The following is a 67,654-nucleotide window of genomic DNA, read 5'->3' on the forward strand; positions in this document are numbered from 1 at the left end:
CAGCCTTAGTCCAGGGGCAGTGGGAGCTCATCACGTATTCTCCATTCTCTGGCAGCGGGCCAACGTGGGAGGATGACAACGCATACGCATCGCTGGGATTGAGACACGAGCGCTGCGATGCCAGTGATTGCCTTTACCCACTAGGCAGGGAGCAGGCAGAGGGAGAGGGGTGAGTTACCTCAGCAGCCCTCTGGGGCTACACATGGGATCTCAGCCTCACCACAGGCTATCGGAACGAGCATCCTTGGCTCAGCTGCCTTTGTCCTCACAGACACAACCCGTTTGTTTCTCCAGGCCCTGGGAGCTGCTCCTGTGCAGCTCTTGTGCTGCGGAAGGCACTCACCGGCGCTGCTCCTACCTGAGCAATGACGCAGATGCTTGGGAGTGCAAAGCCTGTGCTGGTGTGGGCACCGGTAAGAAGCAAATAGCCAGGCGGGGGGCAGGCAAGGCCTGACAGTGGGTGCATGGGGCAGCCTGGCCAGAGACTCTCTGGCCACAACAGGGCAAGAGGTCCATCCTGCTGACTTTCCTGCCTCTGCTTACAGCCTCCAGTGTAAACTCAGAGGTCACCGGCCCCAGCACTCTCAGCCAGCGTGGACTGCTGCCATCCCACGACTCCACAGTTCCTGAGAGCAGCAGCTCCAGCACTGCCAGCCAGGCAGCAACAGGGCCTGTTCACAGTTCCCAGGTGCCTGAGAGCGGCAGCCAGTCCAGCCAGCCCGGGACAGCCCAAATGGATGAAGACATCCATAATCATCCCCGAGGTTGCCATGGGAGCAGCCATGCTGACAGATGCCCCACAACATCATCCAGGCAGAGGGCATCACGGTCCTCAAGGGCTTCCCTGGCAGTTGGCAGCTGCAGGTCCAGACTGGGTGAGCGGACTCGGACACGAAGCCGCACTCCAATACAATCTCAGGTCCTGGATTCCCACAGCCATCCCCGGAGGCTCTCCCGGAGGAGCCAGGCACCAGCTGCAAGGGCTGAGAGTGGCTCCCAACACTACACCAGAAGGGGAGCACTGCGGCCATCAGGGGATTCCCCAGCGGCTGGTCGCAGAAGACAGACCAGGCAGCAGGCCCAGACACGAAGCCGCTCCCCTGTGGAACGTCGGCCTGCAGAATCCCGGGGCCAGCTCCATAGACACCACAGGAGCCAGTCCAGGCGACGAGGGCCAGCCCAGGTGCAAAGCCGCACCTGGGGACGTCAGGCTGAGAATGCCCACAGCCAACCCCAAAGATGCCGCAGAAGTAGGCGAACGTGACCAACACATGTTAGCTCTGGTCCTCAGAGGCCAGCACAATAAAAACTGAAGATCTTATACACATTTCTCAGTGAGGTTCTTGTACGCTTTTCACAAGGTAGCATGTGCCTGGGGCTGGAAGCACAGGGTTGTGTTCTCCCAGGCACCTATCCCCCCATACCTTCCTTCCCATCCCTGGGTCTAGGCAGTGCTGGGTTCCAGCCCCAGCTCCACTGGGGCTCAGTATCTCCAGTGCCCACAGGTCAAGGCCGTGATAGAAGGGGCAGCTCTGTTCTGGTGGTGCTTCTGGCCTTGGGGCTGTCACTGCATTCATGGCATGAAAGTTGCCTCCCACACCACCCCACCAGCCAGCTGTGGGCTTGGCCAGTGCCTGCCTGTACTCTACTCATGCAATGGCATTGCTGCAATGGCAGCAGGTCTGAGTGGTGGTTCTGCTTTGGGGATGCTACAGTGTGTCGAGTGCCTGAACCACTAAGTTCTGTACCAAAGTCATTTTTATGCTTCCCATATGAGTCCTTTAGGCTTGCTTCAGGTACACCCGGGCTCCGTCTCCAGGCAGAGGAGCCAGTTTATTCTCAGCCTTTTGGCAGAGAGGAGGTGTTGCAGCCTCTGATGATCTTCGTGGCCCTCTTCCAATGTCCTTGTGATGGATGGATGCCCCGGAACTGGGTGCAGTATACCCACAAGAGCGGAGTAGAGGAGCAGAATCCTCTACTACTCTGTTGTTCCTGTATGAACACTACAGCTGATAACACTTCTTGTATATACAATGGCCACCCATCACCTTCTTGATGCAGCTGTCTGCAGAAATATCCCATGGGCCTGAAATATCTTCCATGAGCCAGTGTGTTCTTTTAGCACGTCCAGAACAGGGTGACACCTTCCGTGCACGTGTCAGTCAAAAGGCTTTTCGAGATTTGAAACGTTAGAGCTGCTTTCAATTGAATAAAGGCAGTTTGCCGTTCTAGGTTCCATTCCAAGAATTCTCCTTCTCCTTTATCGGCTTAAGCTCACAAAGGTTTAATGCTCAGTCCGTAACTTGTTATTCTTCATCTACACCATCCTGCTACACCTATCTTAAGAAAGCTTGCCGTTCCTGTTTTGAGTTTGGCTCTGTTGGTTGATGCATTGCCTCCTTTCTCTCAGTCCCCAGGTTTTGGTTTCCTTGAGTGATGATACAACATACATACATCACAGGCTGGGATTTCTTCTTTGGTGAAGAAGAATTGTTTTGGGCTGCATATAATACACATAATGTATCCAGTGTACTCAACCAACAGATTCTTTATGTTTTCATTGAAATACCTTCAAAAGAGAGAGCAACAAAAGATATAATAATAGTGGGAGACAATAACCTGTTCCTTGTGAAACTAATGCATCGGTCTACTTTGATGGAAGTGGTTACTTGTGTCTGTCTATGACGAAGTGATGGCATTGATTGACGAAGGGAAGGCGACCGATGTAATTTACCTGGACTTGAGCAAGGCCTTTAACACGGTTCCCTCACTGAATCCTCATCTCCAATTTGGAGGGATGTGGATTTGATGGGAGAATCACTTGATGGATAAGAAAGTGGTTGAAAGGCTGCAGACAGAGGGTGGTGATCAATGGCTCTATGTCCAGGTGGGGGCCAGTAACAAGTTGCATCCCCCAGGGATCTGTCCTGAGACCGGTTTACTTTAACATCTCTATCAATGACATCTACGATGGAATGGAGTGCGCTCACAGCAAGTTTGCTGATGACACCAAGCTGAGCGATGTGGTGGACATGGAGGAAGGAAGGGATGCCATTCAGAGGGACCTTGACAGGCTTGAAAGGTGGGCCCGGGTAAACCTAATGAGGTTCTACATGGCAAAGTGCAAAGTTCTCCACTTGGGCTGGAAGAACCCCAGACACCTGTAAAGACTGGGGGGAGCAGTCCTTGAGAGCAGCTCGGCAGAGAAAGACCTGGGGGTCCTGATAGATGAGAAAATTAACATGAGTCAGCAGTGTGCTCTTGCAGTTTGGAAAGCAAATGGGATCCTAGGCTCCATCAGGAGAGGGGTGGCCAGCAGGGATAGGGAGGTGATTGTCCCTCTCTACTCTGCTCTTGTGAGGCCCCATCTGCAATACTGTGTCCAGGTATGGAGCTCTCAGTACAAGAAAGACATAGAGCTGTTGGAGAGGGTCCAGAGGAGGGCCATGAGGATGGTCAGGGGGCTGGAGCACCTGTCCTATGAGGACAGGCTGAGGGAGCTGGGCTTGTTCAGCCTGGAGAAAAGAAGACTGCAGGGTGACCTCACTGCAGCCTTTCAGTACCTGAAGGGTACCTATAAACAGGGAGGGAGAAAACTCTTTGAAAGGACTGATAATAGTAGGACAAGGGGAAATGGTTTTAAGTGGAAAAAAGGGAAGATTTAGGTTGGATGTTAGGGGTAAGTTCTTTACTAGGAGAGTGGTGAGGTCCTGGAAAAGGCTTCCCAGGGATGTTGTGGATGACCCGTCGGTGGAGGTGTTCAAGGCCAGGTTGGATGGGGCCTTGGGCAACCTAATCTAGTAAACATGGAAGATTGGTGGCCCTGCCGGGCAGGGGTGTTGGAGTTTCATGATCCTTGAAGTCCCTTCCAACCCGGGTCATTCTGTGATTCTATTACAGTTCTTAGGGAGGTCTCAAGGAGTTGTTGGTCAGAGATCTTTGATGAGATTTTACTCTCTCTGTGGATCATTCTTGAAAATAGATCCAAATGTATGCACGGCCAAAGAGCGATGACACATACAAGGCACGACTGGGAAGCCAGAGATTGTTTCTCTGGTAGGATGGGGCTTATAGGAACCTGGTAAAGAGACGCAATCAATTGTTTGATTTGAATATCTGATGGCAACTCCCTACATTCCATTTGAGAATGTCTTTAAGTCAACTGACAATGGAGACACAAATACTCCAAAAACATCAGTTATTTTTTAGGCACTCCTGAAAACCATTCCCAAATTGCTTAATTAAAATGGAATGCACAGGTGCGTATGTTTTGCTATTCACAGGACTGTGTTTATCCAGTGTATCAGAATTCATAAAATGATTTGCCATGATTTGAGTTAGCACTACGCTGCACCCTACTCACGCCCTGGTTGCAGCCCAGGCAGAACTGATCACACGTCAATGTTTAGACACAGGTGAACAGTTAGTGCTCTAAATGAAAGCTCTCCCAGGCTTTTCTGACCACATGGCCTGTGTTTCTATAGCACCTTCTAATATTCTTTAAAATATCTGATCTATTTTTCTTCACTGTCAATGTGAACACTATCAAAGTGAACGCTACCAACTAATAGCTGCCATAGACAATGGGAGTCCTCAGCAATGCTACTGGGCATTTAGATTTGTATTTCATTCATGGATTCTTAACAGAGGCTACATCATGACAACACTACAGGTCCAACACCCATGACTAAGTACCACAATGTGAAGCACCGCAACCTGTGGATTTTTAAGCACATCTAGTAACTTACCCTAGCCAGTTCTCTGCTATCACTTTGCTGACAAGAACTAACAGAACATTCAAAACAGTGCTAGATGTCATTCCATTCAACGATAATAACACCGAAAATGTCTTAAAATTAATTAAAAGAAAAAAATAAATTAATAAAGGGGCTAGACCTAATGTGTTAGGAGCTGTATTTCAGGGAAAACAAACAAACAAATAAATAAATAAATAAATAAATGCAACAACAACAACAAAAAAAGTAGAAAATATTGTAAGAATGCTGCATCCTCTTTTCTTCCTTCGGAAACTCACCGTAATGATGGCAGAAATAATCATATAGACACGAGGTGAAGGGGTGATTCTGAGAGATCAAAACCAGCACATTCTGGTTATGTAAGCACATCTTTCTAAAAAATGATCAAAATAGGCAATTCCCAGCAATCTTAACTTACTGGGAAGAAAAAGAGAATATGGTCTTTAATCCTTTAACGACATACAGTTATGTTACCTGTGCAGCACCTATAGAGGCAAGGTCTACGTTTGCTTGTATTACACAGATTTCCATGGAACACGGTTGACCAGATCTTTCAGCATCCCAAAAACGAGTCATTGCACAGAGGCGCTGTTCCACTGGACAACAGTAAAGGGAATAACTGAGTCCAGCAGCTGCTTTACACAGCACAAGTCTCGGTCAAATCTGTCGTATCTATGTAATGCGTATCTACGCAATACTCACGTGCAGAAAATACCAAACAGAAACATAAAATTAGTAACACAGAACTTTGTATATTCAAAGCTTCAGCCCTAACTTTAACAGGTGCTCTCCACTACTGAAATTCGGTATTCCCGGCAAGGCGTTGGGAGAGAATAAAAGTCTTACAGGAAGGAAGCTCTTCCAACTCTGTCACTGGAAACTCAACACATTTCAAATCAAATAAAATCAAGAGGAGCTCTACTCCTTAAGTGGAACCAAGTAAAAACACATTATTTATAAAATATACCATTCCTTGGGTGAAACAGGTGGTGACTAGTGATGAAAAAAGAGAGTGTGCAAAGTGTCTGAATGGGCCGGGTCTTTTAGCCACTGTCTATTTTTACTAAAAGTCTAAGAAGGATATTTGACCAAATAATTTTAGAACTCACTATTTTGTTTTGTTATTACCAAAACAGGCAACTTTGTCAAGATTTCCTGATTACTTGTTCCATCTAAGAACTCTAAGTCAAGTTCTTCCCAGTCTCTCTGACCTTATAACACAGCCGCTATGTATAGAAAATGCACTCAACAGCAAAATATGAGTGTTTCTTCTCAGAAAGCTTAACTTTTCATTCACAGTGAACGTTGCTCTCCTCCTTTTCAAGAAAAGTTTGCCTTGGGCATTGCCCTTGCCCACAAGAAACACAGAAGTCATGAGCTTGCATCTCTGAAGCTTATTAACCTATCATAAATTCATAAAGATAGAAAGTGTCAACAGTGAAATCAGAATATGTCCGCTGCAAGCCCAAAGCACTGAACAAAGGGAAGCAAATGACTGGGAAACTGCACAGACCTAACTGGCTGTGTCGCAGCAATTAAGACTTTCTGAGGTCTTGCATGCGTATTGCAATGGCAATCAAATACACAACAAGTAGACTTTGCTGCTGTGTGCAGCCATAATCCTTTCAAGCATGCGTGTCCACCATTTAAGCCACGCAAGGACCTGCCAAATCCATAATGAGTGAAGAAGAATGGCCTTTGACCACATGTAAAATACATGTCAGAGGTAGGTTACAGAAGAAAAGATATGTTGTTATTTTTTTAATGTGATTTTTATTAAAACATTCTGGATATGTCAGGAGGGTGCGTGAGTCACACAGTTCCTGTAGCAGCACAAACACATTTGGGCCCATCGGAGAAGAAATCAGGGAGAAGCCCAGCCCTTTAGTCTAGACACAGCCGACAGTGTCCTGCTTGGGTTCTGAGGGCCTTCACCTTCACCCCCCGGGCAGCGGCGACTCTGTCACAGTGGGTGGCAGGGAGCGGCCACTGTGACCCAGGCGCCTGCAAACAGAACAACCGTGGCCAAGCTCAGGCCCTGATTCAGTGCGACTTGGTGAGGTGCGGAGAGGGCAGGGACGAAGGGGCTGCCTGAGGCTGACAGTGGGAGGAGGGCTCCCACCCCTCAGAGGACTGAGCTGTAAACTCACCTTCATCCTGCTTCTCCCTCAGAGTTGGCAGAGGTGCGTGCGGAGGAGAAAGCCCAGCGCTGCCGGAGCTGAAACTCTGCAAGTGCTCGCTGACGATGCGCGCCACGTTCTCATGGATTCGGGACGCTCCCCGCTTGTGGGAACCTGGTGAGAGACAAGTATCCCTGTTAGCAGCAACCACGCTGCCAGGCACAGGCCTTATGATGCTCAGCCTGTGGCTAAGCGGGTAGGCAGGTGTGCTCTGGGACTCCCCAGCCACTGCAGGCAGGGCCCCTCTGCTCCTTGGCCTTGGGGGACCCGCTTGGCCTGTGGCTGCCTGCTGGGACCAATGGGCTCTCAATGCTCCGTTTCCCTGCACTGCCTTCAGCCCCATCCCTTATCCAGCAGGGCAGGCACAGTGCAGGCCCCTGGGGACAGCCCTCAGGGACACCTGGCCCTGCACCGTGCTCACTGCTTTTGCTCTCTCCTCTCCAGCATGCATGCTGTGCGGCCAGACCTATGCCGATCCGGACATCTGTGGGCCCAAGCAGCTGGAGTTTGGGATATGTGCTCATGTGTTCTGTATGGTGAGTTCCCCCGGGGCTCCCTCCTTTCGCCTTCCTCCAAGCAATGCTTCCTTCCTTTCTGTCCTCACACCATCCTGCTCTTTTCTCTTGAACAGGCATTTTCCAACGGCCTTTTCCAGCAGGCAAGAATTGTCGACAGAACGGCAGAGGTGACCCCAGAAGACGTCCAACGCGTAATCCAGGAAGCGGAGCACAAGGTGAGGACCTGACTGGAGCAGGCTGGTTTGGGCCAGGAGAGGCTCCTCAAGCTTAGCCTGGTCCTGAGGAAGCCTTCCCGGCCTGCATCCTGTGTCCTGAGCCCTGCCCAGAGGCAGGAGGTCCAGCAGCAAAGGCCCTGAGCTTGCTCCTGATGACGCTGCTCTGCTCCTTCCAGCACTGCTTCATTTGTGGCGAACTGGGGGCCCCCATCACCTGTGCAGAGACGGGCTGTGAACAGAGTTTCCATCTGTCCTGTACCCGGCAGGGTGAATGTGTCACCCAGTACTTTGGAGAGTACAGGTAAGGGCTGCCAGGCCTCACCTGAGCCTACAACCCCTGCTTTCAATACAAGCCAAGAAAGTGAGGAACCTGCTGTGACACCTCTCAGCAGCCTGCAGAGCCAGGGCCAAGGCCCAAGGCTCCTTCCTGTTCTTCTGCCCCCCTTGCAGCTCTCCTCACCTTGCTTGTCCCTTCTGTCTTCCCCCAGTTCATTCTGCCAGCAGCACAGCCCTAAGCAGGCTGCGGAGGCGGCTCCTGAGCAGAATACCAACTGTATTATCTGCATGGAGCCAGTGGAGGACAAGAAGTCCTACCTCACCCTGGTGTGCCCAGCCTGCAAGCACGCCTGGTTCCACCGGGCCTGCATCCAGGTAGGAGCCCTCTCCTCAACCAGCGGGCAAGAAGCAGCGGGCTGCCAACAGCACCCGAGTCTGCTCCCACTCCCACTGACTGTGTTTCTGCTACAGGGACAGGCCATCCGTGCAGGCGTCAACTGCTTTCAGTGCCCCCTCTGCAGAGATACGGATGCCTTTCTATCCGACATGCTTGTCATGGGCATCCGAATCCCACTCAGGTTGGTGTTTTTCTTCTGGCTCTTGAGACATGAGGGCACCAGAGCTGCACCTGCCCAGGGAGTGCTCACGCAGGCAAAGCCCTAGGCTGCCCATGAACCCTCGCTGCCCTCAGTCTTACAGAGAAGCTGGAAATGGGATTGGGGTAGAAGAACAGTGCTGCTCTGGGTCAGCCTTAGTCCAGGGGCAGTGGGAGCTCATCACGTATTCTCCATTCTCTGGCAGCGGGCCAACGTGGGAGGATGACAACGCATACGCATCGCTGGGATTGAGACATGAGCGCTGCGATGCCAGTGATTGCCTTTACCCACTAGGCAGGGAGCAGGCAGAGGGAGAGGGGTGAGTTACCTCAGCAGCCCTCTGGGGCTACACATGGGATCTCAGCCTCACCACAGGCTATGGGAACAAGCATCCTTGGCTCAGCTGCCTTTGTCCTCACAGACACAACCCGTTTGTTTCTCCAGGCCTTGGGAGCTGCTCCTGTGCAGCTCTTGTGCTGCGGAAGGCACTCACCGGCGCTGCTCCTACCTGAGCAATGACGCAGATGCTTGGGAGTGCAAAGCCTGTGCTGGTGTGGGCACCGGTAAGAAGCAAATAGCCAGGCGGGGGGCAGGCAAGGCCTGACAGTGGGTGCATGGGGCAGCCTGGCCAGAGACTCTCTGGCCACACCAGGGCTAGAGGCCCATCCTGCTAACCTTCCTGCCTCTGCTTACAGCCTCCAATATCAACTCAGAGGTCACCGTCCCCAGCACTCTCAGCCAGCGTGGACTGCTGCCATCCCACGACTCCACAGTTCCTGAGAGCAGCAGCTCCAGCACTGCCAGCCAGGCAGCAACAGGGCCTGTTCACAGTTCCCAGGTGCCTGAGAGCGGCAGCCAGTCCAGCCAGCCCGGGACAGCCCAAATGGATGAAGACATCCATAATCATCCCCGAGGTTGCCATGGGAGCAGCCATGCTGACAGATGCCCCACAACATCATCCAGGCAGAGGGCATCACGGTCCTCAAGGGCTTCCCTGGCAGTTGGCAGCTGCAGGTCCAGACTGGGTGAGCGGACTCGGACACGAAGCCGCACTCCAATACAATCTCAGGTCCTGGATTCCCACAGCCATCCCCGGAGGCTCTCCCGGAGGAGCCAGGCACCAGCTGCAAGGGCTGAGAGTGGCTCCCAACACTACACCAGAAGGGGAGCACTGCGGCCATCAGGGGATTCCCCAGCGGCTGGTCGCAGAAGACAGACCAGGCAGCAGGCCCAGACACGAAGCCGCTCCCCTGTGGAACGTCGGCCTGCAGAATCCCGGGGCCAGCTCCATAGACACCACAGGAGCCAGTCCAGGCGACGAGGGCCAGCCCAGGTGCAAAGCGGCACCTGGGGACGTCAGGCTGAGAATGCCCACAGCCAACCCCAAAGATGCCACAGAAGTAGGCGAACGTGACCAACACATGTTAGCTCTGGTCCTCAGAGGCCAGCACAATAAAAACTGAAGATCTTATACACATTTCTCAGTGAGGTTCTTGTACGCTTTTCACAAGGTAGCATGTGCCTGGGGCTGGAAGCACAGGGTTGTGTTCTCCCAGGCACCTATCCCCCCATACCTTCCTTCCCATCCCTGGGTCTAGGCAGTGCTGGGTTCCAGCCCCAGCTCCACTGGGGCTCAGTATCTCCAGTGCCCACAGGTCAAGGCCGTGATAGAAGGGGCAGCTCTGTTCTGGTGGTGCTTCTGGCCTTGGGGCTGTCACTGCATTCATGGCATGAAAGTTGCCTCCCACACCACCCCACCAGCCAGCTGTGGGCTTGGCCAGTGCCTGCCTGTACTCTACTCATGCAATGGCATTGCTGCAATGGCAGCAGGTCTGAGTGGTGGTTCTGCTTTGGGGATGCTACAGTGTGTCGAGTGCCTGAACCACTAAGTTCTGTACCAAAGTCATTTTTATGCTTCCCATATGAGTCCTTTAGGCTTGCTTCAGGTACACCCAGGCTCCGTCTCCAGGCAGAGGAGCCAGTTTATTCTCAGCCTTTTGGCAGAGAGGAGGTGTTGCAGCCTCTGATGATCTTCGTGGCCCTCTTCCAATGTCCTTGTGATGGATGCCCCGGAACTGGGTGCAGTATACCCACAAGAGCGGAGTAGAGGAGCAGAATCCTCTACTACTCTGTTGTTCCTGTATGAACACTACAGCTGATAACACTTCTTGTATATACAATGGCCACCCATCACCTTCTTGATGCAGCTGTCTGCTGAAATATCCCATGGGCCTGAAATATCTTCCATGAGCCAGTGTGTTCTTTTAGCACGTCCAGAACAGGGTGACACCTTCCGTGCACGTGTCAGTCAAAAGGCTTTTCGAGATTTGAAACGTTAGAGCTGCTTTCAATTGAATAAAGGCAGTTTGCCGTTCTAGGTTCCATTCCAAGAATTCTCCTTCTCCTTTATCGGCTTAAGCTCACAAAGGTTTAATGCTCAGTCCATAACTTGTTATTCTTCATCTACACCATCCTGCTACACCTATCTTAAGAAAGCGTGCCATTCCTGTTTTGAGTTTGGCTCTGTTGGTTGATGCATTGCCTCCTTTCTCTCTTCTCCTTTCCAGGTTTTGGTTTCCTTGAGTGATGATACAACATACATACATCACAGGCTGGGATTTCTTCTTTGGTGAAGAAGAATTGTTTTGGGCTGCATATAATACACGTAATGTATCCAGTGTACTCAACCAACAGATTCTTTATGTTTTCATTGAAATACCTTCAAAAGAGAGAGCAACAAAAGATATAATAATAGTGGGAGACAATAACCTGTTCCTTGTGAAACTAATGCATCGGTCTACTTTGATGGAAGTGGTTACTTGTGTCTGTCTATGACGAAGTGATGGCATTGATTGACGAAGGGAAGGCGACCGATGTAATTTACCTGGACTTGAGCAAGGCCTTTAACACGGTTCCCTCACTGAATCCTCATCTCCAATTTGGAGGGATGTGGATTTGATGGGAGAATCACTTGATGGATAAGAAAGTGGTTGAAAGGCTGCAGACAGAGGGTGGTGATCAATGGCTCTATGTCCAGGTGGGGGCCAGTAACAAGTTGCATCCCCCAGGGATCTGTCCTGAGACCGGTTTTCTTTAACATCTCTATCAATGACATCTACGATGGAATGGAGTGCGCTCACAGCAAGTTTGCTGATGACACCAAGCTGAGCGGTGTGGTGGACATGGAGGAAGGAAGGGATGCCATTCAGAGGGACCTTGACAGGCTTGAAAGGTGGGCCCGGGTAAACCTAATGAGGTTCTACATGGCAAAGTGCAAAGTTCTCCACTTGGGCTGGAAGAACCCCAGACACCTGTAAAGACTGGGGGGAGCAGTCCTTGAGAGCAGCTCGGCAGAGAAAGACCTGGGGGTCCTGATAGATGAGAAAATTAACATGAGTCAGCAGTGTGCTCTTGCAGTTTGGAAAGCAAATGGGATCCTAGGCTCCATCAGGAGAGGGGTGGCCAGCAGGGATAGGGAGGTGATTGTCCCTCTCTACTCTGCTCTTGTGAGGCCCCATCTGCAATACTGTGTCCAGGTATGGAGCTCTCAGTACAAGAAAGACATAGAGCTGTTGGAGAGGGTCCAGAGGAGGGCCATGAGGATGGTCAGGGGGCTGGAGCACCTGTCCTATGAGGACAGGCTGAGGGAGCTGGGCTTGTTCAGCCTGGAGAAAAGAAGACTGCAGGGTGACCTCACTGCAGCCTTTCAGTACCTGAAGGGTACCTATAAACAGGGAGGGAGAAAACTCTTTGAAAGGACTGATAATAGTAGGACAAGGGGAAATGGTTTTAAGTGGAAAAAAGGGAAGATTTAGGTTGGATGTTAGGGGTAAGTTCTTTACTAGGAGAGTGGTGAGGTCCTGGAAAAGGCTTCCCAGGGATGTTGTGGATGACCCGTCGGTGGAGGTGTTCAAGGCCAGGTTGGATGGGGCCTTGGGCAACCTAATCTAGTAAACATGGAAGATTGGTGGCCCTGCCGGGCAGGGGTGTTGGAGTTTCATGATCCTTGAAGTCCCTTCCAACCCGGGTCATTCTGTGATTCTATTACAGTTCTTAGGGAGGTCTCAAGGAGTTGTTGGTCAGAGATCTTTGATGAGATTTTACTCTCTCTGTGGCTCATTCTTGAAAATAGATCCAAATGTATGCACGGCCAAAGAGCGATGACACATACAAGGCACGACTGGGAAGCCAGAGATTGTTTCTCTGGTAGGATGGGGCTTATAGGAACCTGGTAAAGAGACGCAATCAATTGTTTGATTTGGATATCTGATGGCAACTCCCTACATTCCATTTGAGAATGTCTTTAAGTCAACTGACAATGGAGACACAAATACTCCAAAAACATCAGTTATTTTTTAGGCACTCCTGAAAACCATTCCCAAATTGCTTAATTAAAATGGAATGCACAGGTGCGTATGTTTTGCTATTCACAGGACTATGTTTATCCAGTGTATCAGAATTCATAAAATGATTTGCCATGATTTGAGTTAGCACTACGCTGCACCCTACTCACGCCCTGGTTGCAGCCCAGGCAGAACTGATCACACGTCAATGTTTAGACATAGGTGAACAGTTAGTGCTCTAAATGAAAGCTCTCCCAGGCTTTTCTGACCACATGGCCTGTGTTTCTATAGCACCTTCTAATATTCTTTAAAATATCTGATCTATTTTTCTTCACTGTCAATGTGAACACTATCAAAGTGAACGCTACCAACTAATAGCTGCCATAGACAATGGGAGTCCTCAGCAATGCTACTGGGCATTTAGATTTGTATTTCATTCATGGATTCTTAACAGAGGCTACATCATGACAACACTACAGGTCCAACACCCATGACTAAGTACCACAATGTGAAGCACCGCAACCTGTGGATTTTTAAGCACATCTAGTAACTTACCCTAGCCAGTTCTCTGCTATCACTTTGCTGACAAGAACTAACAGAACATTCAAAACAGTGCTAGATGTCATTCCATTCAACGATAATAACACCGAAAATGTCTTAAAATTAATTAAAAGAAAAAAATAAATTAATAAAGGGGCTAGACCTAATGTGTTAGGAGCTGTATTTCAGGGAAAACAAACAAACAAATAAATAAATAAATAAATAAATGCAACAACAACAACAAAAAAAGTAGAAAATATTGTAAGAATGCTGCATCCTCTTTTCTTCCTTCGGAAACTCACTGTAATGATGGCAGAAATAATCATATAGACACGAGGTGAAGGGGTGATTCTGAGAGATCAAAACCAGCACATTCTGGTTATGTAAGCACATCTTTCTAAAAAATGATCAAAATAGGCAATTCCCAGCAATCTTAACTTACTGGGAAGAAAAAGAGAATATGGTCTTTAATCCTTTAACGACATACAGTTATGTTACCTGTGCAGCACCTATAGAGGCAAGGTCTACGTTTGCTTGTATTACACAGATTTCCATGGAACACGGTTGACCAGATCTTTCAGCATCCCAAAAACGAGTCATTGCACAGAGGCGCTGTTCCACTGGACAACAGTAAAGGGAATAACTGAGTCCAGCAGCTGCTTTACACAGCACAAGTCTCGGTCAAATCTGTCGTATCTATGTAATGCGTATCTACGCAATACTCACGTGCAGAAAATACCAAACAGAAACATAAAATTAGTAACACAGAACTTTGTATATTCAAAGCTTCAGCCCTAACTTTAACAGGTGCTCTCCACTACTGAAATTCGGTATTCCCGGCAAGGCGTTGGGAGAGAATAAAAGTCTTACAGGAAGGAAGCTCTTCCAACTCTGTCACTGGAAACTCAACACATTTCAAATCAAATAAAATCAAGAGGAGCTCTACTCCTTAAGTGGAACCAAGTAAAAACACATTATTTATAAAATATACCATTCCTTGGGTGAAACAGGTGGTGACTAGTGATGAAAAAAGAGAGTGTGCAAAGTGTCTGAATGGGCCGGGTCTTTTAGCCACTGTCTATTTTTACTAAAAGTCTAAGAAGGATATTTGACCAAATAATTTTAGAACTCACTATTTTGTTTTGTTATTACCAAAACAGGCAACTTTGTCAAGATTTCCTGATTACTTGTTCCATCTAAGAACTCTAAGTCAAGTTCTTCCCAGTCTCTCTGACCTTATAACACAGCCGCTATGTATAGAAAATGCACTCAACAGCAAAATATGAGTGTTTCTTCTCAGAAAGCTTAACTTTTCATTCACAGTGAACGTTGCTCTCCTCCTTTTCAAGAAAAGTTTGCCTTGGGCATTGCCCTTGCCCACAAGAAACACAGAAGTCATGAGCTTGCATCTCTGAAGCTTATTAACCTATCATAAATTCATAAAGATAGAAAGTGTCAACAGTGAAATCAGAATATGTCCGCTGCAAGCCCAAAGCACTGAACAAAGGGAAGCAAATGACTGGGAAACTGCACAGACCTAACTGGCTGTGTCGCAGCAATTAAGACTTTCTGAGGTCTTGCATGCGTATTGCAATGGCAATCAAATACACAACAAGTAGACTTTGCTGCTGTGTGCAGCCATAATCCTTTCAAGCATGCATGTCCACCATTTAAGCCACGCAAGGACCTGCCAAATCCATAATGAGTGAAGAAGAATGGCCTTTGACCACATGTAAAATACATGTCAGAGGTAGGTTACAGAAGAAAAGATATGTTGTTATTTTTTTAATGTGATTTTTATTAAAACATTCTGGATATGTCAGGAGGGTGCGTGAGTCACACAGTTCCTGTAGCAGCACAAACACATTTGGGCCCATCGGAGAAGAAATCAGGGAGAAGCCCAGCCCTTTAGTCTAGACACAGCCGACAGAGTCCTGCTTGGGTTCTGAGGGCCTTCACCTTCACCCCCCGGGCAGCGGCGACTCTGTCACAGTGGGTGGCAGGGAGCGGCCACTGTGACCCAGGCGCCTGCAAACAGAACAACCGTGGCCAAGCTCAGGCCCTGATTCAGTGCGACTTGGTGAGGTGCGGAGAGGGCAGGGACGAAAGGGCTGCCTGAGGCTGACAGTGGGAGGAGGGCTCCCACCCCTCAGAGGACTGAGCTGTAAACTCACCTTCATCCTGCTTCTCCCTCAGAGTTGGCAGAGGTGCGTGCGGAGGAGAAAGCCCAGCGCTGCCGGAGCTGAAACTCTGCAAGTGCTCGCTGACGATGCGCGCCACGTTCTCATGGATTCGGGACGCTCCCCGCTTGTGGGAACCTGGTGAGAGACAAGTATCCCTGTTAGCAGCAACCACGCTGCCAGGCACAGGCCTTATGATGCTCAGCCTGTGGCTAAGCGGGTAGGCAGGTGTGCTCTGGGACTCCCCAGCCACTGCAGGCAGGGCCCCTCTGCTCCTTGGCCTTGGGGGACCCGCTTGGCCTGTGGCTGCCTGCTGGGACCAATGGGCTCTCAATGCTCCGTTTCCCTGCACTGCCTTCAGCCCCATCCCTTATCCAGCAGGGCAGGCACAGTGCAGGCCCCTGGGGACAGCCCTCAGGGACACCTGGCCCTGCACCGTGCTCACTGCTTTTGCTCTCTCCTCTCCAGCATGCATGCTGTGCGGCCAGACCTATGCCGATCCGGACATCTGTGGGCCCAAGCAGCTGGAGTTTGGGATATGTGCTCATGTGTTCTGTATGGTGAGTTCCCCCGGGGCTCCCTCCTTTCGCCTTCCTCCAAGCAATGCTTCCTTCCTTTCTGTCCTCACACCATCCTGCTCTTTTCTCTTGAACAGGCATTTTCCAACGGCCTTTTCCAGCAGGCAAGAATTGTCGACAGAACGGCAGAGGTGACCCCAGAAGACGTCCAACGCGTAATCCAGGAAGCGGAGCACAAGGTGAGGACCTGACTGGAGCAGGCTGGTTTGGGCCAGGAGAGGCTCCTCAAGCTCAGCCTGGTCCTGAGGAAGCCTTCCCGGCCTGCATCCTGTGTCCTGAGCCCTGCCCAGAGGCAGGAGGTCCAGCAGCAAAGGCCCTGAGCTTGCTCCTGATGACGCTGCTCTGCTCCTTCCAGCACTGCTTCATTTGTGGCGAACTGGGGGCCCCCATCACCTGTGCAGAGACGGGCTGTGAACAGAGTTTCCATCTGTCCTGTACCCGGCAGGGTGAATGTGTCACCCAGTACTTTGGAGAGTACAGGTAAGGGCTGCCAGGCCTCACCTGAGCCTACAACCCCTGCTTTCAATACAAGCCAAGAAAGTGAGGAACCTGCTGTGACACCTCTCAGCAGCCTGCAGAGCCAGGGCCAAGGCCCAGGGCTCCTTCCTGTTCTTCTGCCCCACTTGCAGCTCTCCTCACCTTGCTTGTCCCTTCTGTCTTCCCCCAGTTCATTCTGCCAGCAGCACAGCCCTAAGCAGGCTGCGGAGGCGGCTCCAGAGCAGAATACCAACTGCATTATCTGCATGGAGCCAGTGGAGGACAAGAAGTCCTACCTCACCCTGGTGTGCCCAGCCTGCAAGCACGCCTGGTTCCACCGGGCCTGCATCCAGGTAGGAGCCCTCTCCTCAAACAGCGGGCAAGAAGCAGCGGGCTGCCAACAGCACCCGAGCCTGCTCCCACTCCCACTGACTGTGTTTCTGCTACAGGGACAGGCCATCCGTGCAGGCGTCAACTGCTTTCAGTGCCCCCTCTGCAGAGATACGGATGCCTTTCTATCCGACATGCTTGTCATGGGCATCCGAATCCCACTCAGGTTGGTGTTTTACTTCTGGCTCTTGAGACATGAGGGCACCAGAGCTGCACCTGCCCAGGGAGTGCTCACGCAGGCAAAGCCCTAGGCTGCCCATGAACCCTGGCTGCCCTCAGTCTTACAGAGAAGCTGGAAATGGGATTGGGGTAGAACAGTGCTGCTCTGGGTCAGCCTTAGTCCAGGGGCAGTGGGAGCTCATCACGTATTCTCCATTCTCTGGCAGCGGGCCAACGTGGGAGGATGACAACGCATACGCATCGCTGGGATTGAGACACGAGCGCTGCGATGCCAGTGATTGCCTTTACCCACTAGGCAGGGAGCAGGCAGAGGGAGAGGGGTGAGTTACCTCAGCAGCCCTCTGGGGCTACACATGGGATCTCAGCCTCACCACAGGCTATCGGAACGAGCATCCTTGGCTCAGCTGCCTTTGTCCTCACAGACACAACCCGTTTGTTTCTCCAGGCCCTGGGAGCTGCTCCTGTGCAGCTCTTGTGCTGCGGAAGGCACTCACCGGCGCTGCTCCTACCTGAGCAATGACGCAGATGCTTGGGAGTGCAAAGCCTGTGCTGGTGTGGGCACCGGTAAGAAGCAAATAGCCAGGCGGGGGGCAGGCAAGGCCTGACAGTGGGTGCATGGGGCAGCCTGGCCAGAGACTCTCTGGCCACAACAGGGCAAGAGGTCCATCCTGCTGACTTTCCTGCCTCTGCTTGCAGCCTCCAGTGTAAACTCAGAGGTCACCGGCCCCAGCACTCTCAGCCAGCGTGGACTGCTGCCATCCCACGACTCCACAGTTCCTGAGAGCAGCAGCTCCAGCACTGCCAGCCAGGCAGCAACAGGGCCTGTTCACAGTTCCCAGGTGCCTGAGAGCGGCAGCCAGTCCAGCCAGCCCGGGACAGCCCAAATGGATGAAGACATCCATAATCATCCCCGAGGTTGCCATGGGAGCAGCCATGCTGACAGATGCCCCACAACATCATCCAGGCAGAGGGCATCACGGTCCTCAAGGGCTTCCCTGGCAGTTGGCAGCTGCAGGTCCAGACTGGGTGAGCGGACTCGGACACGAAGCCGCACTCCAATACAATCTCAGGTCCTGGATTCCCACAGCCATCCCCGGAGGCTCTCCCGGAGGAGCCAGGCACCAGCTGCAAGGGCTGAGAGTGGCTCCCAACACTACACCAGAAGGGGAGCACTGCGGCCATCAGGGGATTCCCCAGCGGCTGGTCGCAGAAGACAGACCAGGCAGCAGGCCCAGACACGAAGCCGCTCCCCTGTGGAACGTCGGCCTGCAGAATCCCGGGGCCAGCTCCATAGACACCACAGGAGCCAGTCCAGGCGACGAGGGCCAGCCCAGGTGCAAAGCCGCACCTGGGGACGTCAGGCTGAGAATGCCCACAGCCAACCCCAAAGATGCCACAGAAGTAGGCGAACATGACCAACACATGTTAGCTCTGGTCCTCAGAGGCCAGCACAATAAAAACTGAAGATCTTATACACATTTCTCAGTGAGGTTCTTGTACGCTTTTCACAAGGTAGCATGTGCCTGGGGCTGGAAGCACAGGGTTGTGTTCTCCCAGGCACCTATCCCCCCATACCTTCCTTCCCATCCCTGGGTCTAGGCAGTGCTGGGTTCCAGCCCCAGCTCCACTGGGGCTCAGTATCTCCAGTGCCCACAGGTCAAGGCCGTGATAGAAGGGGCAGCTCTGTTCTGGTGGTGCTTCTGGCCTTGGGGCTGTCACTGCATTCATGGCATGAAAGTTGCCTCCCACACCACCCCACCAGCCAGCTGTGGGCTTGGCCAGTGCCTGCCTGTACTCTACTCATGCAATGGCATTGCTGCAATGGCAGCAGGTCTGAGTGGTGGTTCTGCTTTGGGGATGCTACAGTGTGTCGAGTGCCTGAACCACTAAGTTCTGTACCAAAGTCATTTTTATGCTTCCCATATGAGTCCTTTAGGCTTGCTTCAGGTACACCCGGGCTCCGTCTCCAGGCAGAGGAGCCAGTTTATTCTCAGCCTTTTGGCAGAGAGGAGGTGTTGCAGCCTCTGATGATCTTCGTGGCCCTCTTCCAATGTCCTTGTGATGGATGCCCCGGAACTGGGTGCAGTATACCCACAAGAGCGGAGTAGAGGAGCAGAATCCTCTACTACTCTGTTGTTCCTGTATGAACACTACAGCTGATAACACTTCTTGTATATACAATGGCCACCCATCACCTTCTTGATGCAGCTGTCTGCAGAAATATCCCATGGGCCTGAAATATCTTCCATGAGCCAGTGTGTTCTTTTAGCACGTCCAGAACAGGGTGACACCTTCCGTGCACGTGTCAGTCAAAAGGCTTTTCGAGATTTGAAACGTTAGAGCTGCTTTCAATTGAATAAAGGCAGTTTGCCGTTCTAGGTTCCATTCCAAGAATTCTCCTTCTCCTTTATCGGCTTAAGCTCACAAAGGTTTAATGCTCAGTCCATAACTTGTTATTCTTCATCTACACCATCCTGCTACACCTATCTTAAGAAAGCGTGCCATTCCTGTTTTGAGTTTGGCTCTGTTGGTTGATGCATTGCCTCCTTTCTCTCTTCTCCTTTCCAGGTTTTGGTTTCCTTGAGTGATGATACAACATACATACATCACAGGCTGGGATTTCTTCTTTGGTGAAGAAGAATTGTTTTGGGCTGCATATAATACACGTAATGTATCCAGTGTACTCAACCAACAGATTCTTTATGTTTTCATTGAAATACCTTCAAAAGAGAGAGCAACAAAAGATATAATAATAGTGGGAGACAATAACCTGTTCCTTGTGAAACTAATGCATCGGTCTACTTTGATGGAAGTGGTTACTTGTGTCTGTCTATGACGAAGTGATGGCATTGATTGACGAAGGGAAGGCGACCGATGTAATTTACCTGGACTTGAGCAAGGCCTTTAACACGGTTCCCTCACTGAATCCTCATCTCCAATTTGGAGGGATGTGGATTTGATGGGAGAATCACTTGATGGATAAGAAAGTGGTTGAAAGGCTGCAGACAGAGGGTGGTGATCAATGGCTCTATGTCCAGGTGGGGGCCAGTAACAAGTTGCATCCCCCAGGGATCTGTCCTGAGACCGGTTTTCTTTAACATCTCTATCAATGACATCTACGATGGAATGGAGTGCGCTCACAGCAAGTTTGCTGATGACACCAAGCTGAGCGGTGTGGTGGACATGGAGGAAGGAAGGGATGCCATTCAGAGGGACCTTGACAGGCTTGAAAGGTGGGCCCGGGTAAACCTAATGAGGTTCTACATGGCAAAGTGCAAAGTTCTCCACTTGGGCTGGAAGAACCCCAGACACCTGTAAAGACTGGGGGGAGCAGTCCTTGAGAGCAGCTCGGCAGAGAAAGACCTGGGGGTCCTGATAGATGAGAAAATTAACATGAGTCAGCAGTGTGCTCTTGCAGTTTGGAAAGCAAATGGGATCCTAGGCTCCATCAGGAGAGGGGTGGCCAGCAGGGATAGGGAGGTGATTGTCCCTCTCTACTCTGCTCTTGTGAGGCCCCATCTGCAATACTGTGTCCAGGTATGGAGCTCTCAGTACAAGAAAGACATAGAGCTGTTGGAGAGGGTCCAGAGGAGGGCCATGAGGATGGTCAGGGGGCTGGAGCACCTGTCCTATGAGGACAGGCTGAGGGAGCTGGGCTTGTTCAGCCTGGAGAAAAGAAGACTGCAGGGTGACCTCACTGCAGCCTTTCAGTACCTGAAGGGTACCTATAAACAGGGAGGGAGAAAACTCTTTGAAAGGACTGATAATAGTAGGACAAGGGGAAATGGTTTTAAGTGGAAAAAGGGAAGATTTAGGTTGGATGTTAGGGGTAAGTTCTTTACTAGGAGAGTGGTGAGGTCCTGGAAAAGGCTTCCCAGGGATGTTGTGGATGACCCGTCGGTGGAGGTGTTCAAGGCCAGGTTGGATGGGGCCTTGGGCAACCTAATCTAGTAAACATGGAAGATTGGTGGCCCTGCCGGGCAGGGGTGTTGGAGTTTCATGATCCTTGAAGTCCCTTCCAACCCGGGTCATTCTGTGATTCTATTACAGTTCTTAGGGAGGTCTCAAGGAGTTGTTGGTCAGAGATCTTTGATGAGATTTTACTCTCTCTGTGGATCATTCTTGAAAATAGATCCAAATGTATGCACGGCCAAAGAGCGATGACACATACAAGGCACGACTGGGAAGCCAGAGATTGTTTCTCTGGTAGGATGGGGCTTATAGGAACCTGGTAAAGAGACGCAATCAATTGTTTGATTTGGATATCTGATGGCAACTCCCTACATTCCATTTGAGAATGTCTTTAAGTCAACTGACAATGGAGACACAAATACTCCAAAAACATCAGTTATTTTTTAGGCACTCCTGAAAACCATTCCCAAATTGCTTAATTAAAATGGAATGCACAGGTGCGTATGTTTTGCTATTCACAGGACTGTGTTTATCCAGTGTATCAGAATTCATAAAATGATTTGCCATGATTTGAGTTAGCACTACGCTGCACCCTACTCACGCCCTGGTTGCAGCCCAGGCAGAACTGATCACACGTCAATGTTTAGACACAGGTGAACAGTTAGTGCTCTAAATGAAAGCTCTCCCAGGCTTTTCTGACCACATGGCCTGTGTTTCTATAGCACCTTCTAATATTCTTTAAAATATCTGATCTATTTTTCTTCACTGTCAATGTGAACACTATCAAAGTGAACGCTACCAACTAATAGCTGCCATAGACAATGGGAGTCCTCAGCAATGCTACTGGGCATTTAGATTTGTATTTCATTCATGGATTCTTAACAGAGGCTACATCATGACAACACTACAGGTCCAACACCCATGACTAAGTACCACAATGTGAAGCACCGCAACCTGTGGATTTTTAAGCACATCTAGTAACTTACCCTAGCCAGTTCTCTGCTATCACTTTGCTGACAAGAACTAACAGAACATTCAAAACAGTGCTAGATGTCATTCCATTCAACGATAATAACACCGAAAATGTCTTAAAATTAATTAAAAGAAAAAAATAAATTAATAAAGGGGCTAGACCTAATGTGTTAGGAGCTGTATTTCAGGGAAAACAAACAAACAAATAAATAAATAAATAAATAAATGCAACAACAACAACAAAAAAAGTAGAAAATATTGTAAGAATGCTGCATCCTCTTTTCTTCCTTCGGAAACTCACCGTAATGATGGCAGAAATAATCATATAGACACGAGGTGAAGGGGTGATTCTGAGAGATCAAAACCAGCACATTCTGGTTATGTAAGCACATCTTTCTAAAAAATGATCAAAATAGGCAATTCCCAGCAATCTTAACTTACTGGGAAGAAAAAGAGAATATGGTCTTTAATCCTTTAACGACATACAGTTATGTTACCTGTGCAGCACCTATAGAGGCAAGGTCTACGTTTGCTTGTATTACACAGATTTCCATGGAACACGGTTGACCAGATCTTTCAGCATCCCAAAAACGAGTCATTGCACAGAGGCGCTGTTCCACTGGACAACAGTAAAGGGAATAACTGAGTCCAGCAGCTGCTTTACACAGCACAAGTCTCGGTCAAATCTGTCGTATCTATGTAATGCGTATCTACGCAATACTCACGTGCAGAAAATACCAAACAGAAACATAAAATTAGTAACACAGAACTTTGTATATTCAAAGCTTCAGCCCTAACTTTAACAGGTGCTCTCCACTACTGAAATTCGGTATTCCCGGCAAGGCGTTGGGAGAGAATAAAAGTCTTACAGGAAGGAAGCTCTTCCAACTCTGTCACTGGAAACTCAACACATTTCAAATCAAATAAAATCAAGAGGAGCTCTACTCCTTAAGTGGAACCAAGTAAAAACACATTATTTATAAAATATACCATTCCTTGGGTGAAACAGGTGGTGACTAGTGATGAAAAAAGAGAGTGTGCAAAGTGTCTGAATGGGCCGGGTCTTTTAGCCACTGTCTATTTTTACTAAAAGTCTAAGAAGGATATTTGACCAAATAATTTTAGAACTCACTATTTTGTTTTGTTATTACCAAAACAGGCAACTTTGTCAAGATTTCCTGATTACTTGTTCCATCTAAGAACTCTAAGTCAAGTTCTTCCCAGTCTCTCTGACCTTATAACACAGCCGCTATGTATAGAAAATGCACTCAACAGCAAAATATGAGTGTTTCTTCTCAGAAAGCTTAACTTTTCATTCACAGTGAACGTTGCTCTCCTCCTTTTCAAGAAAAGTTTGCCTTGGGCATTGCCCTTGCCCACAAGAAACACAGAAGTCATGAGCTTGCATCTCTGAAGCTTATTAACCTATCATAAATTCATAAAGATAGAAAGTGTCAACAGTGAAATCAGAATATGTCCGCTGCAAGCCCAAAGCACTGAACAAAGGGAAGCAAATGACTGGGAAACTGCACAGACCTAACTGGCTGTGTCGCAGCAATTAAGACTTTCTGAGGTCTTGCATGCGTATTGCAATGGCAATCAAATACACAACAAGTAGACTTTGCTGCTGTGTGCAGCCATAATCCTTTCAAGCATGCATGTCCACCATTTAAGCCACGCAAGGACCTGCCAAATCCATAATGAGTGAAGAAGAATGGCCTTTGACCACATGTAAAATACATGTCAGAGGTAGGTTACAGAAGAAAAGATATGTTGTTATTTTTTTAATGTGATTTTTATTAAAACATTCTGGATATGTCAGGAGGGTGCGTGAGTCACACAGTTCCTGTAGCAGCACAAACACATTTGGGCCCATCGGAGAAGAAATCAGGGAGAAGCCCAGCCCTTTAGTCTAGACACAGCCGACAGTGTCCTGCTTGGGTTCTGAGGGCCTTCACCTTCACCCCCCGGGCAGCGGCGACTCTGTCACAGTGGGTGGCAGGGAGCGGCCACTGTGACCCAGGCGCCTGCAAACAGAACAACCGTGGCCAAGCTCAGGCCCTGATTCAGTGCGACTTGGTGAGGTGCGGAGAGGGCAGGGACGAAGGGGCTGCCTGAGGCTGACAGTGGGAGGAGGGCTCCCACCCCTCAGAGGACTGAGCTGTAAACTCACCTTCATCCTGCTTCTCCCTCAGAGTTGGCAGAGGTGCGTGCGGAGGAGAAAGCCCAGCGCTGCCGGAGCTGAAACTCTGCAAGTGCTCGCTGACGATGCGCGCCACGTTCTCATGGATTCGGGACGCTCCCCGCTTGTGGGAACCTGGTGAGAGACAAGTATCCCTGTTAGCAGCAACCACGCTGCCAGGCACAGGCCTTATGATGCTCAGCCTGTGGCTAAGCGGGTAGGCAGGTGTGCTCTGGGACTCCCCAGCCACTGCAGGCAGGGCCCCTCTGCTCCTTGGCCTTGGGGGACCCGCTTGGCCTGTGGCTGCCTGCTGGGACCAATGGGCTCTCAATGCTCCGTTTCCCTGCACTGCCTTCAGCCCCATCCCTCATCCAGCAGGGCAGGCACAGTGCAGGCCCCTGGGGACAGCCCTCAGGGACACCTGGCCCTGCACCGTGCTCACTGCTTTTGCTCTCTCCTCTCCAGCATGCATGCTGTGCGGCCAGACCTATGCCGATCCGGACATCTGTGGGCCCAAGCAGCTGGAGTTTGGGATATGTGCTCATGTGTTCTGTATGGTGAGTTCCCCCGGGGCTCCCTCCTTTCGCCTTCCTCCAAGCAATGCTTCCTTCCTTTCTGTCCTCACACCATCCTGCTCTTTTCTCTTGAACAGGCATTTTCCAACGGCCTTTTCCAGCAGGCAAGAATTGTCGACAGAACGGCAGAGGTGACCCCAGAAGACGTCCAACGCGTAATCCAGGAAGCGGAGCACAAGGTGAGGACCTGACTGGAGCAGGCTGGTTTGGGCCAGGAGAGGCTCCTCAAGCTTAGCCTGGTCCTGAGGAAGCCTTCCCGGCCTGCATCCTGTGTCCTGAGCCCTGCCCAGAGGCAGGAGGTCCAGCAGCAAAGGCCCTGAGCTTGCTCCTGATGACGCTGCTCTGCTCCTGTCATGGTTTAATAATTTTGTAATTTTTGCTATCAGTATTCCACATCATAACATCATTTAAAGCATGAATAATTTTACTGAATCTGCAACTTACAGAAGAAGACTACATCTCCCAGGGAACAACACGATGGGTCACGGGACCTGGACTCTATATTAACTCTGTCGCAGAACAGACTGATGTCTTTCGAGTTCTGGCGTTCAGGGGAGTGTGTGGGAGCCTTCACCGTCTCGCCTAAATTTCACAGTAGGCCTCTCGGTTACGGGACTCATTCTCTCTCTTATTTTGTCTGATTCGTTAGCTCAATTTTCAATTATATTATATTATATTTTATTATCCTGTATTTCGATATAGTATTTAGTAAATAAGTGTGCCTCCTTAGATCGTTGCCGCTGTTTTCTTTTCCTAATTAACTTTTTCCTTTCGGCCCAGGGCCCCTCCGGGGCCCACGGCCCCTGTCACGGACGCAGGTGGATTTTTAGTTCAAACCGTGCATGGCACCCTCCAGTCCGAGCACAACGCTCTCCAGTCCGGGCATGGCACCCTCCAGTCCGAGCACAATGCTCTCCGGTCCAAGCACAACGCTCTCCAGTCCGAGCACAACGCTCTCCGGTCCGAGCACAACGCTCTCCGGTCCAAGCACAACGCTCTCCAGTCCGAGCACAACGCTCTCCAGTCCGAGCACAACGCTCTCCGGTCCGAGCACAATGCTCTCCAGTCCGAGCACGGCACTCTCCAGTCCGAGCACAACGCCCTCCAGACTGAGAATAGCTGCCCCCAGTCTGAGCGCGACATTCTCCCGTCGGAGCGTGACACCCTCCAGACTGATTACAACACCCTCCAGTCTGAGCACAACATCCTTCAGTCCGAATGTAACACCCTCCGATCTGAGCGAGATGTCCTCCGGTCCATGTACAGCGACCTCAAGGTTCAGTTCGATGCTATCAAGATCGATCGTAACAACCTCCAGACCATGTACGATGCCGTCCAATCTGAGCGCAACACTCTCCAGTTCAAACACGACGCGCTCGAGTCCAGGTTCGACACAATTCAGTCCAAGTACAACGCCCTCAGGGCTGAGTTCGACACCCTGGAGTTCGAGCGCGATCTCCTCCGATCCAAGCTATGCACCCTCCAGTCCAAGGGGAACATCCCCAAGTCTGAACCGTATGTACCACACCTTGACCAACTACCAGGGGCACCAGATACAATGTTGGTTGCCCCTGTAAGAGGGCGAAAAGTAAAACAATTTTCAACTCAGTTAGAGAAAATGCAGAAGGAGTTAGAAGAGCGGAGGGAGTTAGGAGAGCAGGACTCAGGAGAGCAGGGGGACTCAGGAGAGCAGGGGGACTCAGGAGAGCAGGGGGAGTCAGAAGACCAGAAGAAGTTGGAGGAGCAGAGGATGTTAGAGGGGTATAAGAAGATGTTAGAGGAGCAGAAGAAGTATGAGGAGCAGAGGAAGTTAGGAGAGAGGAAAAAGAAGGAGGGTTACCTAGAGGAAATAATACAAGAGTCAGAGTCAGATGAAGAAGAGGAGCCAAAAGTTAGATTTTCTTTACGAGAATTTCTCGAGTCCAAACTTATAGATGGGGCAGCCTCATCAACACAGTTACCACCATCAACACCTGGGACTCTTGATAGAGCAAAAGGTGAGCAAAGTATTACGACCATTATTGATAGATCTTTAAAACTGAGTGAAATTCAGGATCTAAGAAAGGATTACACACGTCAACCAAAAGAACATATGGTCACTTGGTTACTTCGATGCTGGGACAATGGTGCCAGCAGTGTGTGGCTTGATGGCAATGAAGCTCGCCAACTGGGTAGCATTTCCAGAGATGCACGTGTGGACAGAGGTATTGGCACATGCCAAGATCAGTCCTACACCCTCTGGAAGCGGATGTTGATAGCGGTAAGAGATAGATTCCCCTTTAAACGGGACTTGGAGCCTGAGAAAAGGAAATGGACTGATATAGAGAAAGGCATCCAAACTTTGAGAGAAAATGCTCTGGTGGAAATGCTATACAGCTCCCACTTCAACCGCAATGACCCGAACCAATTACATGATCCTGAGATAGTCCGTGTACCACGACAAATGTGGCGTGACTTTACAAGGGCTGCTCCAGAAAAGCATGCCAGTGCGCTTGCATTAGTATATGGCCAAGGGGAAAGGAAACCCCTTGTTAATGAACTAATTGCTAAACTTCAGGAGCTTGAATTATTTATAAGCACTACAGAAGTTAATCGTTATACTTCAGCCATTGTCAAAATAGCTGAAAGGTTAAACAGAATGGAGGGAACACAAAATGAAATTATTGACATGTTGACTAACATGCCTGATGTAGATGGATCCATGGTGGTACCAGATGATGGGGACCAGGATTCCCACGATTGCCTATTGAAAAAGCTAAACAACATGAGTTCCTCTCGACCCGTATCATCGAAAATCTCAACCATAAAAAAGAGAGGTCCTCATATTCAAGCAAATGACAACGATAAGACCATACGTTTTGCTTTGTTGTATTTCTTGAGTAATCATGGGGAGGATATAAAGAGGTGGTATAATTCATCCACTTCTGCACTTCAGGCACGAGTGAAAGAATTACAGTACAAAACAACCACCAAGGCGAACTCTTCCAAAAGGGGGAAAGTTCCAGTTGCTGCAAGCCACCGAGGTAAACAATAGAGGGGCCCTGCCCCCAGCCAGGGGGGGGAAAGGGACAACAGAGTATACTGGACTGTGTGGATTAAGTGGCCTGGCACATCTCAACCACAGAAATATAAAGCCTTGGTGGACACTGGTGCACAGTGCACCCTAATGCCCTCAAGTCACCAAGGGACACAACCAATATATATCCATGGAGTGACTGGGGGTTCTCAAGAATTGACTATGTTGGAGGCCGAAATAAGCCTCACTGGTAAAAACTGGCAAAAACACCCTATTGTGACTGGTCCAGAGGCTCCATGTATACTGGGAATCGATTACCTTAGGATGGGACATTTTAAGGATCCCAAGGGGTATCGATGGGCCTTTGGGATAGCTGCTGTAAACACAAACGGTGTTAAGCAGCTGTCAACTTTACCTGGTCTGTCAGATGATCCTTCTGCTGTGGGGTTGCTCCAGGTAAAAGACCAAGTGGTACCAATTGCCACCAAAGTGGTTCACAGACGGCAGTACCGCACCAATAGGGACTCATTGCTCCCCATTCACAAGCTAATTCGCCAATTAGAAAATCAGGGAGTGATTAGCAAAACTCACTCGCCTTTTAACAGCCCCATATGGCCAGTGCGTAAAACCAGTGGGGAATGGAGGCTGACGGTAGATTACCGTGGCCTGAATGAAGTCACACCTCCATTAAGTGCTGCTGTACCAGACATGCTAGAACTCCAGTATGAATTGGAGTCAAAAGAAGCTAGGTGGTATGCCACCATTGACATTGCTAATGCCTTCTTTTCCATCCCATTGGCTGCAAAATGTAGGCCACAGTTTGCTTTTACCTGGAGAGGTATTCAGTATACCTGGAACCGTTTACCTCAGGGGTGGAAGCACAGCCCAACAATTTGCCATGGATTGATCCAAGCTGTTTTGGAACAGGGTAATGCTCCTGAGCACTTGCAGTATATTGATGATATTGTAGTGTGGGGCCATACAGCAGCAGAGGTTTTCCAGAAAGGAAAACAGATAATCCAAATTCTTTTGCAAGCTGGTTTTGCCATTAAGAGCAGCAAGGTGAAGGGGCCTGCCCAGGAAATCCAGTTCTTAGGTATAAAATGGCAAGATGGACGTCGTCACATCCCAGCGGATGTGATTGACAAAATCACTGCTATGTCTCCGCCCACCAACAAAACAGAGACCCAATCTTTTCTGGGAGTAGTGGGCTTTTGGAGAATGCATGTCCCAAACTACAGCCACATAGTGAGCCCCCTCTATCAGGTAACACGGAAGAAGAATAATTTCTCATGGGGTCCTGAGCAGCAGCAGGCTTTTGAGCAGGTAAAACAAGAGATAGCCCGTGCCGTGGCCTTGGGGCCAGTACGGACGGGACAGGATGTGAAGAACATCCTCTACACTGCTGCTGGAGAGAAAGGTCCCACTTGGAGTTTGTGGCAAAGAGCCTCAGGAGAGACCCGAGGCCGACCCCTGGGATTCTGGAGTCGAGCATATAAAGGGTCTGAGGAGCGCTACACTCCGACTGAGAAGGAGATCTTAGCCGTGTATGAGGGGGTTCGGGCTGCTTCTGAAGTAGTTGGGACAGAGGTTCAGCTTCTTCTAGCACCTCGCTTGCCAGTAATAAACTGGATGTTTAAAGGACAGGTTCCCTCCACCCATCATGCTACTGATGCCACTTGGAGTAAGTGGATTTCATTAATTACTCAACGAGCTCGAATGGGAAAACTCAGCCGTCCTGGAATTCTAGAAGTGATCATGGACTGGCCTGAGAGTAAAAAAATTGAAAAACCACCTACAGAAGAGGTATCACGTGCTAAAGAGGCACCACCATACAATGAGCTACCAGAAAACGAAAAGAAATTTGCCCTATTCACAGATGGATCATGTCGTATTGTAGGGAAGCATCGCAGATGGAAAGCTGCTGTATGGAGCCCCACACGACAAGTTGCAGAGGCCACTGAAGGTAAAGGAGAATCAAGTCAATTCGCAGAGGTAAAGGCTGTTCAGCTGGCTTTAGATGTGGCTGAACGGGAGAGGTGGCCAATGCTTCATCTTTATACTGATTCATGGATGGTGGCAAATGCCTTATGGGGGTGGTTGCAACAGTGGGAAGATGATAATTGGCAACGAAAGGGTAAACCTGTTTGGGCTGCTGAACTGTGGAAAGACATTGCTGCCCGAATAAGGAACATTGTTGTAAAGGTGCGCCATGTAGATGCTCATGTGCCTAAAAGTAAGGCTACTGAAGAACATAAAAATAACCATCAGGTTGATCGAGCTGCTAAAATTGAGGTGGCTCAAATAGACTTGGACTGGCAGAACAAGGGTGAATTATTCCTAGCTCGGTGGGCCCACGAGACTTCAGGTCATCAAGGAAGGGATGCGACATACAAGTGGGCCAGAGACCGAGGGGTGGACTTAACTATGGACGCTATTGCTCAAGTTATTCATGATTGTGAAACATGTGCCATAATTAAACAAGCCAAGAGGATGAAACCTTTTTGGGGGGAAGGGCGATGGCAAAAGTATAAATATGGAGAGGCATGGCAGGTTGATTATATCACCTTGCCACGATCTCGCAATGGTAAGCGTTATGTACTCACCATGGTGGAAGCAACCACTGGGTGGCTTGAAACATACGCAGTACCCCATGCTACCGCCCGAAGCACCATATTAGGGTTGGAAAAGCAAATCCTGTGGCGGCATGGCACTCCAGAAAGAATTGAATCAGATAATGGGACTCATTTCAAAAATTCTCTTGTAACCACTTGGGCCAAAAATCATGGCATTGAGTGGATTTACCATATTCCCTATCATGCACCAGCTTCTGGTAAGATTGAACGATTTAATGGGTTGTTGAAAACTATGTTGAAAGCAATGGGTGGTGGAACGTACAAAAACTGGGAGAACCATTTAGCAGAAGCCACCTGGTTGGTCAACACTCGAGGATCTAGTAATCGTAATGGTCCTAACCAATCCATCTCCCTACGTACCGTGGAGGGAGATAAGGTTCCTGTAGTACACATAAAAAGTGTGTTGGGAAAAACAGTTTGGGTCCTTCCAGCGTCTGGAAAGGGCAAACCTCTCCGGGGTACTGTCTTTGCCCAGGGACCTGGGTGCACGTGGTGGGTGATGGACAAAAATGGGAATGTCCAATGTGTACCACAAGGGAATTTGATGTTGGGGGAGTGCAGCCAATGATTTTTTCCTGTATATATATAGGTAGAGTCTCAGAAAATATTTCAATTAGGTACAGAATAGTTCAATTAGGTATAGGACTTAAGATAGAGTGGATTAATGTTAAGGAAACACTTTTCTCTATATACCTTAATTAGGCATTCTGTAAGCAAGTTTTCCATCTGGACTCTATATCGTGCACTGGCCATGCATGTGTAGAGCACACATGGAAAGAAGTATAAGTCAAAAGGGAATCTGCTGTGGTGGCTGGGAAAGGATGAGTGCACCTTGATGTGGGGGACGCCCTACTAGCACTGCCTTTCCCCTCTACCGCTGACGTGTTTTCCTTTTCTGGCAGTTTTGCCATTTTCTCAAAAATAATAAATAGTAGGTTAGGTTATAGAGTTTTGTTCTCAACTTAGGGATTTGTATGGAATAAATATAAATTGTTGAGGAAAATAAGGTTGCTGATTATTCACAATTATACATATGAGTGTATATGTATGTATAAACATAATGTAATGATGTAGAATAAGGGGTGGAATGTCATGGTTTAATAATTTTGTAATTTTTGCTATCAGTATTCCACATCATAACATCATTTAAAGCATGAATAATTTTACTGAATCTGCAACTTACAGAAGAAGACTACATCTCCCAGGGAACAACACGATGGGTCACGGGACCTGGACTCTATATTAACTCTGTCGCAGAACAGACTGTCACGGGTTACTTAGATTTACCTATGCCCGTGACAGGGGAAGCCACCCCGTGGGCCCCCCTGTTGTTCTCTGGGATATGTAGTCTTCTTCTGTGGACTGCACATTCAATAGAAGTATCCATACTTTACATGATGTTATGATGTGGAATACTGATACTGATAGCAAAATTACAAAACCATGACATTCCACCCCTTATTCTACATTATTACATCATGGTAAATATATATATACATATATATACACGTATGTAAAATTATGATAGCAGTAGAATTACATGTAACATAACTAAATGTACAACTATAATAACTAAAATACACTACACATGCAAACATATATACATATAAATACATAAAATTATTGACTGCACTCCCCCAGCATCAAATTCCCTTGTGGTACACATTGAACATCCCCATCCTTCTGCATTACCCACCAAGTGCACCCAGGTCCCTGGGCAAAGACAGTTCCACGGATAGGTTTGCCCTTTCCAGAAGCTGGAAGGACCCAAACAGCTTTTCCCAACATGTTCTTTACATGTACAACAGGGACCTTATCTCCTTCTACAGTGTGTAGGGGGCTAGATTGACTAGGACCATCACGATTGACAGATCCTCTAGTATTCACCAACCAAGTGGCTTCTGCCAGATTCTTCTCCCAGTGCTTAAATGTTCCGCCACCCATTGCTTTCAACATAGTTTTCAACAACCCATTATATCGTTCAATTTTACCAGAAGCTGGTGCATGGTAGGGAATATGATAAATCCACTCAATGCCATGATCTTTGGCCCAAGTATTTATAAGGGAATTTTTAAAATGTGTCCCATTATCAGATTCAATTCTTTCTGGGGTGCCATGTCGCCACAGGACTTGTTTCTCAAGACCTAATATGGTGTTTCGAGCAGTTGCATGGGGTACTGCGTATGTTTCAAGCCACCCAGTGGTTGCCTCTACCATGGTGAGTACATAACACTTACCACTGCGAGATCGTGGCAAGGTGATATAATCAACCTGCCACGCCTCCCCATATTTATACTTTTGCCACCGCCCTTCCTCCCAGAGAGGTTTCATCCTTCTGGCTTGTTTAATTATGGCACATGTTTCACAATCATGAATAATCTGCGCAATAGCGTCCATGGTTAAGTCCACCCCTCGGTCTCTGGCCCACTTATATGTCGCGTCTCTTCCTTGATGACCTGAGGTCTCATGAGCCCATCGAGCTAGAAATAATTCACCCTTATTCTGCCAGTCCAAGTCAATTTGAGCCACCTCAATTTTGGCAGCTTTATCTACCTGATGGTTGTTTTGTTGTTCTTCAGTAGCCCGACTTTTGGGCATATGTGCATCCACATGACGCACCTTTACAACCATATTCTTTGTTCGGGCAGCAATGTCCTTCCATAATTCAGCGGCCCAAACAGATTTACCCTTCCGTTGCCAGTTGTTTTGTTCCCACCTCTGTAACCACCCCCATAAGGCATTTGCCACCATCCATGAGTCAGTATAAAGATACAGCATTGGCCACCTCTCCCGTTCAGCAACATCTAAGGCCAGCTGGACAGCTTTTACCTCTGCAAACTGACTTGATTCTCCCTTACCTTCGGTGGCCTCTGCAACCTGTCGTGTGGGGCTCCACACAGCAGCTTTCCATTTGCGATGCTTCCCTACAATGCGACATGATCCGTCTGTGAATAGGGCATATTTCTTTTCATTTTCTGGTAATTCGTTGTATGGTGGGGCCTCTTTAGCACGTGATACCTCTTCTGCTGGTGATGTTCCAAACCTTTTATCTTCAGGCCAGTCCATGATTACCTCTAGGATTCCTGGACGATTGAGGTTTCCCATTCGCGCTCGCTGTGTAATCAGCGTAATCCACTTGCTCCAGGTGACATCGGTAGCATGATGAGTGGAGGGAACCTGTCCTTTGAACATCCAGTTCAGCACTGGCAGTCGAGGTGCCAAAAGGAGCTGTGTTTCAGTCCCGACTACTTCGGAAGCAGCCCGAACCCCCTCATACGCGGCTAAGATCTCCTTCTCAGTTGGAGTGTAGCACTCTTCAGACCCCTTATATGATCGACTCCAGAATCCCAGGGGTCGGCCTCGGGTCTCTCCTGAGGCTCTTTGCCACAAACTCCAAGTGGGGCCTTTCTCTCCAGCAGCAGTATAGAGGATGTTCTTTACATCCTGTCCAGTCCGTACTGGCCCCAGTGCTACAGCTCGGGCTATCTCTTGTTTAATCTGTTCAAAAGCCTGCTGCTGCTCAGGGCCCCATGCAAAATCGTTCTTCTTCCGCGTCACCTGATAAAGGGGGCTTACAATGAGGCTGTAGTTTGGAATGTGCATCCTCCAAAAGCCTACTGCACCCAGGAAAGATTGTGTCTCTTTCTTGCTAGTTGGTGGAGACATGGCAGTGATTTTGTCGATCACATCTGTTGGGATGTGACGACGTCCATCCTGCCACTTTATACCTAAGAACTGAATTTCCTGGGCAGGTCCTTTTACTTTGCTTCGCTTAATAGCAAAGCCGGCTTGTAGAAGAATTTGGATGATCTGCTCTCCTTTTGTGAAAACCTCTTCTGCTGTATCACCCCACACAACAATGTCATCAATGTACTGCAGGTGTTCAGGAGCACCACCTTGTTCCAGTACAGTTTGGACCAACCCATGGCAAATGGTTGGGCTGTGTTTCCACCCCTGGGGCAAACGGTTCCAAGTATACTGAATGCCCCTCCAGGTGAAGGCAAACTGTGGCTTACATTCTGCAGCCAAAGGAATAGAGAAGAAGGCATTGGCAATGTCAATGGTGGCATACCATTTGGCTGCTTTTGACTCCAGCTCGTACTGGAGTTCCAACATGTCCGGCACAGCAGCGCTCAATGGGGGTGTGACCTCATTCAGGCCACGGTAGTCTACTGTCAGCCTCCATTCTCCACTGGCTTTACGCACTGGCCATATGGGACTGTTAAAAGGTGAGTGAGTTTTACTGATCACTCCCTGATTCTCCAACTGGCGAATCAAATCATGAATGGGGAGCAAGGAATCCCTGTTGGTGCGATACTGCCGTCTGTGCACTGTCTTTGTAGCAATCGGTACCTGCTGCTCTTTTACTCGTAGCAGCCCCACAACAGACGGGTCCTCTGACAGGCCAGGCAAAACAGACAGCTGCTTAATGTTGTCCATATCTACAGCAGCTATCCCAAAGGCCCATCGATACCCCTTAGGATCCTTGAAATGCCCCCTTCTGAGGTAATCAATACCCAGTATACATGGAGCCCCTGGGCCAGTCACAATAGGATGTTTTTGCCAGTCTTTGCCAGTGAGGCTTATTTCAGCCTCCAGCACAGTCAATTCTTGAGAGCCCCCAGTCACTCCAGAAATATGGATTGATTCTGTCCCTTCATGACTGGAGGGCATTAGGGTGCACTGTGCACCGGTATCCACCAGCGCCTTATATTCCTGTGGTTCTGATGTGCCAGGCCATCGAATCCACACAGTCCAATAAACTCTATTATCCCTTTCCCTCCCCTGACTGAGGGCAGGGCCCCTCTATTGGTTACCTGTGATGACTGGAGCAACTCCACTGGTGGTTGGTATGTCTAGTAGTTCTTTCACCCGTGCTCGTAGTGCAGAAGTGGGCTTATCATGCCACTTCCTCATGTCTTCTCCACGGTCACGTAGGTAGCGCCACATGGAAACACGCGGTGCAATCGTACTGTTGTTCTTTGCTCGAGCTGGGAAGCGTGTGCGTTTAACAGCTGAGACTTTTGATGATGCAGGTGAGGAGTAGGACTGGAATACTTTGATCAGATCCTTCATTAGACCTGGTGGCCCGTATGAGGATTGACCTTCATCAGTTGTTTCTGATACTATTACGGGATCATCATTACGATTAGTTGATGGAAACAATTTCTTGCACATTTCATCTACTCGGTTTTCTAGCCGTGAGATGGCAGAAACTGCGGCATGCAGTTGAGGGAGCTGCTGATCAGTGGTTTGAAGCATTATAATCAGCTCAACAACTCGGGGCCATCTGTCCACAAACCCTTTAGAACCTGTTACCAATGACTGTGCCATTCTCTCTGGTGCTGTACTTGTGATTTTCTGCCACATGTCAGGATCGGCCCTCACTCTCTCAGGGTCAAGTTCGCTTGGATCAGGGCTGTACAACATTTTCGCCATGGCCAGTTCCCTCAGGCGCTGAATACCTTTTTGGACGGTATTCCAACTATCAAATTTGGGCTTCAAAGCATCCTTATAGGGGTACCTTTCTCTCACGGCTTCTAACAGCCGCAACCAGAGAGTGGCAGCTCCATCCGAACATCTGCTAATCCCTCTGTCGATACCTGCATCTTGGGCAATGTTTCCTAGTTGGCGAGCTTCATTACCATCTAGAGACAAGCTGTTGGCCCCGTTGTCCCAGCAGCGAAGCAACCAAGCAAGGATACCTTCATCTTGACGCCGTGTGAACTCCTTTCTTGAGCCTTGGATTTCAGTCAGCTTCAGAGGTCGACAATAGGTGATTTCCTCCTCATCATCAGTCTCTTCTTCATGCCTCTTGGTTTTTGCCTTTGCTTTTTTCGGTTCTGCTCCATGCCCGGCACCTGGGTCTTCTGCAGCCCCCCCCTGTGCTTCTCCTTCTTTTCGTTCTAGACGCGTGGACACCCGTTTCCATTTCTTGCCTTCCACAGGGGCAACTGATATTGCTACTGATGCCTCCTGTGACTGATCAGAATTAACTTGGGCTTGAATCTCAGATCGGAAACTCTCTCTCTCCAGAATAGTATGATACAAAGCACGGTATGCATAAGCCAAACCCCACATAAGGTTTACCTCCTTAGATCTCTGACCCAAATACTCACTTAATTTCTTAGGGTCCCTTAGGTGTTCAAGAGTGAAATCCCATGACACTGCGGGTCCCCATGCTTCCAAGACTTTTCCTAAACCTTTCCATATTCCCTGCCAGTCATCATTCTCTGGTTCTGGAGGAGACTTCCGCATAGAACGAATGCATAGGAACATATATGCATTCATTAATAGTGATAACATGGATGCAAGTATGAACCCTATCTCAGTTATTGAAAGGCGTGTGGAAATCTGAGAGTACAACCTAAATAAAAAGGGTTTTTTTAGCCTGTACAATGAATTAAACATGGTGGTGTTTGTAAAATTGCCTGTTCCATCTGGGATGCAAGTACTTGTAAGATTCGCAATTCCATCTGGGATGCAAGTGTTTGTAAGATTCACAATTCCATCTGGGATGTAGGTGCCAAAATTCTGACCATACCACATCTCATAAAAGTACCAGGCAGGTGTCTCCATCAGTATCCACCTTATTAGGCTATATACCTGCACAATTCCACAACACCAAATTATGGTGTTAATAGTTGACCAATACTTTAAGAAGATCATAATTGCTTTCAATCCCTTAAACAGAGCAACTGGGATGAAGAGTGGATTCATAGCTGGCAGGCTCTGTAAAAGTCAGAGCTAGCTAGCTTTGCTCTAAGGGAGAAAGAAATCCCTTTGTTTTCTACACAAAAGTTAGATAGCAGTGCTGAGAATGTACAGCAGCCCTTAATGTTGACAATTTGTCTGGTATTTCAAGGTCACGTTCTCAGTGAGCAGCTACGAAAAGATAACACTCCCCTAACGAAGCTCTTTAAGAGTAAAGAGAGAGTTGTTCTAAAAGCTAAAAAGCTCTATGCCCGCATTCTCCACCAAAAAATCTGTCACGGGTTACTTAGATTTACCTATGCCCGTGACAGGGGAAGCCACCCCGTGGGCCCCCCTCCCGGGGCCCGGAAAGGAGGGGGAAAAAGGGAGTGGGATAAAACAGCGACAATCTAAGGAGGAAAAACTTATTTTACTAAATATGATGCCGAAATACAAGATAACACAATATAATATAATTGAGGCTAACAAATTGAACGAAACAGAGAGAGAGAGTCCCCGAAAACCGAGAGGCCTACTGTGAACTCTAGGCGACACGGCTGGAACGCTTCCCACTCTCCGAGAAGTTCGAGAGAAGAAGAAGGGCACTCCAGCCTGGGAACGAGATTATACAGCGTCCTGGTCCCGTGACTTATCATTAACCCTGTTGTTCTCTGGGATATGTAGTCTTCTTCTGTGGACTGCACATTCAATAGAAGTATCCATACTTTACATGATGTTATGATGTGGAATACTGATACTGATAGCAAAATTACAAAACCATGACACAGACTGATGTCTTTCGAGTTCTGGCGTTCAGGGGAGTGTGTGGGAGCCTTCACCGTCTCGCCTAAATTTCACAGTAGGCCTCTCGGTTACGGGACTCATTCTCTCTCTTATTTTGTCTGATTCGTTAGCTCAATTTTCAATTATATTATATTATATTTTATTATCCTGTATTTCGATATAGTATTAAGTAAATAAGTGTGCCTCCTTAGATCGTTGCCGCTGTTTTCTTTTCCTAATTAACTTTTTCCTTTCGGCCCAGGGCCCCTCCGGGGCCCACGGCCCCTGTCACGGACGCAGGTGGATTTTTAGTTCAAACCGTGACAGCTCCTTCCAGCACTGCTTCATTTGTGGCGAACTGGGGGCCCCCATCACCTGTGCAGAGACGGGCTGTGAACAGAGTTTCCATCTGTCCTGTACCCGGCAGGGTGAATGTGTCACCCAGTACTTTGGAGAGTACAGGTAAGGGCTGCCAGGCCTCACCTGAGCCTACAACCCCTGCTTTCAATACAAGCCAAGAAAGTGAGGAACCTGCTGTGACACCTCTCAGCAGCCTGCAGAGCCAGGGCCAAGGCCCAGGGCTCCTTCCTGTTCTTCTGCCCCACTTGCAGCTCTCCTCACCTTGCTTGTCCCTTCTGTCTTCCCCCAGTTCATTCTGCCAGCAGCACAGCCCTAAGCAGGCTGCGGAGGCGGCTCCAGAGCAGAATACCAACTGCATTATCTGCATGGAGCCAGTGGAGGACAAGAAGTCCTACCTCACCCTGGTGTGCCCAGCCTGCAAGCACGCCTGGTTCCACCGGGCCTGCATCCAGGTAGGAGCCCTCTCCTCAAACAGCGGGCAAGAAGCAGCGGGCTGCCAACAGCACCCGAGCCTGCTCCCACTCCCACTGACTGTGTTTCTGCTACAGGGACAGGCCATCCGTGCAGGCGTCAACTGCTTTCAGTGCCCCCTCTGCAGAGATACGGATGCCTTTCTATCCGACATGCTTGTCATGGGCATCCGAATCCCACTCAGGTTGGTGTTTTTCTTCTGGCTCTTGAGACATGAGGGCACCAGAGCTGCACCTGCCCAGGGAGTGCTCACGCAGGCAAAGCCCTAGGCTGCCCATGAACCCTGGCTGCCCTCAGTCTTACAGAGAAGCTGGAAATGGGATTGGGGTAGAAGAACAGTGCTGCTCTGGGTCAGCCTTAGTCCAGGGGCAGTGGGAGCTCATCACGTATTCTCCATTCTCTGGCAGCGGGCCAACGTGGGAGGATGACAACGCATACGCATCGCTGGGATTGAGACACGAGCGCTGCGATGCCAGTGATTGCCTTTACCCACTAGGCAGGGAGCAGGCAGAGGGAGAGGGGTGAGTTACCTCAGCAGCCCTCTGGGGCTACACATGGGATCTCAGCCTCACCACAGGCTATCGGAACGAGCATCCTTGGCTCAGCTGCCTTTGTCCTCACAGACACAACCCGTTTGTTTCTCCAGGCCCTGGGAGCTGCTCCTGTGCAGCTCTTGTGCTGCGGAAGGCACTCACCGGCGCTGCTCCTACCTGAGCAATGACGCAGATGCTTGGGAGTGCAAAGCCTGTGCTGGTGTGGGCACCGGTAAGAAGCAAATAGCCAGGCGGGGGGCAGGCAAGGCCTGACAGTGGGTGCATGGGGCAGCCTGGCCAGAGACTCTCTGGCCACAACAGGGCAAGAGGTCCATCCTGCTGACTTTCCTGCCTCTGCTTACAGCCTCCAGTGTAAACTCAGAGGTCACCGGCCCCAGCACTCTCAGCCAGCGTGGACTGCTGCCATCCCACGACTCCACAGTTCCTGAGAGCAGCAGCTCCAGCACTGCCAGCCAGGCAGCAACAGGGCCTGTTCACAGTTCCCAGGTGCCTGAGAGCGGCAGCCAGTCCAGCCAGCCCGGGACAGCCCAAATGGATGAAGACATCCATAATCATCCCCGAGGTTGCCATGGGAGCAGCCATGCTGACAGATGCCCCACAACATCATCCAGGCAGAGGGCATCATGGTCCTCAAGGGCTTCCCTGGCAGTTGGCAGCTGCAGGTCCAGACTGGGTGAGCGGACTCGGACACGAAGCCACACTCCAATACAATCTCAGGTCCTGGATTCCCACAGCCATCCCCGGAGGCTCGCCCGGAGGAGCCAGGCACCAGCTGCAAGGGCTGAGAGTGGCTCCCAACACTACACCAGAAGGGGAGCACTGCGGCCATCAGGGGATTCCCCAGCGGCTGGTCGCAGAAGACAGACCAGGCAGCAGGCCCAGACACGAAGCCGCTCCCCTGTGGAACGTCGGCCTGCAGAATCCCGGGGCCAGCTCCATAGACACCAAAGGAGCCAGTCCAGGCGACGAGGGCCAGCCCAGGTGCAAAGCCGCACCTGGGGACGTCAGGCTGAGAATGCCCACAGCCAGCCCCAAAGATGCCGCAGAAGTAGGCGAACGTGACCAACACATGTTAGCTCTGGTCCTCAGAGGCCAGCACAATAAAAACTGAAGATCTTATACACATTTCTCAGTGAGGTTCTTGTACGCTTTTCACAAGGTAGCATGTGCCTGGGGCTGGAAGCACAGGGTTGTGTTCTCCCAGGCACCTATCCCCCCATACCTTCCTTCCCATCCCTGGGTCTAGGCAGTGCTGGGTTCCAGCCCCAGCTCCACTGGGGCTCAGTATCTCCAGTGCCCACAGGTCAAGGCCGTGATAGAAGGGGCAGCTCTGTTCTGGTGGTGCTTCTGGCCTTGGGGCTGTCACTGCATTCATGGCATGAAAGTTGCCTCCCATACCACCCCACCAGCCAGCTGTGGGCTTGGCCAGTGCCTGCCTGTACTCTACTCATGCAATGGCATTGCTGCAATGGCAGCAGGTCTGAGTGGTGGTTCTGCTTTGGGGATGCTACAGTGTGTCGAGTGCCTGAACCACTAAGTTCTGTACCAAAGTCATTTTTATGCTTCCCATATGAGTCCTTTAGGCTTGCTTCAGGTACACCCGGGCTCCGTCTCCAGGCAGAGGAGCCAGTTTATTCTCAGCCTTTTGGCAGAGAGGAGGTGTTGCAGCCTCTGATGATCTTCGTGGCCCTCTTCCAATGTCCTTGTGATGGATGCCCCGGAACTGGGTGCAGTATACCCACAAGAGCGGAGTAGAGGAGCAGAATCCTCTACTACTCTGTTGTTCCTGTATGAACACTACAGCTGATAACACTTCTTGTATATACAATGGCCACCCATCACCTTCTTGATGCAGCTGTCTGCAGAAATATCCCATGGGCCTGAAATATCTTCCATGAGCCAGTGTGTTCTTTTAGCACGTCCAGAACAGGGTGACACCTTCCGTGCACGTGTCAGTCAAAAGGCTTTTCGAGATTTGAAACGTTAGAGCTGCTTTCAATTGAATAAAGGCAGTTTGCCGTTCTAGGTTCCATTCCAAGAATTCTCCTTCTCCTTTATCGGCTTAAGCTCACAAAGGTTTAATGCTCAGTCCGTAACTTGTTATTCTTCATCTACACCATCCTGCTACACCTATCTTAAGAAAGCGTGCCATTCCTGTTTTGAGTTTGGCTCTGTTGGTTGATGCATTGCCTCCTTTCTCTCAGTCCCCAGGTTTTGGTTTCCTTGAGTGATGATACAACATACATACATCACAGGCTGGGATTTCTTCTTTGGTGAAGAAGAATTGTTTTGGGCTGCATATAATACACGTAATGTATCCAGTGTACTCAACCAACAGATTCTTTATGTTTTCATTGAAATACCTTCAAAAGAGAGAGCAACAAAAGATATAATAATAGTGGGAGACAATAACCTGTTCCTTGTGAAACTAATGCATCGGTCTACTTTGATGGAAGTGGTTACTTGTGTCTGTCTATGACGAAGTGATGGCATTGATTGACGAAGGGAAGGCGACCGATGTAATTTACCTGGACTTGAGCAAGGCCTTTAACACGGTTCCCTCACTGAATCCTCATCTCCAATTTGGAGGGATGTGGATTTGATGGGAGAATCACTTGATGGATAAGAAAGTGGTTGAAAGGCTGCAGACAGAGGGTGGTGATCAATGGCTCTATGTCCAGGTGGGGGCCAGTAACAAGTTGCATCCCCCAGGGATCTGTCCTGAGACCGGTTTTCTTTAACATCTCTATCAATGACATCTACGATGGAATGGAGTGCGCTCACAGCAAGTTTGCTGATGACACCAAGCTGAGCGATGTGGTGGACATGGAGGAAGGAAGGGATGCCATTCAGAGGGACCTTGACAGGCTTGAAAGGTGGGCCCGGGTAAACCTAATGAGGTTCTACATGGCAAAGTGCAAAGTTCTCCACTTGGGCTGGAAGAACCCCAGACACCTGTAAAGACTGGGGGGAGCAGTCCTTGAGAGCAGCTCGGCAGAGAAAGACCTGGGGGTCCTGATAGATGAGAAAATTAACATGAGTCAGCAGTGTGCTCTTGCAGTTTGGAAAGCAAATGGGATCCTAGGCTCCATCAGGAGAGGGGTGGCCAGCAGGGATAGGGAGGTGATTGTCCCTCTCTACTCTGCTCTTGTGAGGCCCCATCTGCAATACTGTGTCCAGGTATGGAGCTCTCAGTACAAGAAAGACATAGAGCTGTTGGAGAGGGTCCAGAGGAGGGCCATGAGGATGGTCAGGGGGCTGGAGCACCTGTCCTATGAGGACAGGCTGAGGGAGCTGGGCTTGTTCAGCCTGGAGAAAAGAAGACTGCAGGGTGACCTCACTGCAGCCTTTCAGTACCTGAAGGGTACCTATAAACAGGGAGGGAGAAAACTCTTTGAAAGGACTGATAATAGTAGGACAAGGGGAAATGGTTTTAAGTGGAAAAAAGGGAAGATTTAGGTTGGATGTTAGGGGTAAGTTCTTTACTAGGAGAGTGGTGAGGTCCTGGAAAAGGCTTCCCAGGGATGTTGTGGATGACCCGTCGGTGGAGGTGTTCAAGGCCAGGTTGGATGGGGCCTTGGGCAACCTAATCTAGTAAACATGGAAGATTGGTGGCCCTGCCGGGCAGGGGTGTTGGAGTTTCATGATCCTTGAAGTCCCTTCCAACCCGGGTCATTCTGTGATACTATTACAGTTCTTAGGGAGGTCTCAAGGAGTTGTTGGTCAGAGATCTTTGATGAGATTTTACTCTCTCTGTGGCTCATTCTTGAAAATAGATCCAAATGTATGCACGGCCAAAGAGCGATGACACATACAAGGCACGACTGGGAAGCCAGAGATTGTTTCTCTGGTAGGATGGGGTTTATAGGAACCTGGTAAAGAGACGCAATCAATTGTTTGATTTGGATATCTGATGGCAACTCCCTACATTCCATTTGAGAATGTCTTTAAGTCAACTGACAATGGAGACACAAATACTCCAAAAACATCAGTTATTTTTTAGGCACTCCTGAAAACCATTCCCAAATTGCTTAATTAAAATGGAATGCACAGGTGCGTATGTTTTGCTATTCACAGGACTGTGTTTATCCAGTGTATCAGAATTCATAAAATGATTTGCCATGATTTGAGTTAGCACTACGCTGCACCCTACTCACGCCCTGGTTGCAGCCCAGGCAGAACTGATCACACGTCAATGTTTAGACACAGGTGAACAGTTAGTGCTCTAAATGAAAGCTCTCCCAGGCTTTTCTGACCACATGGCCTGTGTTTCTATAGCACCTTCTAATATTCTTTAAAATATCTGATCTATTTTTCTTCACTGTCAATGTGAACACTATCAAAGTGAACGCTACCAACTAATAGCTGCCATAGACAATGGGAGTCCTCAGCAATGCTACTGGGCATTTAGATTTGTATTTCATTCATGGATTCTTAACAGAGGCTACATCATGACAACACTACAGGTCCAACACCCATGACTAAGTACCACAATGTGAAGCACCGCAACCTGTGGATTTTTAAGCACATCTAGTAACTTACCCTAGCCAGTTCTCTGCTATCACTTTGCTGACAAGAACTAACAGAACATTCAAAACAGTGCTAGATGTCATTCCATTCAACGATAATAACACCGAAAATGTCTTAAAATTAATTAAAAGAAAAAAATAAATTAATAAAGGGGCTAGACCTAATGTGTTAGGAGCTGTATTTCAGGGAAAACAAATAAACAAATAAATAAATAAATAAATAAATGCAACAACAACAACAAAAAAAGTAGAAAATATTGTAAGAATGCTGCATCCTCTTTTCTTCCTTCGGAAACTCACCGTAATGATGGCAGAAATAATCATATAGACACGAGGTGAAGGGGTGATTCTGAGAGATCAAAACCAGCACATTCTGGTTATGTAAGCACATCTTTCTAAAAAATGATCAAAATAGGCAATTCCCAGCAATCTTAACTTACTGGGAAGAAAAAGAGAATATGGTCTTTAATCCTTTAACGACATACAGTTATGTTACCTGTGCAGCACCTATAGAGGCAAGGTCTACGTTTGCTTGTATTACACAGATTTCCATGGAACACGGTTGACCAGATCTTTCAGCATCCCAAAAACGAGTCATTGCACAGAGGCGCTGTTCCACTGGACAACAGTAAAGGGAATAACTGAGTCCAGCAGCTGCTTTACACAGCACAAGTCTCGGTCAAATCTGTCGTATCTATGTAATGCGTATCTATGCAATACTCACGTGCAGAAAATACCAAACAGAAACATAAAATTAGTAACACAGAACTTTGTATATTCAAAGCTTCAGCCCTAACTTTAACAGGTGCTCTCCACTACTGAAATTCGGTATTCCCGGCAAGGCGTTGGGAGAGAATAAAAGTCTTACAGGAAGGAAGCTCTTCCAACTCTGTCACTGGAAACTCAACACATTTCAAATCAAATAAAATCAAGAGGAGCTCTACTCCTTAAGTGGAACCAAGTAAAAACACATTATTTATAAAATATACCATTCCTTGGGTGAAACAGGTGGTGACTAGTGATGAAAAAAGAGAGTGTGCAAAGTGTCTGAATGGGCCGGGTCTTTTAGCCACTGTCTATTTTTACTAAAAGTCTAAGAAGGATATTTGACCAAATAATTTTAGAACTCACTATTTTGTTTTGTTATTACCAAAACAGGCAACTTTGTCAAGATTTCCTGATTACTTGTTCCATCTAAGAACTCTAAGTCAAGTTCTTCCCAGTCTCTCTGACCTTATAACACAGCCGCTATGTATAGAAAATGCACTCAACAGCAAAATATGAGTGTTTCTTCTCAGAAAGCTTAACTTTTCATTCACAGTGAACGTTGCTCTCCTCCTTTTCAAGAAAAGTTTGCCTTGGGCATTGCCCTTGCCCACAAGAAACACAGAAGTCATGAGCTTGCATCTCTGAAGCTTATTAACCTATCATAAATTCATAAAGATAGAAAGTGTCAACAGTGAAATCAGAATATGTCCGCTGCAAGCCCAAAGCACTGAACAAAGGGAAGCAAATGACTGGGAAACTGCACAGACCTAACTGGCTGTGTCGCAGCAATTAAGACTTTCTGAGGTCTTGCATGCGTATTGCAATGGCAATCAAATACACAACAAGTAGACTTTGCTGCTGTGTGCAGCCATAATCCTTTCAAGCATGCATGTCCACCATTTAAGCCACGCAAGGACCTGCCAAATCCATAATGAGTGAAGAAGAATGGCCTTTGACCACATGTAAAATACATGTCAGAGGTAGGTTACAGAAGAAAAGATATGTTGTTATTTTTTTAATGTGATTTTTATTAAAACATTCTGGATATGTCAGGAGGGTGCGTGAGTCACACAGTTCCTGTAGCAGCACAAACACATTTGGGCCCATCGGAGAAGAAATCAGGGAGAAGCCCAGCCCTTTAGTCTAGACACAGCCGACAGTGTCCTGCTTGGGTTCTGAGGGCCTTCACCTTCACCCCCCGGGCAGCGGCGACTCTGTCACAGTGGGTGGCAGGGAGCGGCCACTGTGACCCAGGCGCCTGCAAACAGAACAACCGTGGCCAAGCTCAGGCCCTGATTCAGTGCGACTTGGTGAGGTGCGGAGAGGGCAGGGATGAAGGGGCTGCCTGAGGCTGACAGTGGGAGGAGGGCTCCCACCCCTCAGAGGACTGAGCTGTAAACTCACCTTCATCCTGCTTCTCCCTCAGAGTTGGCAGAGGTGCGTGCGGAGGAGAAAGCCCAGCGCTGCCGGAGCTGAAACTCTGCAAGTGCTCGCTGACGATGCGCGCCACGTTCTCATGGATTCGGGACGCTCCCCGCTTGTGGGAACCTGGTGAGAGACAAGTATCCCTGTTAGCAGCAACCACGCTGCCAGGCACAGGCCTTATGATGCTCAGCCTGTGGCTAAGCGGGTAGGCAGGTGTGCTCTGGGACTCCCCAGCCACTGCAGGCAGGGCCCCTCTGCTCCTTGGCCTTGGGGGACCCGCTTGGCCTGTGGCTGCCTGCTGGGACCAATGGGCTCTCAATGCTCCGTTTCCCTGCACTGCCTTCAGCCCCATCCCTTATCCAGCAGGGCAGGCACAGTGCAGGCCCCTGGGGACAGCCCTCAGGGACACCTGGCCCTGCACCGTGCTCACTGCTTTTGCTCTCTCCTCTCCAGCATGCATGCTGTGCGGCCAGACCTATGCCGATCCGGACATCTGTGGGCCCAAGCAGCTGGAGTTTGGGATATGTGCTCATGTGTTCTGTATGGTGAGTTCCCCCGGGGCTCCCTCCTTTCGCCTTCCTCCAAGCAATGCTTCCTTCCTTTCTGTCCTCACACCATCCTGCTCTTTTCTCTTGAACAGGCATTTTCCAACGGCCTTTTCCAGCAGGCAAGAATTGTCGACAGAACGGCAGAGGTGACCCCAGAAGACGTCCAACGCGTAATCCAGGAAGCGGAGCACAAGGTGAGGACCTGACTGGAGCAGGCTGGTTTGGGCCAGGAGAGGCTCCTCAAGCTTAGCCTGGTCCTGAGGAAGCCTTCCCGGCCTGCATCCTGTGTCCTGAGCCCTGCCCAGAGGCAGGAGGTCCAGCAGCAAAGGCCCTGAGCTTGCTCCTGATGACGCTGCTCTGCTCCTTCCAGCACTGCTTCATTTGTGGCGAACTGGGGGCCCCCATCACCTGTGCAGAGACGGGCTGTGAACAGAGTTTCCATCTGTCCTGTACCCGGCAGGGTGAATGTGTCACCCAGTACTTTGGAGAGTACAGGTAAGGGCTGCCAGGCCTCACCTGAGCCTACAACCCCTGCTTTCAATACAAGCCAAGAAAGTGAGGAACCTGCTGTGACACCTCTCAGCAGCCTGCAGAGCCAGGGCCAAGGCCCAGGGCTCCTTCCTGTTCTTCTGCCCCACTTGCAGCTCTCCTCACCTTGCTTGTCCCTTCTGTCTTCCCCCAGTTCATTCTGCCAGCAGCACAGCCCTAAGCAGGCTGCGGAGGCGGCTCCAGAGCAGAATACCAACTGCATTATCTGCATGGAGCCAGTGGAGGACAAGAAGTCCTACCTCACCCTGGTGTGCCCAGCCTGCAAGCACGCCTGGTTCCACCGGGCCTGCATCCAGGTAGGAGCCCTCTCCTCAAACAGCGGGCAAGAAGCAGCGGGCTGCCAACAGCACCCGAGCCTGCTCCCACTCCCACTGACTGTGTTTCTGCTACAGGGACAGGCCATCCGTGCAGGCGTCAACTGCTTTCAGTGCCCCCTCTGCAGAGATACGGATGCCTTTCTATCCGACATGCTTGTCATGGGCATCCGAATCCCACTCAGGTTGGTGTTTTTCTTCTGGCTCTTGAGACATGAGGGCACCAGAGCTGCACCTGCCCAGGGAGTGCTCACGCAGGCAAAGCCCTAGGCTGCCCATGAACCCTGGCTGCCCTCAGTCTTACAGAGAAGCTGGAAATGGGATTGGGGTAGAAGAACAGTGCTGCTCTGGGTCAGCCTTAGTCCAGGGGCAGTGGGAGCTCATCACGTATTCTCCATTCTCTGGCAGCGGGCCAACGTGGGAGGATGACAACGCATACGCATCGCTGGGATTGAGACACGAGCGCTGCGATGCCAGTGATTGCCTTTACCCACTAGGCAGGGAGCAGGCAGAGGGAGAGGGGTGAGTTACCTCAGCAGCCCTCTGGGGCTACACATGGGATCTCAGCCTCACCACAGGCTATCGGAACGAGCATCCTTGGCTCAGCTGCCTTTGTCCTCACAGACACAACCCGTTTGTTTCTCCAGGCCCTGGGAGCTGCTCCTGTGCAGCTCTTGTGCTGCGGAAGGCACTCACCGGCGCTGCTCCTACCTGAGCAATGACGCAGATGCTTGGGAGTGCAAAGCCTGTGCTGGTGTGGGCACCGGTAAGAAGCAAATAGCCAGGCGGGGGGCAGGCAAGGCCTGACAGTGGGTGCATGGGGCAGCCTGGCCAGAGACTCTCTGGCCACAACAGGGCAAGAGGTCCATCCTGCTGACTTTCCTGCCTCTGCTTACAGCCTCCAGTGTAAACTCAGAGGTCACCGGCCCCAGCACTCTCAGCCAGCGTGGACTGCTGCCATCCCACGACTCCACAGTTCCTGAGAGCAGCAGCTCCAGCACTGCCAGCCAGGCAGCAACAGGGCCTGTTCACAGTTCCCAGGTGCCTGAGAGCGGCAGCCAGTCCAGCCAGCCCGGGACAGCCCAAATGGATGAAGACATCCATAATCATCCCCGAGGTTGCCATGGGAGCAGCCATGCTGACAGATGCCCCACAACATCATCCAGGCAGAGGGCATCACGGTCCTCAAGGGCTTCCCTGGCAGTTGGCAGCTGCAGGTCCAGACTGGGTGAGCGGACTCGGACACGAAGCCGCACTCCAATACAATCTCAGGTCCTGGATTCCCACAGCCATCCCCGGAGGCTCTCCCGGAGGAGCCAGGCACCAGCTGCAAGGGCTGAGAGTGGCTCCCAACACTACACCAGAAGGGGAGCACTGCGGCCATCAGGGGATTCCCCAGCGGCTGGTCGCAGAAGACAGACCAGGCAGCAGGCCCAGACACGAAGCCGCTCCCCTGTGGAACGTCGGCCTGCAGAATCCCGGGGCCAGCTCCATAGACACCACAGGAGCCAGTCCAGGCGACGAGGGCCAGCCCAGGTGCAAAGCCGCACCTGGGGACGTCAGGCTGAGAATGCCCACAGCCAACCCCAAAGATGCCGCAGAAGTAGGCGAACGTGACCAACACATGTTAGCTCTGGTCCTCAGAGGCCAGCACAATAAAAACTGAAGATCTTATACACATTTCTCAGTGAGGTTCTTGTACGCTTTTCACAAGGTAGCATGTGCCTGGGGCTGGAAGCACAGGGTTGTGTTCTCCCAGGCACCTATCCCCCCATACCTTCCTTCCCATCCCTGGGTCTAGGCAGTGCTGGGTTCCAGCCCCAGCTCCACTGGGGCTCAGTATCTCCAGTGCCCACAGGTCAAGGCCGTGATAGAAGGGGCAGCTCTGTTCTGGTGGTGCTTCTGGCCTTGGGGCTGTCACTGCATTCATGGCATGAAAGTTGCCTCCCACACCACCCCACCAGCCAGCTGTGGGCTTGGCCAGTGCCTGCCTGTACTCTACTCATGCAATGGCATTGCTGCAATGGCAGCAGGTCTGAGTGGTGGTTCTGCTTTGGGGATGCTACAGTGTGTCGAGTGCCTGAACCACTAAGTTCTGTACCAAAGTCATTTTTATGCTTCCCATATGAGTCCTTTAGGCTTGCTTCAGGTACACCCGGGCTCCGTCTCCAGGCAGAGGAGCCAGTTTATTCTCAGCCTTTTGGCAGAGAGGAGGTGTTGCAGCCTCTGATGATCTTCGTGGCCCTCTTCCAATGTCCTTGTGATGGATGCCCCGGAACTGGGTGCAGTATACCCACAAGAGCGGAGTAGAGGAGCAGAATCCTCTACTACTCTGTTGTTCCTGTATGAACACTACAGCTGATAACACTTCTTGTATATACAATGGCCACCCATCACCTTCTTGATGCAGCTGTCTGCAGAAATATCCCATGGGCCTGAAATATCTTCCATGAGCCAGTGTGTTCTTTTAGCACGTCCAGAACAGGGTGACACCTTCCGTGCACGTGTCAGTCAAAAGGCTTTTCGAGATTTGAAACGTTAGAGCTGCTTTCAATTGAATAAAGGCAGTTTGCCGTTCTAGGTTCCATTCCAAGAATTCTCCTTCTCCTTTATCGGCTTAAGCTCACAAAGGTTTAATGCTCAGTCCGTAACTTGTTATTCTTCATCTACACCATCCTGCTACACCTATCTTAAGAAAGCGTGCCATTCCTGTTTTGAGTTTGGCTCTGTTGGTTGATGCATTGCCTCCTTTCTCTCAGTCCCCAGGTTTTGGTTTCCTTGAGTGATGATACAACATACATACATCACAGGCTGGGATTTCTTCTTTGGTGAAGAAGAATTGTTTTGGGCTGCATATAATACACGTAATGTATCCAGTGTACTCAACCAACAGATTCTTTATGTTTTCATTGAAATACCTTCAAAAGAGAGAGCAACAAAAGATATAATAATAGTGGGAGACAATAACCTGTTCCTTGTGAAACTAATGCATCGGTCTACTTTGATGGAAGTGGTTACTTGTGTCTGTCTATGACGAAGTGATGGCATTGATTGACGAAGGGAAGGCGACCGATGTAATTTACCTGGACTTGAGCAAGGCCTTTAACACGGTTCCCTCACTGAATCCTCATCTCCAATTTGGAGGGATGTGGATTTGATGGGAGAATCACTTGATGGATAAGAAAGTGGTTGAAAGGCTGCAGACAGAGGGTGGTGATCAATGGCTCTATGTCCAGGTGGGGGCCAGTAACAAGTTGCATCCCCCAGGGATCTGTCCTGAGACCGGTTTTCTTTAACATCTCTATCAATGACATCTACGATGGAATGGAGTGCGCTCACAGCAAGTTTGCTGATGACACCAAGCTGAGCGATGTGGTGGACATGGAGGAAGGAAGGGATGCCATTCAGAGGGACCTTGACAGGCTTGAAAGGTGGGCCCGGGTAAACCTAATGAGGTTCTACATGGCAAAGTGCAAAGTTCTCCACTTGGGCTGGAAGAACCCCAGACACCTGTAAAGACTGGGGGGAGCAGTCCTTGAGAGCAGCTCGGCAGAGAAAGACCTGGGGGTCCTGATAGATGAGAAAATTAACATGAGTCAGCAGTGTGCTCTTGCAGTTTGGAAAGCAAATGGGATCCTAGGCTCCATCAGGAGAGGGGTGGCCAGCAGGGATAGGGAGGTGATTGTCCCTCTCTACTCTGCTCTTGTGAGGCCCCATCTGCAATACTGTGTCCAGGTATGGAGCTCTCAGTACAAGAAAGACATAGAGCTGTTGGAGAGGGTCCAGAGGAGGGCCATGAGGATGGTCAGGGGGCTGGAGCACCTGTCCTATGAGGACAGGCTGAGGGAGCTGGGCTTGTTCAGCCTGGAGAAAAGAAGACTGCAGGGTGACCTCACTGCAGCCTTTCAGTACCTGAAGGGTACCTATAAACAGGGAGGGAGAAAACTCTTTGAAAGGACTGATAATAGTAGGACAAGGGGAAATGGTTTTAAGTGGAAAAAGGGAAGATTTAGGTTGGATGTTAGGGGTAAGTTCTTTACTAGGAGAGTGGTGAGGTCCTGGAAAAGGCTTCCCAGGGATGTTGTGGATGACCCGTCGGTGGAGGTGTTCAAGGCCAGGTTGGATGGGGCCTTGGGCAACCTAATCTAGTAAACATGGAAGATTGGTGGCCCTGCCGGGCAGGGGTGTTGGAGTTTCATGATCCTTGAAGTCCCTTCCAACCCGGGTCATTCTGTGATTCTATTACAGTTCTTAGGGAGGTCTCAAGGAGTTGTTGGTCAGAGATCTTTGATGAGATTTTACTCTCTCTGTGGATCATTCTTGAAAATAGATCCAAATGTATGCACGGCCAAAGAGCGATGACACATACAAGGCACGACTGGGAAGCCAGAGATTGTTTCTCTGGTAGGATGGGGCTTATAGGAACCTGGTAAAGAGACGCAATCAATTGTTTGATTTGGATATCTGATGGCAACTCCCTACATTCCATTTGAGAATGTCTTTAAGTCAACTGACAATGGAGACACAAATACTCCAAAAACATCAGTTATTTTTTAGGCACTCCTGAAAACCATTCCCAAATTGCTTAATTAAAATGGAATGCACAGGTGCGTATGTTTTGCTATTCACAGGACTGTGTTTATCCAGTGTATCAGAATTCATAAAATGATTTGCCATGATTTGAGTTAGCACTACGCTGCACCCTACTCACGCCCTGGTTGCAGCCCAGGCAGAACTGATCACACGTCAATGTTTAGACACAGGTGAACAGTTAGTGCTCTAAATGAAAGCTCTCCCAGGCTTTTCTGACCACATGGCCTGTGTTTCTATAGCACCTTCTAATATTCTTTAAAATATCTGATCTATTTTTCTTCACTGTCAATGTGAACACTATCAAAGTGAACGCTACCAACTAATAGCTGCCATAGACAATGGGAGTCCTCAGCAATGCTACTGGGCATTTAGATTTGTATTTCATTCATGGATTCTTAACAGAGGCTACATCATGACAACACTACAGGTCCAACACCCATGACTAAGTACCACAATGTGAAGCACCGCAACCTGTGGATTTTTAAGCACATCTAGTAACTTACCCTAGCCAGTTCTCTGCTATCACTTTGCTGACAAGAACTAACAGAACATTCAAAACAGTGCTAGATGTCATTCCATTCAACGATAATAACACCGAAAATGTCTTAAAATTAATTAAAAGAAAAAAATAAATTAATAAAGGGGCTAGACCTAATGTGTTAGGAGCTGTATTTCAGGGAAAACAAACAAACAAATAAATAAATAAATAAATAAATGCAACAACAACAACAAAAAAAGTAGAAAATATTGTAAGAATGCTGCATCCTCTTTTCTTCCTTCGGAAACTCACCGTAATGATGGCAGAAATAATCATATAGACACGAGGTGAAGGGGTGATTCTGAGAGATCAAAACCAGCACATTCTGGTTATGTAAGCACATCTTTCTAAAAAATGATCAAAATAGGCAATTCCCAGCAATCTTAACTTACTGGGAAGAAAAAGAGAATATGGTCTTTAATCCTTTAACGACATACAGTTATGTTACCTGTGCAGCACCTATAGAGGCAAGGTCTACGTTTGCTTGTATTACACAGATTTCCATGGAACACGGTTGACCAGATCTTTCAGCATCCCAAAAACGAGTCATTGCACAGAGGCGCTGTTCCACTGGACAACAGTAAAGGGAATAACTGAGTCCAGCAGCTGCTTTACACAGCACAAGTCTCGGTCAAATCTGTCGTATCTATGTAATGCGTATCTACGCAATACTCACGTGCAGAAAATACCAAACAGAAACATAAAATTAGTAACACAGAACTTTGTATATTCAAAGCTTCAGCCCTAACTTTAACAGGTGCTCTCCACTACTGAAATTCGGTATTCCCGGCAAGGCGTTGGGAGAGAATAAAAGTCTTACAGGAAGGAAGCTCTTCCAACTCTGTCACTGGAAACTCAACACATTTCAAATCAAATAAAATCAAGAGGAGCTCTACTCCTTAAGTGGAACCAAGTAAAAACACATTATTTATAAAATATACCATTCCTTGGGTGAAACAGGTGGTGACTAGTGATGAAAAAAGAGAGTGTGCAAAGTGTCTGAATGGGCCGGGTCTTTTAGCCACTGTCTATTTTTACTAAAAGTCTAAGAAGGATATTTGACCAAATAATTTTAGAACTCACTATTTTGTTTTGTTATTACCAAAACAGGCAACTTTGTCAAGATTTCCTGATTACTTGTTCCATCTAAGAACTCTAAGTCAAGTTCTTCCCAGTCTCTCTGACCTTATAACACAGCCGCTATGTATAGAAAATGCACTCAACAGCAAAATATGAGTGTTTCTTCTCAGAAAGCTTAACTTTTCATTCACAGTGAACGTTGCTCTCCTCCTTTTCAAGAAAAGTTTGCCTTGGGCATTGCCCTTGCCCACAAGAAACACAGAAGTCATGAGCTTGCATCTCTGAAGCTTATTAACCTATCATAAATTCATAAAGATAGAAAGTGTCAACAGTGAAATCAGAATATGTCCGCTGCAAGCCCAAAGCACTGAACAAAGGGAAGCAAATGACTGGGAAACTGCACAGACCTAACTGGCTGTGTCGCAGCAATTAAGACTTTCTGAGGTCTTGCATGCGTATTGCAATGGCAATCAAATACACAACAAGTAGACTTTGCTGCTGTGTGCAGCCATAATCCTTTCAAGCATGCATGTCCACCATTTAAGCCACGCAAGGACCTGCCAAATCCATAATGAGTGAAGAAGAATGGCCTTTGACCACATGTAAAATACATGTCAGAGGTAGGTTACAGAAGAAAAGATATGTTGTTATTTTTTTAATGTGATTTTTATTAAAACATTCTGGATATGTCAGGAGGGTGCGTGAGTCACACAGTTCCTGTAGCAGCACAAACACATTTGGGCCCATCGGAGAAGAAATCAGGGAGAAGCCCAGCCCTTTAGTCTAGACACAGCCGACAGTGTCCTGCTTGGGTTCTGAGGGCCTTCACCTTCACCCCCCGGGCAGCGGCGACTCTGTCACAGTGGGTGGCAGGAAGCGGCCACTGTGACCCAGGCGCCTGCAAACAGAACAACCGTGGCCAAGCTCAGGCCCTGATTCAGTGCGACTTGGTGAGGTGCGGAGAGGGCAGGGACGAAGGGGCTGCCTGAGGCTGACAGTGGGAGGAGGGCTCCCACCCCTCAGAGGACTGAGCTGTAAACTCACCTTCATCCTGCTTCTCCCTCAGAGTTGGCAGAGGTGCGTGCGGAGGAGAAAGCCCAGCGCTGCCGGAGCTGAAACTCTGCAAGTGCTCGCTGACGATGCGCGCCACGTTCTCATGGATTCGGGACGCTCCCCGCTTGTGGGAACCTGGTGAGAGACAAGTATCCCTGTTAGCAGCAACCACGCTGCCAGGCACAGGCCTTATGATGCTCAGCCTGTGGCTAAGCGGGTAGGCAGGTGTGCTCTGGGACTCCCCAGCCACTGCAGGCAGGGCCCCTCTGCTCCTTGGCCTTGGGGGACCCGCTTGGCCTGTGGCTGCCTGCTGGGACCAATGGGCTCTCAATGCTCCGTTTCCCTGCACTGCCTTCAGCCCCATCCCTTATCCAGCAGGGCAGGCACAGTTCAGGCCCCTGGGGACAGCCCTCAGGGACACCTGGCCCTGCACCGTGCTCACTGCTTTTGCTCTCTCCTCTCCAGCATGCATGCTGTGCGGCCAGACCTATGCCGATCCAGACATCTGTGGGCCCAAGCAGCTGGAGTTTGGGATATGTGCTCATGTGTTCTGTATGGTGAGTTCCCCCGGGGCTCCCTCCTTTCGCCTTCCTCCAAGCAATGCTTCCTTCCTTTCTGTCCTCACACCATCCTGCTCTTTTCTCTTGAACAGGCATTTTCCAACGGCCTTTTCCAGCAGGCAAGAATTGTCGACAGAACGGCAGAGGTGACCCCAGAAGACGTCCAACGCGTAATCCAGGAAGCGGAGCACAAGGTGAGGACCTGACTGGAGCAGGCTGGTTTGGGCCAGGAGAGGCTCCTCAAGCTCAGCCTGGTCCTGAGGAAGCCTTCCCGGCCTGCATCCTGTGTCCTGAGCCCTGCCCAGAGGCAGGAGGTCCAGCAGCAAAGGCCCTGAGCTTGCTCCTGATGACGCTGCTCTGCTCCTTCCAGCACTGCTTCATTTGTGGCGAACTGGGGGCCCCCATCACCTGTGCAGAGACGGGCTGTGAACAGAGTTTCCATCTGTCCTGTACCCGGCAGGGTGAATGTGTCACCCAGTACTTTGGAGAGTACAGGTAAGGGCTGCCAGGCCTCACCTGAGCCTACAACCCCTGCTTTCAATACAAGCCAAGAAAGTGAGGAACCTGCTGTGACACCTCTCAGCAGCCTGCAGAGCCAGGGCCAAGGCCCAGGGCTCCTTCCTGTTCTTCTGCCCCACTTGCAGCTCTCCTCACCTTGCTTGTCCCTTCTGTCTTCCCCCAGTTCATTCTGCCAGCAGCACAGCCCTAAGCAGGCTGCGGAGGCGGCTCCAGAGCAGAATACCAACTGCATTATCTGCATGGAGCCAGTGGAGGACAAGAAGTCCTACCTCACCCTGGTGTGCCCAGCCTGCAAGCACGCCTGGTTCCACCGGGCCTGCATCCAGGTAGGAGCCCTCTCCTCAAACAGCGGGCAAGAAGCAGCGGGCTGCCAACAGCACCCGAGCCTGCTCCCACTCCCACTGACTGTGTTTCTGCTACAGGGACAGGCCATCCGTGCAGGCGTCAACTGCTTTCAGTGCCCCCTCTGCAGAGATACGGATGCCTTTCTATCCGACATGCTTGTCATGGGCATCCGAATCCCACTCAGGTTGGTGTTTTTCTTCTGGCTCTTGAGACATGAGGGCACCAGAGCTGCACCTGCCCAGGGAGTGCTCACGCAGGCAAAGCCCTAGGCTGCCCATGAACCCTGGCTGCCCTCAGTCTTACAGAGAAGCTGGAAATGGGATTGGGGTAGAAGAACAGTGCTGCTCTGGGTCAGCCTTAGTCCAGGGGCAGTGGGAGCTCATCACGTATTCTCCATTCTCTGGCAGCGGGCCAACGTGGGAGGATGACAACACATACGCATCGCTGGGATTGAGACACGAGCGCTGCGATGCCAGTGATTGCCTTTACCCACTAGGCAGGGAGCAGGCAGAGGGAGAGGGGTGAGTTACCTCAGCAGCCCTCTGGGGCTACACATGGGATCTCAGCCTCACCACAGGCTATCGGAACGAGCATCCTTGGCTCAGCTGCCTTTGTCCTCACAGACACAACCCGTTTGTTTCTCCAGGCCCTGGGAGCTGCTCCTGTGCAGCTCTTGTGCTGCGGAAGGCACTCACCGGCGCTGCTCCTACCTGAGCAATGACGCAGATGCTTGGGAGTGCAAAGCCTGTGCTGGTGTGGGCACCGGTAAGAAGCAAATAGCCAGGCGGGGGGCAGGCAAGGCCTGACAGTGGGTGCATGGGGCAGCCTGGCCAGAGACTCTCTGGCCACAACAGGGCAAGAGGTCCATCCTGCTGACTTTCCTGCCTCTGCTTACAGCCTCCAGTGTAAACTCAGAGGTCACCGGCCCCAGCACTCTCAGCCAGCGTGGACTGCTGCCATCCCACGACTCCACAGTTCCTGAGAGCAGCAGCTCCAGCACTGCCAGCCAGGCAGCAACAGGGCCTGTTCACAGTTCCCAGGTGCCTGAGAGCGGCAGCCAGTCCAGCCAGCCCGGGACAGCCCAAATGGATGAAGACATCCATAATCATCCCCGAGGTTGCCATGGGAGCAGCCATGCTGACAGATGCCCCACAACATCATCCAGGCAGAGGGCATCACGGTCCTCAAGGGCTTCCCTGGCAGTTGGCAGCTGCAGGTCCAGACTGGGTGAGCGGACTCGGACACGAAGCCGCACTCCAATACAATCTCAGGTCCTGGATTCCCACAGCCATCCCCGGAGGCTCTCCCGGAGGAGCCAGGCACCAGCTGCAAGGGCTGAGAGTGGCTCCCAACACTACACCAGAAGGGGAGCACTGCGGCCATCAGGGGATTCCCCAGCGGCTGGTCGCAGAAGACAGACCAGGCAGCAGGCCCAGACACGAAGCCGCTCCCCTGTGGAACGTCGGCCTGCAGAATCCCGGGGCCAGCTCCATAGACACCAAAGGAGCCAGTCCAGGCGACGAGGGCCAGCCCAGGTGCAAAGCCGCACCTGGGGACGTCAGGCTGAGAATGCCCACAGCCAACCCCAAAGATGCCGCAGAAGTAGGCGAACGTGACCAACACATGTTAGCTCTGGTCCTCAGAGGCCAGCACAATAAAAACTGAAGATCTTATACACATTTCTCAGTGAGGTTCTTGTACGCTTTTCACAAGGTAGCATGTGCCTGGGGCTGGAAGCACAGGGTTGTGTTCTCCCAGGCACCTATCCCCCCATACCTTCCTTCCCATCCCTGGGTCTAGGCAGTGCTGGGTTCCAGCCCCAGCTCCACTGGGGCTCAGTATCTCCAGTGCCCACAGGTCAAGGCCGTGATAGAAGGGGCAGCTCTGTTCTGGTGGTGCTTCTGGCCTTGGGGCTGTCACTGCATTCATGGCATGAAAGTTGCCTCCCACACCACCCCACCAGCCAGCTGTGGGCTTGGCCAGTGCCTGCCTGTACTCTACTCATGCAATGGCATTGCTGCAATGGCAGCAGGTCTGAGTGGTGGTTCTGCTTTGGGGATGCTACAGTGTGTCGAGTGCCTGAACCACTAAGTTCTGTACCAAAGTCATTTTTATGCTTCCCATATGAGTCCTTTAGGCTTGCTTCAGGTACACCCGGGCTCCGTCTCCAGGCAGAGGAGCCAGTTTATTCTCAGCCTTTTGGCAGAGAGGAGGTGTTGCAGCCTCTGATGATCTTCGTGGCCCTCTTCCAATGTCCTTGTGATGGATGCCCCGGAACTGGGTGCAGTATACCCACAAGAGCGGAGTAGAGGAGCAGAATCCTCTACTACTCTGTTGTTCCTGTATGAACACTACAGCTGATAACACTTCTTGTATATACAATGGCCACCCATCACCTTCTTGATGCAGCTGTCTGCAGAAATATCCCATGGGCCTGAAATATCTTCCATGAGCCAGTGTGTTCTTTTAGCACGTCCAGAACAGGGTGACACCTTCCGTGCACGTGTCAGTCAAAAGGCTTTTCGAGATTTGAAACGTTAGAGCTGCTTTCAATTGAATAAAGGCAGTTTGCCGTTCTAGGTTCCATTCCAAGAATTCTCCTTCTCCTTTATCGGCTTAAGCTCACAAAGGTTTAATGCTCAGTCCGTAACTTGTTATTCTTCATCTACACCATCCTGCTACACCTATCTTAAGAAAGCGTGCCATTCCTGTTTTGAGTTTGGCTCTGTTGGTTGATGCATTGCCTCCTTTCTCTCAGTCCCCAGGTTTTGGTTTCCTTGAGTGATGATACAACATACATACATCACAGGCTGGGATTTCTTCTTTGGTGAAGAAGAATTGTTTTGGGCTGCATATAATACACGTAATGTATCCAGTGTACTCAACCAACAGATTCTTTATGTTTTCATTGAAATACCTTCAAAAGAGAGAGCAACAAAAGATATAATAATAGTGGGAGACAATAACCTGTTCCTTGTGAAACTAATGCATCGGTCTACTTTGATGGAAGTGGTTACTTGTGTCTGTCTATGACGAAGTGATGGCATTGATTGACGAAGGGAAGGCGACCGATGTAATTTACCTGGACTTGAGCAAGGCCTTTAACACGGTTCCCTCACTGAATCCTCATCTCCAATTTGGAGGGATGTGGATTTGATGGGAGAATCACTTGATGGATAAGAAAGTGGTTGAAAGGCTGCAGACAGAGGGTGGTGATCAATGGCTCTATGTCCAGGTGGGGGCCAGTAACAAGTTGCATCCCCCAGGGATCTGTCCTGAGACCGGTTTTCTTTAACATCTCTATCAATGACATCTACGATGGAATGGAGTGCGCTCACAGCAAGTTTGCTGATGACACCAAGCTGAGCGATGTGGTGGACATGGAGGAAGGAAGGGATGCCATTCAGAGGGACCTTGACAGGCTTGAAAGGTGGGCCCGGGTAAACCTAATGAGGTTCTACATGGCAAAGTGCAAAGTTCTCCACTTGGGCTGGAAGAACCCCAGACACCTGTAAAGACTGGGGGGAGCAGTCCTTGAGAGCAGCTCGGCAGAGAAAGACCTGGGGGTCCTGATAGATGAGAAAATTAACATGAGTCAGCAGTGTGCTCTTGCAGTTTGGAAAGCAAATGGGATCCTAGGCTCCATCAGGAGAGGGGTGGCCAGCAGGGATAGGGAGGTGATTGTCCCTCTCTACTCTGCTCTTGTGAGGCCCCATCTGCAATACTGTGTCCAGGTATGGAGCTCTCAGTACAAGAAAGACATAGAGCTGTTGGAGAGGGTCCAGAGGAGGGCCATGAGGATGGTCAGGGGGCTGGAGCACCTGTCCTATGAGGACAGGCTGAGGGAGCTGGGCTTGTTCAGCCTGGAGAAAAGAAGACTGCAGGGTGACCTCACTGCAGCCTTTCAGTACCTGAAGGGTACCTATAAACAGGGAGGGAGAAAACTCTTTGAAAGGACTGATAATAGTAGGACAAGGGGAAATGGTTTTAAGTGGAAAAAGGGAAGATTTAGGTTGGATGTTAGGGGTAAGTTCTTTACTAGGAGAGTGGTGAGGTCCTGGAAAAGGCTTCCCAGGGATGTTGTGGATGACCCGTCGGTGGAGGTGTTCAAGGCCAGGTTGGATGGGGCCTTGGGCAACCTAATCTAGTAAACATGGAAGATTGGTGGCCCTGCCGGGCAGGGGTGTTGGAGTTTCATGATCCTTGAAGTCCCTTCCAACCCGGGTCATTCTGTGATTCTATTACAGTTCTTAGGGAGGTCTCAAGGAGTTGTTGGTCAGAGATCTTTGATGAGATTTTACTCTCTCTGTGGATCATTCTTGAAAATAGATCCAAATGTATGCACGGCCAAAGAGCGATGACACATACAAGGCACGACTGGGAAGCCAGAGATTGTTTCTCTGGTAGGATGGGGCTTATAGGAACCTGGTAAAGAGACGCAATCAATTGTTTGATTTGGATATCTGATGGCAACTCCCTACATTCCATTTGAGAATGTCTTTAAGTCAACTGACAATGGAGACACAAATACTCCAAAAACATCAGTTATTTTTTAGGCACTCCTGAAAACCATTCCCAAATTGCTTAATTAAAATGGAATGCACAGGTGCGTATGTTTTGCTATTCACAGGACTGTGTTTATCCAGTGTATCAGAATTCATAAAATGATTTGCCATGATTTGAGTTAGCACTACGCTGCACCCTACTCACGCCCTGGTTGCAGCCCAGGCAGAACTGATCACACGTCAATGTTTAGACACAGGTGAACAGTTAGTGCTCTAAATGAAAGCTCTCCCAGGCTTTTCTGACCACATGGCCTGTGTTTCTATAGCACCTTCTAATATTCTTTAAAATATCTGATCTATTTTTCTTCACTGTCAATGTGAACACTATCAAAGTGAACGCTACCAACTAATAGCTGCCATAGACAATGGGAGTCCTCAGCAATGCTACTGGGCATTTAGATTTGTATTTCATTCATGGATTCTTAACAGAGGCTACATCATGACAACACTACAGGTCCAACACCCATGACTAAGTACCACAATGTGAAGCACCGCAACCTGTGGATTTTTAAGCACATCTAGTAACTTACCCTAGCCAGTTCTCTGCTATCACTTTGCTGACAAGAACTAACAGAACATTCAAAACAGTGCTAGATGTCATTCCATTCAACGATAATAACACCGAAAATGTCTTAAAATTAATTAAAAGAAAAAAATAAATTAATAAAGGGGCTAGACCTAATGTGTTAGGAGCTGTATTTCAGGGAAAACAAACAAACAAATAAATAAATAAATAAATAAATGCAACAACAACAACAAAAAAAGTAGAAAATATTGTAAGAATGCTGCATCCTCTTTTCTTCCTTCGGAAACTCACCGTAATGATGGCAGAAATAATCATATAGACACGAGGTGAAGGGGTGATTCTGAGAGATCAAAACCAGCACATTCTGGTTATGTAAGCACATCTTTCTAAAAAATGATCAAAATAGGCAATTCCCAGCAATCTTAACTTACTGGGAAGAAAAAGAGAATATGGTCTTTAATCCTTTAACGACATACAGTTATGTTACCTGTGCAGCACCTATAGAGGCAAGGTCTACGTTTGCTTGTATTACACAGATTTCCATGGAACACGGTTGACCAGATCTTTCAGCATCCCAAAAACGAGTCATTGCACAGAGGCGCTGTTCCACTGGACAACAGTAAAGGGAATAACTGAGTCCAGCAGCTGCTTTACACAGCACAAGTCTCGGTCAAATCTGTCGTATCTATGTAATGCGTATCTACGCAATACTCACGTGCAGAAAATACCAAACAGAAACATAAAATTAGTAACACAGAACTTTGTATATTCAAAGCTTCAGCCCTAACTTTAACAGGTGCTCTCCACTACTGAAATTCGGTATTCCCGGCAAGGCGTTGGGAGAGAATAAAAGTCTTACAGGAAGGAAGCTCTTCCAACTCTGTCACTGGAAACTCAACACATTTCAAATCAAATAAAATCAAGAGGAGCTCTACTCCTTAAGTGGAACCAAGTAAAAACACATTATTTATAAAATATACCATTCCTTGGGTGAAACAGGTGGTGACTAGTGATGAAAAAAGAGAGTGTGCAAAGTGTCTGAATGGGCCGGGTCTTTTAGCCACTGTCTATTTTTACTAAAAGTCTAAGAAGGATATTTGACCAAATAATTTTAGAACTCACTATTTTGTTTTGTTATTACCAAAACAGGCAACTTTGTCAAGATTTCCTGATTACTTGTTCCATCTAAGAACTCTAAGTCAAGTTCTTCCCAGTCTCTCTGACCTTATAACACAGCCGCTATGTATAGAAAATGCACTCAACAGCAAAATATGAGTGTTTCTTCTCAGAAAGCTTAACTTTTCATTCACAGTGAACGTTGCTCTCCTCCTTTTCAAGAAAAGTTTGCCTTGGGCATTGCCCTTGCCCACAAGAAACACAGAAGTCATGAGCTTGCATCTCTGAAGCTTATTAACCTATCATAAATTCATAAAGATAGAAAGTGTCAACAGTGAAATCAGAATATGTCCGCTGCAAGCCCAAAGCACTGAACAAAGGGAAGCAAATGACTGGGAAACTGCACAGACCTAACTGGCTGTGTCGCAGCAATTAAGACTTTCTGAGGTCTTGCATGCGTATTGCAATGGCAATCAAATACACAACAAGTAGACTTTGCTGCTGTGTGCAGCCATAATCCTTTCAAGCATGCGTGTCCACCATTTAAGCCACGCAAGGACCTGCCAAATCCATAATGAGTGAAGAAGAATGGCCTTTGACCACATGTAAAATACATGTCAGAGGTAGGTTACAGAAGAAAAGATATGTTGTTATTTTTTTAATGTGATTTTTATTAAAACATTCTGGATATGTCAGGAGGGTGCGTGAGTCACACAGTTCCTGTAGCAGCACAAACACATTTGGGCCCATCGGAGAAGAAATCAGGGAGAAGCCCAGCCCTTTAGTCTAGACACAGCCGACAGTGTCCTGCTTGGGTTCTGAGGGCCTTCACCTTCACCCCCCGGGCAGCGGCGACTCTGTCACAGTGGGTGGCAGGGAGCGGCCACTGTGACCCAGGCGCCTGCAAACAGAACAACCGTGGCCAAGCTCAGGCCCTGATTCAGTGCGACTTGGTGAGGTGCGGAGAGGGCAGGGACGAAGGGGCTGCCTGAGGCTGACAGTGGGAGGAGGGCTCCCACCCCTCAGAGGACTGAGCTGTAAACTCACCTTCATCCTGCTTCTCCCTCAGAGTTGGCAGAGGTGCGTGCGGAGGAGAAAGCCCAGCGCTGCCGGAGCTGAAACTCTGCAAGTGCTCGCTGACGATGCGCGCCACGTTCTCATGGATTCGGGACGCTCCCCGCTTGTGGGAACCTGGTGAGAGACAAGTATCCCTGTTAGCAGCAACCACGCTGCCAGGCACAGGCCTTATGATGCTCAGCCTGTGGCTAAGCGGGTAGGCAGGTGTGCTCTGGGACTCCCCAGCCACTGCAGGCAGGGCCCCTCTGCTCCTTGGCCTTGGGGGACCCGCTTGGCCTGTGGCTGCCTGCTGGGACCAATGGGCTCTCAATGCTCCGTTTCCCTGCACTGCCTTCAGCCCCTTCCCTTATCCAGCAGGGCAGGCACAGTGCAGGCCCCTGGGGACAGCCCTCAGGGACACCTGGCCCTGCACCGTGCTCACTGCTTTTGCTCTCTCCTCTCCAGCATGCATGCTGTGCGGCCAGACCTATGCCGATCCGGACATCTGTGGGCCCAAGCAGCTGGAGTTTGGGATATGTGCTCATGTGTTCTGTATGGTGAGTTCCCCCGGGGCTCCCTCCTTTCGCCTTCCTCCAAGCAATGCTTCCTTCCTTTCTGTCCTCACACCATCCTGCTCTTTTCTCTTGAACAGGCATTTTCCAACGGCCTTTTCCAGCAGGCAAGAATTGTCGACAGAACGGCAGAGGTGACCCCAGAAGACGTCCAACGCGTAATCCAGGAAGCGGAGCACAAGGTGAGGACCTGACTGGAGCAGGCTGGTTTGGGCCAGGAGAGGCTCCTCAAGCTTAGCCTGGTCCTGAGGAAGCCTTCCCGGCCTGCATCCTGTGTCCTGAGCCCTGCCCAGAGGCAGGAGGTCCAGCAGCAAAGGCCCTGAGCTTGCTCCTGATGACGCTGCTCTGCTCCTTCCAGCACTGCTTCATTTGTGGCGAACTGGGGGCCCCCATCACCTGTGCAGAGACGGGCTGTGAACAGAGTTTCCATCTGTCCTGTACCCGGCAGGGTGAATGTGTCACCCAGTACTTTGGAGAGTACAGGTAAGGGCTGCCAGGCCTCACCTGAGCCTACAACCCCTGCTTTCAATACAAGCCAAGAAAGTGAGGAACCTGCTGTGACACCTCTCAGCAGCCTGCAGAGCCAGGGCCAAGGCCCAGGGCTCCTTCCTGTTCTTCTGCCCCACTTGCAGCTCTCCTCACCTTGCTTGTCCCTTCTGTCTTCCCCCAGTTCATTCTGCCAGCAGCACAGCCCTAAGCAGGCTGCGGAGGCGGCTCCAGAGCAGAATACCAACTGCATTATCTGCATGGAGCCAGTGGAGGACAAGAAGTCCTACCTCACCCTGGTGTGCCCAGCCTGCAAGCACGCCTGGTTCCACCGGGCCTGCATCCAGGTAGGAGCCCTCTCCTCAAACAGCGGGCAAGAAGCAGCGGGCTGCCAACAGCACCCGAGCCTGCTCCCACTCCCACTGACTGTGTTTCTGCTACAGGGACAGGCCATCCGTGCAGGCGTCAACTGCTTTCAGTGCCCCCTCTGCAGAGATACGGATGCCTTTCTATCCGACATGCTTGTCATGGGCATCCGAATCCCACTCAGGTTGGTGTTTTTCTTCTGGCTCTTGAGACATGAGGGCACCAGAGCTGCACCTGCCCAGGGAGTGCTCACGCAGGCAAAGCCCTAGGCTGCCCATGAACCCTGGCTGCCCTCAGTCTTACAGAGAAGCTGGAAATGGGATTGGGGTAGAAGAACAGTGCTGCTCTGGGTCAGCCTTAGTCCAGGGGCAGTGGGAGCTCATCACGTATTCTCCATTCTCTGGCAGCGGGCCAACGTGGGAGGATGACAACGCATACGCATCGCTGGGATTGAGACATGAGCGCTGCGATGCCAGTGATTGCCTTTACCCACTAGGCAGGGAGCAGGCAGAGGGAGAGGGGTGAGTTACCTCAGCAGCCCTCTGGGGCTACACATGGGATCTCAGCCTCACCACAGGCTATCGGAACGAGCATCCTTGGCTCAGCTGCCTTTGTCCTCACAGACACAACCCGTTTGTTTCTCCAGGCCCTGGGAGCTGCTCCTGTGCAGCTCTTGTGCTGCGGAAGGCACTCACCGGCGCTGCTCCTACCTGAGCAATGACGCAGATGCTTGGGAGTGCAAAGCCTGTGCTGGTGTGGGCACCGGTAAGAAGCAAATAGCCAGGCGGGGGGCAGGCAAGGCCTGACAGTGGGTGCATGGGGCAGCCTGGCCAGAGACTCTCTGGCCACAACAGGGCAAGAGGTCCATCCTGCTGACTTTCCTGCCTCTGCTTACAGCCTCCAGTGTAAACTCAGAGGTCACCGGCCCCAGCACTCTCAGCCAGCGTGGACTGCTGCCATCCCACGACTCCACAGTTCCTGAGAGCAGCAGCTCCAGCACTGCCAGCCAGGCAGCAACAGGGCCTGTTCACAGTTCCCAGGTGCCTGAGAGCGGCAGCCAGTCCAGCCAGCCCGGGACAGCCCAAATGGATGAAGACATCCATAATCATCCCCGAGGTTGCCATGGGAGCAGCCATGCTGACAGATGCCCCACAACATCATCCAGGCAGAGGGCATCACGGTCCTCAAGGGCTTCCCTGGCAGTTGGCAGCTGCAGGTCCAGACTGGGTGAGCGGACTCGGACACGAAGCCGCACTCCAATACAATCTCAGGTCCTGGATTCCCACAGCCATCCCCGGAGGCTCTCCCGGAGGAGCCAGGCACCAGCTGCAAGGGCTGAGAGTGGCTCCCAACACTACACCAGAAGGGGAGCACTGCGGCCATCAGGGGATTCCCCAGCGGCTGGTCGCAGAAGACAGACCAGGCAGCAGGCCCAGACACGAAGCCGCTCCCCTGTGGAACGTCGGCCTGCAGAATCCCGGGGCCAGCTCCATAGACACCAAAGGAGCCAGTCCAGGCGACGAGGGCCAGCCCAGGTGCAAAGCCGCACCTGGGGACGTCAGGCTGAGAATGCCCACAGCCAGCCCCAAAGATGCCGCAGAAGTAGGCGAACGTGACCAACACATGTTAGCTCTGGTCCTCAGAGGCCAGCACAATAAAAACTGAAGATCTTATACACATTTCTCAGTGAGGTTCTTGTACGCTTTTCACAAGGTAGCATGTGCCTGGGGCTGGAAGCACAGGGTTGTGTTCTCCCAGGCACCTATCCCCCCATACCTTCCTTCCCATCCCTGGGTCTAGGCAGTGCTGGGTTCCAGCCCCAGCTCCACTGGGGCTCAGTATCTCCAGTGCCCACAGGTCAAGGCCGTGATAGAAGGGGCAGCTCTGTTCTGGTGGTGCTTCTGGCCTTGGGGCTGTCACTGCATTCATGGCATGAAAGTTGCCTCCCACACCACCCCACCAGCCAGCTGTGGGCTTGGCCAGTGCCTGCCTGTACTCTACTCATGCAATGGCATTGCTGCAATGGCAGCAGGTCTGAGTGGTGGTTCTGCTTTGGGGATGCTACAGTGTGTCGAGTGCCTGAACCACTAAGTTCTGTACCAAAGTCATTTTTATGCTTCCCATATGAGTCCTTTAGGCTTGCTTCAGGTACACCCGGGCTCCGTCTCCAGGCAGAGGAGCCAGTTTATTCTCAGCCTTTTGGCAGAGAGGAGGTGTTGCAGCCTCTGATGATCTTCGTGGCCCTCTTCCAATGTCCTTGTGATGGATGCCCCGGAACTGGGTGCAGTATACCCACAAGAGCGGAGTAGAGGAGCAGAATCCTCTACTACTCTGTTGTTCCTGTATGAACACTACAGCTGATAACACTTCTTGTATATACAATGGCCACCCATCACCTTCTTGATGCAGCTGTCTGCAGAAATATCCCATGGGCCTGAAATATCTTCCATGAGCCAGTGTGTTCTTTTAGCACGTCCAGAACAGGGTGACACCTTCCGTGCACGTGTCAGTCAAAAGGCTTTTCGAGATTTGAAACGTTAGAGCTGCTTTCAATTGAATAAAGGCAGTTTGCCGTTCTAGGTTCCATTCCAAGAATTCTCCTTCTCCTTTATCGGCTTAAGCTCACAAAGGTTTAATGCTCAGTCCGTAACTTGTTATTCTTCATCTACACCATCCTGCTACACCTATCTTAAGAAAGCGTGCCATTCCTGTTTTGAGTTTGGCTCTGTTGGTTGATGCATTGCCTCCTTTCTCTCAGTCCC

The 67,654-nt window shown here is 49.9% G+C and overlaps 7 protein-coding genes across 20 annotated transcripts in view; all 7 read left to right on the forward strand.

Annotated features, from left to right (window-relative positions):
- The window catches only part of LOC146755770 (E3 ubiquitin-protein ligase PHF7-like), a 3,039-nt gene extending 1,718 nt beyond the window's left edge, over positions 1-1,321 (forward strand). For both annotated transcript variants that reach the window (XM_085525221.1, XM_085525222.1), the window contains 3 exons: positions 56-169; positions 295-413; positions 546-1,321. In XM_085525221.1, the coding sequence (XP_085381347.1) occupies positions 56-169; positions 295-413; positions 546-1,264 (952 nt within the window). In that variant the 3' untranslated portion in view covers positions 1,265-1,321. The remainder of the gene's footprint in view (positions 1-55; positions 170-294; positions 414-545) is intronic.
- A 5,488-nt stretch (positions 1,322-6,809) lies between these two features.
- LOC146755771 (uncharacterized) lies at positions 6,810-10,881 on the forward strand. The gene is made up of 11 exons (XM_085525238.1): positions 6,810-7,054; positions 7,382-7,473; positions 7,569-7,670; positions 7,847-7,971; positions 8,159-8,321; positions 8,418-8,524; positions 8,748-8,861; positions 8,987-9,105; positions 9,238-9,942; positions 10,489-10,593; positions 10,811-10,881. Exons 1-11 carry the CDS (start codon positions 7,003-7,005, stop codon positions 10,879-10,881), a joined length of 1,755 nt encoding a protein of 584 aa, XP_085381364.1. The 5' UTR covers positions 6,810-7,002.
- Positions 10,882-15,663: 4,782 nt separating this feature from the next.
- LOC146755772 (E3 ubiquitin-protein ligase PHF7-like) lies at positions 15,664-18,702 on the forward strand. 5 transcript variants are annotated; one of them, XM_085525201.1, is made up of 9 exons: positions 15,664-15,746; positions 16,074-16,165; positions 16,261-16,362; positions 16,539-16,663; positions 16,851-17,013; positions 17,110-17,216; positions 17,437-17,550; positions 17,676-17,794; positions 17,927-18,702. In XM_085525201.1, the coding sequence occupies exons 1-9, from the start codon at positions 15,695-15,697 to the stop codon at positions 18,643-18,645; spliced, it is 1,593 nt and encodes a 530-aa protein (XP_085381327.1). In that variant the 5' UTR covers positions 15,664-15,694; the 3' UTR covers positions 18,646-18,702. The 5 variants fall into 5 exon arrangements, with proteins under 5 accessions (XP_085381327.1, XP_085381326.1, XP_085381324.1 ...); XM_085525200.1 differs by having other exon boundaries at positions 16,851-17,216; XM_085525198.1 differs by having other exon boundaries at positions 16,074-16,362; positions 16,851-17,216.
- Positions 18,703-24,351: 5,649 nt separating this feature from the next.
- Positions 24,352-40,473, forward strand: LOC146755773 (E3 ubiquitin-protein ligase PHF7-like). The gene is made up of 9 exons (XM_085525302.1): positions 24,352-24,434; positions 24,762-24,853; positions 24,949-25,050; positions 38,337-38,461; positions 38,649-38,811; positions 38,908-39,014; positions 39,238-39,351; positions 39,477-39,595; positions 39,728-40,473. Exons 1-9 carry the CDS (start codon positions 24,383-24,385, stop codon positions 40,444-40,446), a joined length of 1,593 nt encoding a protein of 530 aa, XP_085381428.1. The 5' UTR covers positions 24,352-24,382; the 3' UTR covers positions 40,447-40,473.
- A 5,676-nt stretch (positions 40,474-46,149) lies between these two features.
- On the forward strand, positions 46,150-49,191 carry LOC146755774 (E3 ubiquitin-protein ligase PHF7-like). Of its 5 annotated transcripts, XM_085525216.1 has the most exons (9): positions 46,150-46,232; positions 46,560-46,651; positions 46,747-46,848; positions 47,025-47,149; positions 47,337-47,499; positions 47,596-47,702; positions 47,926-48,039; positions 48,165-48,283; positions 48,416-49,191. In XM_085525216.1, exons 1-9 carry the CDS (start codon positions 46,181-46,183, stop codon positions 49,132-49,134), a joined length of 1,593 nt encoding a protein of 530 aa, XP_085381342.1. In that variant the 5' UTR covers positions 46,150-46,180; the 3' UTR covers positions 49,135-49,191. The 5 variants fall into 5 exon arrangements, with proteins under 5 accessions (XP_085381342.1, XP_085381340.1, XP_085381339.1 ...); XM_085525214.1 differs by having other exon boundaries at positions 47,337-47,702; XM_085525213.1 differs by having other exon boundaries at positions 46,560-46,848; positions 47,337-47,702.
- Positions 49,192-54,613: 5,422 nt separating this feature from the next.
- On the forward strand, positions 54,614-58,746 carry LOC146755775 (uncharacterized). The gene is made up of 11 exons (XM_085525239.1): positions 54,614-54,919; positions 55,247-55,338; positions 55,434-55,535; positions 55,712-55,836; positions 56,024-56,186; positions 56,283-56,389; positions 56,613-56,726; positions 56,852-56,970; positions 57,103-57,807; positions 58,354-58,458; positions 58,676-58,746. Exons 1-11 carry the CDS (start codon positions 54,868-54,870, stop codon positions 58,744-58,746), a joined length of 1,755 nt encoding a protein of 584 aa, XP_085381365.1. The 5' UTR covers positions 54,614-54,867.
- A 4,777-nt stretch (positions 58,747-63,523) lies between these two features.
- On the forward strand, positions 63,524-66,535 carry LOC146755776 (E3 ubiquitin-protein ligase PHF7-like). 5 transcript variants are annotated; one of them, XM_085525210.1, is made up of 9 exons: positions 63,524-63,606; positions 63,934-64,025; positions 64,121-64,222; positions 64,399-64,523; positions 64,711-64,873; positions 64,970-65,076; positions 65,300-65,413; positions 65,539-65,657; positions 65,790-66,535. In XM_085525210.1, the coding sequence occupies exons 1-9, from the start codon at positions 63,555-63,557 to the stop codon at positions 66,506-66,508; spliced, it is 1,593 nt and encodes a 530-aa protein (XP_085381336.1). In that variant the 5' UTR covers positions 63,524-63,554; the 3' UTR covers positions 66,509-66,535. The 5 variants fall into 5 exon arrangements, with proteins under 5 accessions (XP_085381336.1, XP_085381335.1, XP_085381334.1 ...); XM_085525209.1 differs by having other exon boundaries at positions 64,711-65,076; XM_085525208.1 differs by having other exon boundaries at positions 63,934-64,222; positions 64,711-65,076.
- The last annotated feature ends 1,119 nt before the right edge of the window (positions 66,536-67,654 follow it).

The sequence above is a fragment of the Coturnix japonica genome, chromosome 30 (assembly GCF_054131305.1).
Source record: "Coturnix japonica strain WE chromosome 30, WE-NBRP24, whole genome shotgun sequence".
Classification (NCBI taxonomy): Eukaryota; Metazoa; Chordata; class Aves; order Galliformes; family Phasianidae; genus Coturnix; species Coturnix japonica.

Coding starts and splice junctions, on each gene's coding strand:
- LOC146755771 (XM_085525238.1), top strand. CDS start 7,003: ATGCGCGCCACGTTCTCATGGATTCGGGACGCTCCCCGCTTGTGGGAA. Junction 7,055..7,381: donor TCCCCGCTTGTGGGAACCTG/GTGAGAGACAAG, acceptor TCTCCTCTCCAG/CATGCATGCTGTGCGGCCAG. Junction 7,474..7,568: donor GTGCTCATGTGTTCTGTATG/GTGAGTTCCCCC, acceptor TCTCTTGAACAG/GCATTTTCCAACGGCCTTTT.
- LOC146755772 (XM_085525196.1), top strand. CDS start 15,928: ATGGGCTCTCAATGCTCCGTTTCCCTGCACTGCCTTCAGCCCCATCCC. Junction 16,664..16,850: donor CAGTACTTTGGAGAGTACAG/GTAAGGGCTGCC, acceptor GTCTTCCCCCAG/TTCATTCTGCCAGCAGCACA. Junction 17,217..17,436: donor GGCATCCGAATCCCACTCAG/GTTGGTGTTTTA, acceptor ATTCTCTGGCAG/CGGGCCAACGTGGGAGGATG.
- LOC146755773 (XM_085525302.1), top strand. CDS start 24,383: ATGCGCGCCACGTTCTCATGGATTCGGGACGCTCCCCGCTTGTGGGAA. Junction 38,812..38,907: donor TCCACCGGGCCTGCATCCAG/GTAGGAGCCCTC, acceptor TTTCTGCTACAG/GGACAGGCCATCCGTGCAGG. Junction 39,352..39,476: donor GAGCAGGCAGAGGGAGAGGG/GTGAGTTACCTC, acceptor TTGTTTCTCCAG/GCCCTGGGAGCTGCTCCTGT.
- LOC146755774 (XM_085525211.1), top strand. CDS start 46,414: ATGGGCTCTCAATGCTCCGTTTCCCTGCACTGCCTTCAGCCCCATCCC. Junction 46,849..47,024: donor TCCAGGAAGCGGAGCACAAG/GTGAGGACCTGA, acceptor TGCTCCTTCCAG/CACTGCTTCATTTGTGGCGA. Junction 47,703..47,925: donor GGCATCCGAATCCCACTCAG/GTTGGTGTTTTT, acceptor ATTCTCTGGCAG/CGGGCCAACGTGGGAGGATG.
- LOC146755775 (XM_085525239.1), top strand. CDS start 54,868: ATGCGCGCCACGTTCTCATGGATTCGGGACGCTCCCCGCTTGTGGGAA. Junction 55,339..55,433: donor GTGCTCATGTGTTCTGTATG/GTGAGTTCCCCC, acceptor TCTCTTGAACAG/GCATTTTCCAACGGCCTTTT. Junction 58,459..58,675: donor CTTCGTGGCCCTCTTCCAAT/GTCCTTGTGATG, acceptor GTGTTCTTTTAG/CACGTCCAGAACAGGGTGAC.
- LOC146755776 (XM_085525205.1), top strand. CDS start 63,788: ATGGGCTCTCAATGCTCCGTTTCCCTGCACTGCCTTCAGCCCCTTCCC. Junction 64,223..64,398: donor TCCAGGAAGCGGAGCACAAG/GTGAGGACCTGA, acceptor TGCTCCTTCCAG/CACTGCTTCATTTGTGGCGA. Junction 65,414..65,538: donor GAGCAGGCAGAGGGAGAGGG/GTGAGTTACCTC, acceptor TTGTTTCTCCAG/GCCCTGGGAGCTGCTCCTGT.